Source organism: Ptychodera flava, chromosome 5 (assembly GCF_041260155.1).
Source record: "Ptychodera flava strain L36383 chromosome 5, AS_Pfla_20210202, whole genome shotgun sequence".
NCBI classification, from domain to species: domain Eukaryota; kingdom Metazoa; phylum Hemichordata; class Enteropneusta; family Ptychoderidae; genus Ptychodera; species Ptychodera flava.
The window spans coordinates 30,903,805-30,966,840 of record NC_091932.1 but is presented as its reverse complement, the minus strand read 5'-3'; the positions used below and the strand labels follow the sequence as shown (position 1 = coordinate 30,966,840).

The 63,036-nt window shown below is 39.2% G+C and overlaps 1 protein-coding gene across 1 annotated transcript; it reads left to right on the top strand.

Moving 5' to 3' along the window:
* The first annotated feature begins 33,060 nt into the window (after positions 1-33,060).
* On the top strand, positions 33,061-62,591 carry LOC139133498 (protein phosphatase 1 regulatory subunit 42-like). The gene is made up of 8 exons (XM_070700131.1): positions 33,061-33,193; positions 35,759-35,948; positions 51,900-52,066; positions 53,187-53,325; positions 55,712-55,946; positions 56,612-56,743; positions 60,559-60,802; positions 62,302-62,591. The coding sequence occupies exons 2-8, from the start codon at positions 35,814-35,816 to the stop codon at positions 62,420-62,422; spliced, it is 1,173 nt and encodes a 390-aa protein (XP_070556232.1). The 5' UTR covers positions 33,061-33,193; positions 35,759-35,813; the 3' UTR covers positions 62,423-62,591.
* The last annotated feature ends 445 nt before the right edge of the window (positions 62,592-63,036 follow it).

Here is a 63,036-nt window from a genome sequence, read left to right as displayed (position 1 = left end):
GTATTAATTTATTTCCTCAGGTAAGTTTTAACTTTATTTTTCATTTTTATCAGTCTTTTTTTACGTTCAAAAATTGGGGATGGAGAGCCTGGGCCGATGTTCCAAACCGGCGTGTTCCGTACCAGTGCGGTGCCGACGAAGACAATTTTTAAAGCCGCTAATTCATGTCGGTGAATGATAATAATGATTTAAAATAGCAATGCGAAAGATAAAAAGTATAATGTCTATACCAATTTAATATTATTTATTAAATCAAAAGTGTTAATTTCAAAAAACGGAGAGAAGCAGGGCAGCCTGAGTCCTTCGCAACGGAGCACAGGACAACAATGTTCTCTCTCTCTCTCTCTCTCTCTCTCTCTCTCTCTCTCTCTCTCTCTCTCTCTCTCTCTCTCTCTCTCTCTCTCTCTCTCTCTCTCTCTCGTACAATATTTTTATTTTCCTTCTTATTTCCAAACGCAGTCATGTCTGTCTATAATCGTGGTGGCGTCGGCCGTTTCGTGCGACGCCGTCAAGGCAAGGTTGAGGAGGACAAGGGTCAGAATACTCAGTCCGATACCATAGTTTCTTCTGTTGAACCATCACCACGCTCCATCAGAAGTAAGCATCTTTAAGTAATATCGTTTAACTGCATGCGTACGTTTATTTGTTGCGTGCATACAGTGAAAAAGACTCGCTTGTGATGTTTGGATGAGCTTTTGAATGTGTCCGCAACAGGTGGTGTTACGAAGACAGCTCATCGGAAAGTTCATGATTTCGTTCGCTCATCATTTTTAACGTCATTTTTGCTTTAATCTCTTTCTTTAGAAACTTGTGTTTCACTTTTCTCTCTTCAGTCTTTACTGTTCATTTTCAGGACTTAATTACGCGACCAAGTTTGATGCTAGGGCAACTTTCTCAACTATTGAAAATGCGCGACCCACTGACGTCACACAATTTCACTCATTTATATTCGCATTGTTTTTTTTTCAGGTGATATTTTGCCTTCTATGGCTATCGCCGATGATGAGATTGCCGCTGATCCAGCCCAGATTCACCAACCAAGCCGCCCGACCAACATCCGTCCTCGGCAGTCTCCTGTGATGAAGCGGGCTGATCCGGCTAAACTTCTCGATGTTACATCTCCCGAAGGATTGGAAACCATGAATCTTGATGATCATGTGGACATCTCTAAAACGAGGAAGGCTAAAGGTATTTAGAGCGTGTTGTCTTGCAATGTTCAGATTCTGTAAGTCTGTAAGTCCATGAATAATGCATGCATACATACATACATGCATATATTATATATATATATATATATATATATATATATATATATATATATATATATATATATATATAAATCTGTGTGTGCTATTACATATATAAATACATATATTAATTTATTTTATATGCATATAATAGTATATGCAAATATATATAGATATAATATATCAAATACATGTGATAGTACACACACAATACATGTATATACATACATATAGTGTGTACTATTCTATGTGTATATGATATACTTACATATACCTATACATCCAATACACACACACGCACACACACACACTCATATATATATATATATATATATATATATATATATATATATATATATATATATATATATATATATATATTACAGGGGTTTTTAATTTAAAATAATCATTTATTTATCAATAATCAAATTATTAAACTGAAAATATATATTGATGTGTGGGGGGCAATAATACCATCGTTAACGTCAAGTCAGTTAAACTTACTGTCGAGGTTGTGTCCCCATCCGAACAAAAATTTTATCAATCTATGCTCAGATAGGACCATGGACTGAATTCTCTGCAAGAAAATACTAAATGCCCCTATGCCGTCCTATGTTCATGGGTTTGTATGACTGATACTTCTCCGGAGATGCAATGACAAGAACGAACGCGCAAGTGCGCAAATATGGAACGCGGCGCGGATGAGCCTGCGCCTGCCATGGTAACGCTGCGCGCTTCCGCACTGTCATTCTACACGGGAACTGAAGGCGCGTCGGTGTTGTCGCATCAAGCATGTGACTGGGGTTTTTTTCTGCAGAAATCGCTTTAAAGTGGTTTTCAAGTCAAAGTCATGTCCTTTCTGATTAGAGACGGCGAACTATTCGTTGCCTTCTTCGTGCGACGACAACTGTCATATTCATAATGACTGTAACGGGTGTATTTGTGGCTGCCTTTCCAGATGCAAAAGGTGATTATCCTCTTGGATTGGAACCTGGCGTTCCTCGTACCGAGTTCATGAAGACTCCTGACATCCATATCGTTGGTAAGTAGGCACAGTTGTGAGAAAGTCGAATTTGTGACATTATATAGAGATTTTCCGTAAGTCCCACATCTTGCAGCGCAAAGGGTGTAGAAACTTGCCCAATCAAAACCCGCTCACTTTACCCGGTATAGCCTTTTTTTATGCCAAAGCTTAAAAATAGATACGGCCTGATAATACGAAGTTTAGCACCCCTTCATTTAGACTCGGTTCAAGTCTGTGATATTTGATTGAGTGGGGTGAACGCAATGATTTGTGTTCTGTTTTCATGTGAAACGCGTGAGTGGGGTGAACGCAATAGGTGGGGTGAACGATATACAGAGGAGTTTCTCCCAGAATCCGGCAGAAACTAACTCACTACTGGGCAGACTCAAAGGTAACGCGTTCAATTAATCGCAAGGAAACCTGGCCTAAGGCCTGGGCTGCTAAATTCCAAATAGGTTTGTATGAAATATGAGAGACACAAGAGAAACTATTACAAATGGTTTTTCTTAGAAATTCACCGACTTGAACCAAGTCTACCCTTCATAACTTGTCTTGATTTAAGTCAACTTAAACGTTAGTTTGTACGAGGTTTTTGTATCTAAACATCCGCATTGTCCGTATCCGGCATATCATTATGTATCTCAGCTACAATTCTATGATTTCCGATAAAATCTTTCGTCACTAGAGTCAGGTACATCCTCACCGGTCATTTTCTTGGTAAAACGAGCCCCCCCTAAGGTAGATCAGTAAAGAATTGTAGAAATGTGAAAGTCCGAATACCTGTCTCCAATGCGAAGTTAAAATTTAGCTGATTCACAATACGAGTCATATATTACGGGAAGGGTAGATTTTCAAAGTCGAGGTATCACCATCATGAATATTCCATAACCAAATGAGACACTTGCAGCTGAGGGTGCGTTTTCTCCTTTGCAGGCACCACTCCGACTCCCGATATGCTCTTTGACCAGCCTTCCGAAAGCAGGATGGCAGACGACTTCGTTCGAAGTCTGACCCCCGAGTCCCCAGAAGAACCGGACTGGGAAGCCGCCTATGAAACGCTGGTTGAACGCATCGCTTTACCTGTGCCTGAACCGGAGCCTGCAGTGCCTCAGCTTCCACCGAGGATCGTCAGGGACCTACCGCGGACGCGTGCTCCCTACCGAGGCGAATTCAAACCCCTGAGCTCCGTCCTCGCCCGCCACAGTCAGATCTTGAAGGACATGGGTCTCAAGGGCGAGGCACGAACACCAACTCCGTCAGCCTCTCAGAGATCTGTGAATGTCGATGTCAATAGTAAGTGATTTTCATTGTTGCAAGTTTGCACACATATACAACCCATGTCGCCTAATTAGGCCTAGAGGGTCGAAAGAAACGCTGGTTGAACGCATCGCTTTACCTGTGCCTGAACCGGAGCCTGCAGTGCCTCAGCTTCCACCGAGGAATCGACAAAAGAAATTTGATGCATTAAAATGTTGCGCGCTAAAATGCAAGAGTTCGAGATAACACTCATATGCCGGGGCCCGTCAACTATCCGATAAAGACATATTGTCACCACAGCTTACGCCATCCTAACGTATCTTTTGAAGAAAAAAAAAATTGAAAGGAAATAAGTTGTTCGTAACTGCCTCCCCCCCCCCCCGAGTTCCCATCCCGAACCATGAACTCCCGTATATCCCCGCCATTGCCGACTCATCACAACAAAACCAAACTGCCCTCTCTTTACCATTCCTGTACCTTTTTGCGATTCCTTTCGGCAAACCCCCGAAAACAACCGTATACTCCCTTTTCATAACTGCTCGCCGAGCATCGGGAGAGGATTTTTCACTGCAGCTTACGAGGGAAACGCCAGCCCGCCCGTCCCAATCCACTTATACAGAGAGAAATTGGTTGTGCGTTCGCTAAGAAATCGCCCACAACAAAGCTTTGTTTGTTGTTCCTGATGTATTTATCTCGATGTTCTTTACCAATCTGTGTAAGTCCAAAATGGAGACTCATCTCGTCACTATCAAGTTCAACAACCCAATCGAGTCCAACAACAAAGCTTGATTTCACTAGAGACCTCGAGAAATTGCAGGCATTAGCTGTAACTTTCATGTATTTTGCCGCATTTTGTCCCCTTTTTGTAATTAGATATATAGTCCCTAAGTCTATTTCACGAAATCGTGTCAAAATACCTAGTATGTGTTCAAATTGCCAAATTGTTGAGTCTATTCCCCCGGTAAAACCCAGAATGAAAGTGAACATAGTCGCGAAAATTGGTTGAAGTCGGACAAGAGCTCTTTTGTCGACAGTGGCACTGCATATTATATAAACTTAGTTGAGTAAACTTGGTAAAGTCAGTGTTTTGTATATTAAATTTCAACATACTCCAGGGTCAGGAGTTAGAAAAGAAAGTTTGCTTTTTTACTGGAAAACAATTATTAAAAGGCAGGTGCCGCCAACTAAGCTGTTCGTGCAAAAAGGTGTTCGTGCGAAGATTTTCAGCGGGCGGGCAAATTTCAAAACTAATCAGCGGGCGGGGAGAAAAAATCTATATTTACTGTGGGCGGGGAAGAAATTTCACTATTTTCAGTGGGCGGGGAGAAAATTTTTGACAGTGGGCACCGGAAGATACGTTTAGGGAGGGGAAAGCGGCGTGGTTGATAGAACTTGAGGGGAGATTTAGCGCCTAACTTTGAGGGGAGCAATGTTCAAAGCTATACTGCCAGCTGCTCCTACGGTTTGCGTTGATCTGGGTTGCCTAGTAGGCATCTAGTTGGCAACGGGAAATTTCAGTAGTGGGGAGAGGGCAGAGGGGAGCTTGAAATATTGTGGGGAGTGGGGAGCGGGCAAACGTAACTATAGATACTGGAGGGCAGCGGGCATCAAAATTCAGTGGGAGGGCATATTTTCCGTGTATGCCAGTGGGAGGGCAGTAACGAACAGCTCTACTTTCCCCTCCAAATTTTGGGTCAAGGTCAAAAATACGAAAAATCGGTATATCAGCCTTCAAAACATGTTTTGTGATGATTTTGCGAAATTCATGAAATTTACCAGTTGGCGGCACCTGAAAAGGTGCACTTATTGTCCCCTAAATGATAAGTATCCATCTGCATATATATATATTTGCAGCATACATAAAATGTGATGCTTTGTCTTTTTTTCAAGGTGAGTGGAATGACGTCGAAGCTGCTCGACGACGCGTCACCGCGAAATTCAGTTCCACGACAGCAGTCGGTAATGTCTCCGCTGCACCTCAGGAGGAGAGGCCAAAGGTCAGGAAGACTAAGAGGGAACCACATCCTCCCTCACGCAAGCCATCTTTCCCTCCTCGTCCACAGGCGACTGACAAGGCGACATACCAGCCTCATCCACCAGCAACTGGAAAACCATCATTCCAGCCTCGTCCACCTGCGGGTGAGAAGCCAGTACAGGGCCGCAAGTTCGGTCGTCGCTTTAGCAACACCACTCAGGTGCCACGCCCCAACATCGTCCCAGATGTGAACAACAAACCGATTTTGGAAAGGGCGACCCCTAAAGCTGATCGCTGCTCTCGAAGGAGCGAAATGCCTCACCTGCCATCTATGAGCGAGGAAGCTCAAATGGTTGGGCAAACCTACGCAAGTGGCAATGGATTTTACCAAGCCGATACTACTGCCGCCAAGCCATCAGGCCTTGGAGTTGCTGATCTCTCTTCACGAGGGAACGCTACCCTGAATCTGCCATCTCTCACCGAGAGTTTCTCCCTGGTTGGCCAAGCCTGCTCCAGCGGCAAAGACTATCCCCAAGCCGACGTCAATCTGCGCAAGTCTTCAGGCCTTGGAGTCATCACCGGGCAAGGAGGTCTTCCTTCTCGACGGAATGCCGTGTCAAACCTACCATCTGTGGCGGAGGACTTCTCAATGGTTGGCCAGGCCTACCCCAGCGGCAGAGATTTCGTCCAAGCTGGTACCCGTGGTGCAACTCCTACAAGTGACTTGGTGCATGGTGGAATGGATCAGGTGAACACCAAAAAATCCAGGAGGGCCAAGTCCAGGAGGTCCCAGGGCAAAAGTTACAAGTAAATGCAGAATAGAGGGGATGTGGTGTTTAATAGGGATGGGAATTTGGGGGTTTTTTTCAAGCATCACGGCCGAAGCTCAGTTGGTATTCTTTAGTTCGCGATGTGCACTACGTTTGATAGCTGCTTGTTGTTAACAGGGAAACTCCCATAATTTTGAACAACATGTGCGACGCGCCGAAGGCAGAAAAAGTCTGTTGATCGGCAAAGAGCCCTGATATTTCTATTCTTTGACGAAACGTCGCAGGTGACTGCAGGTGCATACATAGTACACAATTTTGATAAGTGAACGACCACCAGTCCTCGATCGAGAGCAAAAAAATGGCATCGTTTTGTTCCATAAGAAAACCGCAGAACAAATCCTCCCGGGAGGTAAGGACGTGTTTGTTGCACGGCACACTTGATCTTAATAATCACAGGAAAGACATCTCAGTCAGAAAGATGGTTCGAAAGATTAGAAAAATAGGAACTCGGATTTGTTTCGTTTTTGAAATTATGTAAATTTACATGCCGCCATAGCAAGGTCTACTCATGACGAAACCAATAGCAGATTCGTACACTAGACGTTCAATTCTCAATTATCATCAGAATCGTCAAACTTAAACAATCTGAACTCAATTATTCTTACGACCCGGCCTATGACGTTACTGTTGCCAAAAAGAAAATAAATTACCATCCTCGGCTATAGACATGCGCAGTAAAATTAACATTTTCAACAATGAATCTACAATGAACATCTACAATGAATTTGCTCAAAAGAAGTTTCATCTTTTTTCTGTTTTATTTTTTTTTTCTTTTTCCTTTTTTTATTCTTTTTTTTTGATGGGGAGTGTGGCAATATCCAAAACACAAGTCATTTAATATGCGATCAGTCAACGATGTCTTGTGAAGGATGATGGACGTTTTCCCCTTTCGTACAACATTTCTCAAATATTTCATAATATACTTGCATTATTACCTTGAAAATCAGCGTTGGTGTTGACCTAAAACATCCTCACTAAAAGTATTTTAAAAACTAACTTCAAATTTGCCAACTTGGTGTCCTAATCATCGCTTTTTCGTTCGGTGACAGTCTGGGTTTCTCAATTTCCACATCCAGTGGCGATCGTTTTACCGACAACATCGTAATATTACGCCTAATGCTACTAATGTTTCAATGCACAAAAAAAAAACAAGTCACACAGAAATCAACTCTCTTGATCAACTCTCATGATCAACCATAGAAATTTACAGATTGAATACTTTACTTAGGAATGTTTCACGATTAGTTTTGTAGTTTGAAAACTGGCAGAGAATGCTCGAGCTTATTCTCGCGAATTTGTCTGAAATTCGTGTACTGATATTATACTTGTAACAGCAACATGTTTGTGAAATCAAAAAACATCAAATGTGATTATTAGCCATTCCCGATGTTGTTTAGCCGTCCCAATAATCTGAAATTTAAACACCGTCCGCAAAATTTGTGCCAGTCTTGCTGGCTGCTGCGCGACATTCACAAGGAAACAAGAGCCACTGTCACAAGAATTGTCATTCATTTCCAAATCGGATATTTGATGCAGAGAAATTCTTATTATCATAAAAGTTCTTGCGGATATTCGCCTTATGGAAATCGTGAAAAGGTTATTCCCATAATCAGACATATCTCATGATGCGATGACGACGTCAGTCAAGGTACATCGGTCACCGTGAGAAAAGTACTCACGACTGAGCATAATACATGTGATCATGAACTTAAGTTCGAAAATCTTTGAGACGCGCAGAGTATCGCGGACAGCACGAAACTTACACCTAGGGAAATGTACTACCGACGAAATATAATGACATTCTAAAATATTAATAGCGACAATCTGGCAAAAAGATCGCAATTCTGAACGGGGGGAATAGTAAGACGTTTACAGGGTATGCTATATGAGACTGGACTTTTCAAAAGTAAAAACCAAGGTAGGATACACTGACCAAGAAAAAATATGCATCTTCAAAATTAACGGAATGAATTTTGTTCACGATCGCTCACAGTGACAGTATTAGGAGATACTAACTACTGAAACCTACAAGAGCTGTTATCTGGCTAGGATCTATGACCAAAGGATATCGATACACGCGCTGAGGAACGGAAGCTTGCAAAACATATGTCGATATCCTTTGGTCATATATGCTGGCCAGATAGTACCTCTTCAAAATTAACAAGCTTGTAATCTTTTCTTTATTCTAAAACGCAAAAGAAAAAAATGGTGGGGGAATATGAAACAGATATATCAACAATAAAAATTAAAACTAAAAAAAAAAACTAAAAAAACTTGAATAAACATTGACCTTTTAAATTAATAAAATATTTATGGCTTAAGTTTTGGGGGTATGCTATAATGCAATTTGATGTGTATAGAATGATGAAATATAAGACTTAGATTGCTAAGAAAATGTATAACTACAAAAATAGAAAAAAAATAGAAAAATGTATAAAAGCAAAATTCGCGTCAACGGGCGCTCGACTCGTACGTGAAGGCCCCGCTGTTGACAAGAAACAGAGACGGCACGATGCCCGGCAAAATTTGTTTCCGAAAAGTTTCCGATTAAGTGCTTTCACGAAAATGATACATTGTCAATAACAAAGAATGAATATAAGTTCAGAAAAATACAATATTCAGAGCATTGTCAATCTGAAGAGTAGTCAAAAGGCCCTCACGTAGGAGTCGAGCGCCCTTTGCCTAACCTGGCTAGTAGATTTCCTCCCTGCACACACTTACACCAACAAACACTTCTCGTACCCACACTAACACACACCCATCCACATTGGCACACACCCATCAACACCAACACACATGCACCTACACCTACACACACACATACTCACATTAACACACACTCACCCACACACATACAAACACGCATATCTGCATGCATGCACACAACACGCATACTTGCATCCATACAAACATACACACATTCATATATGCACGCATGCACACAGACACAAAGGCGTACTTGCACACATGGAAACAAACACGCATATATGCATGCATGCACACAAGCACACATACATACTTGCACACATGCACACATACAGACACAGACAGACAGACAGACAGACAGACAGACAGACAGACAGACAGACAGACAGACAGACAGACAGACGGACAAAACAGACGGACGGAAGGACGGACAGACAGACAGGCGGATGGACGGACAGACACAGACAGACAGACAGACAGACAGGCGGATGGACAGACAGACAGACAGACAGAGACAGACAGACGGACGGACGGACGGACGGACAGACAGACACGGACAGACAGGCGGATGGACGGACAGACAGACAGACGGACAGATAGACAGACAGACAGGCGGATGGACAGACAGACAGACAAAGACAGACTGACGGACGGACGGACGGACAGACAGGTAGATGGACGGACGGACAGACAGACAGACAGACAGACAGACAGACAGATAAAGACAGACAGACAGACAGACGGACGGACGGACGGACAGACACGGACAGACAGAGAGAGAAAGATGGACAGACAGAGACAGACTGGCGGACGGACGGACAGACAGACAGGCGACAAACAGACAGACGGACAGACAGACGGACAGACAGACAGACAGACACAGACAGACAGACAGACAGACAGACAGACAGACAGACAGACAGACGGACGGACAGACACGGACAGACAGACAGACAGACAGACAGAGATGGACAGACAGAGACAGACTGGCGGACGGACGGACAGACAGACAGGCGACAAACAGACAGACGGACAGACACAGACGGACAGACAGACGGACGGATGGACGGACGGACACCCACACTGACACACATACACTAACACTAACACACATGCACCCACACTATTAACACACATACACCAAAACTAACACACATGCACCTACACTAACACACATGCACCCACACTAACACACGTGCACCAACACCCACACGCACGCAGGAACACGTTCGCGCAGACATTTACAATCGGGGTAAATATATAGGCTCCCAATTCGGGAAATTACGGCAGAAAATATTCGCATATAGCTATTAAAAGTAACAAGTCAACCAGTGGAAAAGTCTATTGGTAAGATTCAAACCAAACTTGTAAGATACGAGAAGGAAAGTGGAAAATTCAAAAATCTGATTCAGAAGAAAAAACGTAGTCCAGCTGTCGTGTACCCTACTGGAGAGAAACACATAAAATGAGACAGGCTGTTGAAAACTGAGGTCGTTATCCTACAAGAAACGAGTAACGGTGACGTAATACAAAAACCCAAAGTCGAAAAACAATTATTTCTTTTAAATGTAGCTGCAAAGCACGTGTTATCGCGCTGTAACAAGCTGTAACGTGGGCATATTACGTCCCATTCTCGTTGAAAAAGTCCAGTCCATGTAGCATACTGCTGATAAGACGAGTCAGAGACGATCGAAATATAAACACTGTCTGGCCGGGGTGAAGGGCCAAGCGTGCTGAAAGACGAATCCTCAAAAAATTAATGAAAAATGAAAAAAAAATAGAAATTGATATATATCAGTTACGTATTTTATAAATGTTTGAGCCGGTACAGAAGGATGCAACACAGGCGCGGTTGCTAAGGCCGAGCAGATTCTCCCCCTTAATACATGTCCCGCAATTTTAATGCCCGTGAAATCGACACACATTGATGATGCGAATTTGGTAGAATTTTACACACCGTGTTTGGAAAAAGTGGGATGGATTGAGTGTTCCAAGTATTCCTTTGGGTTTGAAATTTGCCGCAAAATAGAGTGTGTATACAGGTAAAACTATGGTGAAATAGTGACCTTAAAATTTAAAAGGATAAAATAAGAAATAAGACGGGAAACTCAGCTGCCTAGCCACTAGACCGCTAGGAAATTAGTCAACTGCCTAGCCGCTAGACCGCTAGGGACTTAGGGACCGTTCAGTTTTTACGGCCGGGGGGGCCGGCAAAATCTTGTCGCTGGTGGTGTTCAAAAAAATATAGACCCCCCTGCATTTTTCGTGAAAAAAAGATGACCCCCCCCCCTTTGTCAGATGAAAGAAATTGATGAATCCCCCCCCCCCGCTGAAAAATAACCAAAACCCATATGTCAAATTTACCCGCACGGTTTGGATTTGAACTTCAATACGCGGCGCGCTTTATTCGTGTAGCAGAGATGCCAGTTCACAAACTTCTCAGCCACATCCATGCAAACGTCTGTTAATTAGGACGACTGTAAGGCAATTTTTCACTTCATTTCCATAGACAAATTATGTCCATGGACATTGTATGAAGTAAACTTTATACGAGTGGTTCGCTAACGGCAGCCATCCGGTTAAGAGGGTCATGGGCCATTACGTAAGGTCAACTATATTCTAGTGGGCAACCAAAGGTGGCCCGCCGGTAAAGAGGGTCGATCATAGCCATTACATAAAGTAAACTTTACTGGACAGGGCCGCTGAAGGCGTCCGGCCGTTAAGATTGTCATTGGCTATTACATAAAGTCAATTTATTGAAGTGGGCCGCCAAAGGCGGCCTGCCGGTAAAGAGGGTCGACCATGGCAGTTGCACGAAGTAAACTTAATTGGAGTGGGCTGCCAAAGGCCTCTGCCCGTTAAGAGGGTCATGGGTAATACATAAAGTCAATTTCTTATTGTGGGCCGCCGAAGGCGGCCCGCCGGTAAAGAGGGTCGATCATGGCCATGGCATAAAGTGAACTTTATTGTAGGTATTATGTTTTTGAAAATGTGGTGACCCCCCCTTTCCTACAAGTGAAAAAGCGATGACCCCCCCCCTTCGCGGATTCTAAAATTACGATGACCCCCCTGGATTTTGCCGCCCCCCCCCGCCCGTAAAAACTGAACTGTCCCTTAGTCAACTGCCTAGCCGCTAGACCGCTAGGGACTTAATCAACTGCCTAGCCGCTAGACCGCTAGGGACTTAGTCAACTGCCTTGCCACTAGACCACTAGAGACTTAGTCAACTACCCAGCCACTAGACCGCTAGGGACTTAGTCAACTGCCTAGCCACTAGACCGCTAGGGACTTCAACTACCTAGCCACTAGCCCGCTAGGGACTTGGTCAACTACCTAGCCACTAGGCCACTAGGGACTTAATCAACTGCCTAGCCGCTAGACCGCTAGGGACTTCAACTACCTAGCCACTAGACCACTAGGGACTACGTCAACTGCCTAGCCACTAGACCGCTAGGGACTTCAGCTACCTAGCCACTAGACCACTAGGGACTTAGTCCTGTTAGTCAACTGCCTAGCCACTAGAGCACTAGGGACTTAGTCAACTGCCTAGCCACTAGAAAACAAGGGACTTAATCAACTGCCTAGCCGCTAGACCACTAGGGACTTAATCAACTGCCTAGCCACTATACCACTAGGGACTTGGTCAACTGCCTAGCCACTAGACCGCTAGGGACTTAGTCAACTGCCTAGCCACTAGACCGCTAGGGACTTAGTTAACCGCCTAGCAACTAGACCGCTAGGGACTTCAACTACCTAGCCACTAGCCCGCTAGGGACTAAGTCAACTGCCTAGCCACTAGGCCACTAGAGACTTAATCAACTGCCTAGCCGCTAGACCGCTAGGGACTTCAACTACCTAGCCTCAAGACCACTAAGGACTACGTCAACTGCCTAGCCACTAGACCGCTAGGGACTTCAACTACCTAGCCACTAGCCCGCTAGGGACTAAGTCAACTGCCTAGCCACTAGACCGCTAGGGACTTCAACTGCCTAGCCACTAGAGCACTAGGGACTTAGTAAACTGCCTAGCCACTGGAAAACAAGGGACTTAATCAACTGCCTAGCCGCTAGACCACTAGGGACTTGGTCAACTGCCTAGCCGCTAGACCGCTAGGGACTTAGTTAACCGCCTAGCAACTAGATAGCTAGGGACTTCATCTAGCTAGCCACTAGACCACTAGGGACTTAATCAACTGCCTTGCCACTAGAAAACAAGGGACTTAGTCAACTGCCTAGCTGCTAGACCGCTAGGGACTTCAACTGCCTAGCCACTAGACCGCTAGGGACTTAGTCAACTGCCTAGCCACTAGACTGCTAGGGACTAAATCAACAAGCCAATAATTTGTCAACTGCAGGTAAATCGCCGATAAAACAGTGAGATGACAATAGGTAAACATGCTCACTGACCCAGCCACTAGATCAGCTTATAACAGAGAAGCATACGGAGACAAATAGCCGCAGGGAAGAAAACTCAATAGAGATAAATTTCACCACCATTCACCAACACCCACACACACTCACCCACACCAACACACACACATCCACACAAACACACACTCATCCACACAAACACACACCCATCCACACTTACACACACACACCTACACATACACACATATATACACGCATGCACACAAACACACAAACATACTTGCACGCACGCAAACATACACATAAGCTTATGCATATATGCACGCACGCACACAGCACATATATATGCACACATGCACACAAGCACACAAATAACTTGCACGCATGCAAACATACACACATGCATATATTCACGCATGCACATATACATTCACGCATGCACTCAAGCACAAAGACATACTTGCTCGCTGGCAATATACACACAAGCATATATGCACGCACGCACACAGGCATGCAAACATACTAACATGCGTATATGCACGCATACGTACATACATGCATGCATGCATACATACATACAAACAAACACAGACAGACAGACAATAAACAGACAGACAGACAGACAGACAGACACGCACACATCAAAATACTATCACACATTCACCCACATTAACGCACACACACCCACACAAACATGCACACGCCCACACCGACACACATACACCCACACCAACACACACTCACCCACCCATCCCAATAGCGAGTGTTCATAATATATGTACTGTATATGTATATACATGCGAAGTAAAACTATAATAAAATACTGAGGTAAAAAATTAAAAAGGTAAAAAATTAAAAAGATAAAATAAGAATAAGCGTGGAAACACATGCCTAACCTCTCTACCGCTAATGAAAACACAAGATGATGGCAATACGCAAACTTGTTAAATGACCCAGTCACCAGACCGGGAGGAAGTGAGATATAAAAATTAATTCCCTAGCGGTTTAGTGGCTAGGCCAATTACCACCGGACAACGGCCTTACCACAGGCCACTGGTGATTATGAACTGCACTAAAGATTGGAAAATAGCAAACATGATGACTTGCCTAGGCACTGGACCAGTACGTATCACATAATAAAATAAAAGTTGAAAAGTAAACTTCTCGGGTGGCCAAAAACTACTGGACAGTGAGGGATAGACAGTAGCGATTGACGATATAGTAAACGGTTGACTCGTTTTAGGACCGTGTCCGTAGATTCGTAGTCGCGAAAAGACAAACCGGCACCTCCTTCACCCCGGCTGAAAAAAAATCGGAAATCGTGCATATGTCAAGAAATGTGCACTTTGTGAAAGGAAAGCGAAGTTATTGAGCTGTATGTATTAAAGGCAACGGTTGCTGGGGGGCAGTCATGTAATATACCAGCCGTGGATTCGAGAGATGGTAGCATACGAGCGAATACACGATGGTGTTGCGATAGGGCGTGAAGTTTAAGTCGCGCGGTTATTAGCTGGTGATATGACTGGTGTGTGTCGATGGAAAAGAGATAAGCAAGTTTTTAAAAAGGTTCAGTGAATCAATTTTTATTTTCAAAATTTGCAACCACAAGAATTTGTGGTCAAGTAAATATAAACGTTGATTATTGGTTTGCATTGACGTCTAGGGATTCCTAAAGTACAGAAACTGGCATATACGCGCAAAAAATTATCACGCACAGGAGTGCGCGGTTGAGTGTGATTGGGTACCTCACCAGAAAGTTTACGAAGGGAGAGACTGTGGACCAGTGGTTAGGGTAACGGTCTCACTATCAGGGGATGGTGAGTTCGAGACCCGGGTCAAGACCCAGTAGGTCCAAAGGAATAGGACTCACTGTCGGAGGATGGTGAGTTCAAGACGCTAGCACGGTGTTATGCCCTCGAGGGTCTATGGAGCAAGGCACTTTACTCCTTATTGCTCCATTTGGGGTTACTGGCGCCCGTTGGATGATGGACTGTTAAAAAAGTGAGCTGGGAAAACTTTTAGGATTAATAATGAGACAATCAAGCCCATCGCATCGTACATGACTAATCCAGCGCATCGAAAATAACTGAATATATATGGAGCAAAATTTGCCTGTGTGTAGACGTGCTGACGATCTAATTAATACATGGGAAATCCAGCATTTCATTGGCGCGATTTTGATCATCCTGAGATATGTCTTTTTATGGGAATAATTCAAGAACTCATGAAAATGTAATATGCCCAAGCTCTGACACTACTACTACTAATACTATGACAGCAATGACTACTACTTCTACGACTACTACTACAATACTACTACTGCTTCTACTACTGCTGCTGCTGCCGCTGCTGCTACCACGACTACTACTACTACTACCTCTAAAAAGTGCAAAGTTGCATACCTTCCCTGTAAACACCCAACTCTGACACCGAAACAACTCATTTGGTTGTGCCAAGTTTCCGCGCGCATTGAAACTCATCGGAGATAGATCTAACAAACATCTACAGTCTAAGATATGATTTGGAGTGAAATGTGACATTACCAGTCCACTCGGCAAAATTTTGGTCATTGACATGAGCTATTAAAGGTCCTTTACAAGCGATAATATGTAAATAAGACCATCCAACAATAGTTTGTGAACATTTCAAAAATAGAGTGTTACAGTCGGGAGAAAAGTTTAGGCTGATCGACGAATCGCGTTGGTTATCGACTGCTTGACTGGCAAATACAGTGTATACAGTTTCATATGCGAAGCAACTTTTTCGAGTTTTTCCCCAACGAATGTGAATAAATGCAGATTCCAAGACCTGAATATTTTTCTTTCCTTAGTTGAGCAAATCCATTGACATAATAACGTAAACTTTTTCGCCGCGCAAGGTTTACAAACGAACGCCTCAACTTGCTAACACCTAGCGTGGTGGACGCAGTTCTGAAACAGATCTCGTCAAACCAATGAATAAAGTCGGTCAACAAATGTTTTCATACATCCGTCGAAAGTAAGTTTGATGAAGAATGCCAAGCATCCCTGTAAAAGTTACAGAAACCTTTGAAAGTGGGCGCATTACCAGATACTCCTTTGCAGATCACATGAATGACTTGTTGTACTTCACATGGTCTTCAATGTAACGAGAAAACGTGCCGACATACTACTCAAGGCGCACTTGTTAGACAAATTTGAACATCTACAGATCCACAAGACCAGGACTTCGAAACAGATATCTATAGATTCTTGCAACCTCATAAACACTCCTTACGGCAAAAAACCATCGTGTCAACGAAAGGCCGCATCCAATGCCTCCCCATATTTTTTCTTTTCTTTTTCTTTTCTTTTTTTTTTTTTTTTTTAAATGAACATCTACAGATCCGTTGGACCAGGACTTCAGAACAAATATCTATTCGAGCAACCTCAAATACTAGGAATTTTGTTTCAATGCTACTGTAAAAAGATCACGAGCATTTTTCTTTCAAAAGCATGTCTATGGCTCTATTGAATATCCAGCAATATGCAACATTAATATTTAACAACCATCGAAGTAACGAGGTCGGAATACGGCTGGTCGTTGAATAGTTTTGGTGATGAATATTCAGAACGGTATACTTCTGACGCCTATGTGTCAGGCTTTGAGAAACATATTCAATCAGTGACACTTTGTTATAGCGCCGTCAACAGTTTCATCGTTGTATCCTTAATATGGAGATCCTTTCAAATACAATATCAATACGTCATCGAACCTTCACAATTTTATTTTGACACCTACTATCAACCATAAAAATCTTGTATATACATTCTCAAATCTGAAAATTCTAAACACAGTACGAAAACATGAGTTTTCTTTTCTTCTTCCCCTTGTTTTTCCTTGTCTTTCTTTTTCTTCTTTTCTTCCCTTTTTCTTGTTTCCTGTTCGTGCAAATGCTAACTAAATCAGACTCCAAAATCGGGTTGTTGAGCAAACCTGTGATTGAGGCGAATATCGACCAACGCCATTCGTTCAGCATTTCGGAAATTCATTAAGATCATTACAAAATAAAGTGATAAGTACAGAACGACCATTATTTGACGACAAAAATCACACCAACTTTGAAGAATACCACTGTCTGCTGAACTGTGCCCATTCACCAGCTGCAACAAACGCCGTCCTTGCCTCCACTCTGGAAATCAAGATAACTCAACCGATCTGCGTCACATTTTCTGTAGTAAAATCCACAATTGACAAAACTAACCGAATTGAAATCAGAAGATGCCGCATTATCAAAACATCATATTGTCCAGTTTTATCGAGGACAAAGAAACATGAAAGAAATTTGTCACTGTGCATTCCATCCTCAGCACAGATGTACTAGTGTAACATCTGGCACCTGCAATCTCTGCGCCTGCGCTGTTAAAGTACAGTAAATTCATATATTGATATGACAAGGTTTCAATCGATTGATATTGTCTTCAGTAAAAGCACTTCAAACCCACGCTAAAATTCGACAAAAGAATTATCTCTCCCTTCGCTTTGTATCACTTACATCAGTCAATCTTTGGAGTGCAATTAATTCCCTGTTTTGTGCTCAGAAACATCATGATGTATTCTTGAGCTGCTGAGTGTCATCTTGTAGACCGCTGCAGTGGAGGTATGTTGGTGATGCTTTGGGGAAATCTATTCTGCATACTTGTTGAAATAAAATTAATGAAAGAAGACTCAGATTGAGTATTGCTTTCTGTTGAGTGTTGTGTTGTGTTGTGTTGTGCTGTGTTGTGTTGTGTTGTGTTTTGTTGTGTTGTGTTGTGTTGTGTTATGTTGTGCTGTGCTTGTTTGTGTTGCGCTTTTGTGTTGTGTTGTGTTGTGTTGTGTCGTGTCGTGTCGTGTCGTGCTGTGTTGTGTTATTGTGTTGTGTTGTCTTGTCTTGTGTTGTGTTGTGTTGTATTCAACTTAATATGGTGTGGTAGGCTAAGTGTATAATATCTAACCACTATCAGGGTATCATGAGGGGGTTAACTGGTGATACTTTTCAGTTTTACATATATTTGACCACGAACTTGATTGAGCTCCTGCTGCCAATACATACAGATATTGCCAGTACAATTGTCGAAAGTTAAATTTATTCTCGGAATATAATTTTGATGGCAGGTATGATACTGTCCGTATAGTGTTTAAGTTTTACAGTGTCATTTGTTTTTCAACGACCAACTGAAACCAGGAAATGAAAAACACTGGAGTTCTCATTTGGTCAGTGCATTGACCAGTCGCGGGTGTTCGCCCGAAAAGTGAAGTAACCCCTAGTCGCGACACATTCATTTGACCGCATGCACGCACCGTCAGAGTCGATAGAATTTTTCGCCGCACGGTTCAGGTGAACACTGTCTTCTAATTTTTTGTATTATGCACTGTATGGACAATACAAATACTGATAAAGAATTACACCCTTGGCATAAAGATATAATAAGTGACAATTCCATCTTATGACAATTGGTACCATGTACAAAAAGTCATAAGATGAAATTACAGTGCCTCTTTTTGCCAAATCATGTTAAAACGATTTCCATCTAAATTCAATTTCAACAAAGTACAAAAAAACATGAAGGAGTTGCACGGTTCCCGCAGAAATAATTTACGTTCGTTCATTCACTTGCACGTCTAATAATTCCGTCAGATAGGATCATTACCGGAAAGAGAGCTGAACGATTACCATAAAAACCAAAACAAAACAGAATCGATAGGTCACACTTTTTGTTGAACGATGCTAGTTTCTTTGCGCACAATCAACAAACAGATTCGACATTTTCAGAGCTACAGCACTCAGGGATGTTGTTGAATCGACCTGTGAACCTTGCAAACATAATTACTTCTGTACTTCTGTATTGTGCTGACATGCACGCTCGCACGCACATGTACACATACATACATACATACATACATGTTTTTTTTTCAGATTCTGTAAGTCTGTAAGTCAATGAATGCATGCATGCATGCATGCATACATGCATACATGCATGCATACATACATGCGTGCATGCATGCATGCATGCATGCATGCATGCATGCATACATGCATGCATGCATGCATACATGCATGCATGCATGCATGCATGCATGCATACATACATACATACATACATACATACATACATACATACATACATACATACATACATACATACATACATACATACATACATACATAGAGGAAACACACTGTTAACAAGTTCATATATTCAATTTGCCTTTTGGGTTGCGTGACTCACGTACGCAACATTGTCGCTCTTGTCATCATAAGCACTATTTGCATAACCAACACCATCACTAGACGCTTTTTCATCCATTATTCCACGTTCACAGCAGGGCACCACGATAAGACCAAACAAACACAAGGACACTCCAGCAAGGTAGTATACATGGTCATAATTGTTGGTAGCATCTTAAATCCAGCCTAGGGAGCAGGAATGTTATAACTACTCATCACAGAACACGCATACAGTGACCAGTATTTTCACGAATATACACAGGCGACACATTTATGCAAGAAATTTTACCGTATTTGACATTTAACATAACACGTGACCGAGTGACTATCACTTCTTTCGACCAATCAAAGGTTTGCTTCGGTCACCAGTCTTATGAATTATTGAAATAAAATGTTACCTATATTCGATGCCACACGCGCAAACTTAATTTTGCGCTTGTGGCATCGAATCTAGACAACATTTTATTTCAATAATTCATAAGACTGGTGACCGAAGCAAACCTTTGATTGGTCGAAAGAAGTGCACTCAGTTACGTGTTCTATTAAATATCAATATGACTCGAATGTGTAAAGTAGTGTTTTAATTTCCATTGAGTAATGTTAACAATATCTAACAATTGGCTACTTCCCTTTTGAACTGAGTTATCAGACATTGAATGAAAGCTTTTTCCAGTAAAATTTGACACTTCTTCCTGTTTCTAGATATATTTTTTTTCATTTTCGCAACAGCTAAAATATTTTTTTCGGCGAATTGTTTTTAACATTGAACCCCTAACCCAGCGGTAGCCATTTGAATCCCACCCAGCGGTAGCCAAAAGGTGTTCATTACGTTGGGTGTTGGCAAGCCGTTTCTTGGCGGGTGGGCGTATTCGCTCTCATGTTTGCGGAAGGGGCGAGCAGAAATTCTTCACCGTCAAAGGACGGAATTGTGATCTTTTGTTTAGCGGGCACCTGGTAAAGCCAAATGAGTGAGTATGCAGTGGGATCCAGTCGGTTTCAGAGTTTCGCCGATCGGAGGGCAAAATCTTGTGATGGGGAGGGGAAGGGCCAGTAGCGAACTGTTTTGATGGTGGGGGTAGGAGGAACATTTTGTAACTGGGACGGGGAAAGCAGGAAGTTTCGCCGATGGGGAGGGGGATTCCTTATAGACGTGAGTCGAATTTGGTAAAATTATACACAGAAGACAGTTTTTAGCCCCGTCCGCATTGCATTTGTGTTCGAAAGATCTTAGAGAAGTATGTTAATATATATGTGATACTTATGTTTACAATTTCTCGATTTCAGCTGACCCTGCCAATGCCCAGGGTGATCGATATGTAACATTTTAAATTGTGGTGTCAATCCCGCTGTGAGGAGGGAAATGACGTACAAACGAGACCCCGTGAGTGATTTGAATCCTAAAATAACACCTTGACTTCCTCGTCCTATCATGCTACATATTCCCATGATGGGCACTGAGAAAGTGTAAATTTCCTCGCTGGTTGGAAAATTTCATAGATTTCGCCCTTGGAAGCAAATAGGCCACCGTGATATAATTCAAGTTCTTTTAGTATAGGATAAAGCCCGAGTACGAGGGCTCTTCTGGTATATAAAGTCCAACCCAACGATAAAATGTCGAGGCCGCAGGCCGAGACATTTTATCGTAGGGTTGGACTTTATATACCAGAAGAGCCCGAGTACGAGGGTTTTATCCGACTTAAAAACTATCACCCCTAACTGATATATTTTCGTTTTCAATGTGTTTACGTCAACCGTCCCCTTTGTCAATGTAACATGTTTAGGATATGAATTAAAACTTTTATTTGTGAAATAGCCTTCCAATGTAATGGAACATCCTGTAAATGCCCTAGGGCACATTATATAAATGCCCTAGGGCACAGCAGATTTTGTGTTGCAGCTGGTTTCCGCTGTACGTGTTACCAAATTTGAATATTAAAACGTACCAGATGTCTACAGAATATGACATGTTCACTTTTGATTGGACAGTACTTCACTACGGCGCTGTCATTCGTTTCTGGAATTTGGTGACCAAGGCTTTACGAGTAGATAAAACACCCTGAATTGAGCACTCTGATTGGTCAATCAACAGTAGATAGTTTTTAAGTATAGGATAAAGCCCGAGTACGAGGGCTCTTCTGGTATATAAAGTCCAACCCAACGATAAAATGTCGAGGCCGCAGGCCGAGACATTTTATCGTAGGGTTGGACTTTATATACCAGAAGAGCCCGAGTACGAGGGTTTTATCCGACTTAAAAACTATGATCACCCCTAACTGATATATTTTCGTTTTCAATGTGTTTACGTCAACCGTCCCCTTTGTCAATGTAACATGTTTAGGATATGAATTAAAACTTTTATTTGTGAAATAGCCTTCCAATGTAATGGAACATCCTGTAAATGCCCTAGGGCACATTATATAAATGCCCTAGGGCACAGCAGATTTTGTGTTGCAGCTGGTTTCCGCTGTACGTGTTACCAAATTTGAATATTAAAACGTACCAGATGTCTACAGAATATGACATGTTCACTTTTGATTGGACAGTACTTCACTACGGCGCTGTCATTCGTTTCTGGAATTTGGTGACCAAGGCTTTACGAGTAGATAAAACACCCTGAATTGATCACTCTGATTGGTCAATCAACAGTAGATAGTTTTTAATTGCAGTACAAGGCCTCAGCCCATCGTACAATTCAATGAAATATAAATACAAAGGAAGATGGTCAATGACAAACTGAAGTCTAGATAAATTTAACAAAAATACATATTTTGATAAAATACAAATAGACATGTAAATACAATACAATAATGGAAATAATACAATTAAGTTTACAAATTAAATTAAGCCTGTTATACATTCGTCTCGTCTTTTTAAAGCTTTTCTCGGGAAAATAGCAAACTGTTGGGGGATCTCATTAATATTTTGCGAAGATAAAATACGATCAAGTTTTTCATCAGATGGATATTTATCAATGATGTGGATATGTACCTTGTTCTTATATCATTATAAAGTGGGCAAATGAACACAAAGTGAAATTCATTTTCTACAAGTTCAGCATCATTTACACTCTTACGATGCATACATATTCTTTGTTGACGAGGCAGTTTTAGATGCCGTCCCCTTTCAACATGTAGTCTAAGGTATGACTAGGACAACGGAAATTTGAAAAAATAATCTAATGAATACCGCTAAGATGGCTCAGGTACTTTTCAGGCTCAAGCAGTGATTTGAATTTATAATAAAGGCTTAATTTAGGTGAATCTGTTATCTTGTGGTGCCATTCTTGTTGGTAACAATCTTTTTTCTTCCTGAGAAAAGGCGTAGAAATTGTTTTTATCCCCCGACTTGCTGTTCCAGACCACCCCAAAACCATGTTTGAAAATAAAATTTTTGATGTAGGTGGCCCATGTGGTTCTGCCTGCATCATCTAGATTTCTTAACATACAATAACAAGCCTTTGGTGGTCTGTTGTTTCATCCAGTACAAATATATCTTTTAAAATAAACACAACATAACCGTGATATAATGCCCAAGTCAAAGGGAAAAAGTTGAAACAACCACTAGAACGAAATGCACACCTTCACGGAAGAGGTCATATGATTTCACAACGTTTTCTCAGAAGTGACGTCACCGCGCAATGGCGTGGCCCCCGATTTTTATTCTCGGCTATGAAAGACAATGTTTTCAGAATTCCTTGGAGCAAGCTTTCAGCGTTCAGTTTGAGTCGCTCCTATTTTAATCCCTTGCAATTACATTGTATTACACAACGGTTCCAGTCGACGCGGTATATTTGATATTTCAGAAATTTTGGTGAAGTTGACAAAGAAAAGCGTTGTTTACGTCAGACGGATTTCTTTCAAGGCGTACTCGTCACGGCTACGTCAGTGTCCAAGAACACGTAAGATTTTCTTTGAAATTCACGCTTTCCACCAGTTTGAGGAAATGTGGGATCACAGGGGCGTATCTTTCGTAGGAGTGTGTCGTTTGATCTTATAAAATAAACATTCCTCCCATAACCATCCCTTTATCAAAGATGCAGTTATTTATTAAAGGGAGACAGTGGTCTGAACTATGCTCAAAAATATTGCCAGGGACCCCTACGACCGATATCAACACTGTATCTATAGGGTACGTTAGCGATTGATGAAAGTTAAAACATGTTTGTTAACAATAAATATCGTGAACTTTAAATGTTGCAGCTATGTTGACTTGATGCATCTAGATATCATGCATGAAATACCTTGTTTGTAAACAAGAAAGTCGCACGCGCGCCGTTCCGACGACTGCCTCTGTTTAGACGCGAACCCACGCCTCCTGTTGTAGAAACTTAAAAATTTAGCCATTGAAAAGGTGTCATTTGGTTGCATTGTGGGTTAATTTTAGACATTAACAAACCATTAATATGGAACTTCTGCAACACAGAAAAAAGGATGGATATTTTGTGACAGATAGTGATGCAATGCAACCGTGCAGTGTTCATTGGGTTTAATGACTAAACAGTGGTTAAAGGACTGCAAAATCGAAATCCAAAATGTCCTCTGATTCATTTAAGGTAGAACGCACCTCGGGGACAGATATTCGGACTCTCAAACTTTTACAATTCTCTTCTGATATACCACATGTGGGGGTTCATTTTAAAGCTCTTGGTGAAAGAAAACTTTTCACCGGCTTAGTTTTTTGAAATTCAAATTTTTTTTATTTTTCGCCATAGAGTTAACACAGGGATGGCGGCCATTTTGAATTTCTAATATCGGTAAGTCTTGGGTTATTTGTTTCTCTAGTGCCAAAATTTGCACAGTGACCCCCTATTTTTATTCTTGATTTTGAAAGAGAATGATTGAAAGATTCCTTGAGGAAAGTTACAGCAAAAGTTTAAGTCTTTCACTTCCGAGGTGCATATTACCTTAAATTGAAGCAATTTATGAACTTGCCTAAGGAATATGCCTCTACAAACTACTGACATTTCGATAACCACTACAGAATATATACTAAGTGTGCGTCAAAAAGTGTGGTGTCGAACATCTGCCATCAAAACTCCGCAATACCCGTTTATATTTTCTTCGCGTACATCCCTTATAATATTCAGCTACACAATAGTTTGAGGGGAGGCTTTGAAAAATTTGATCATGGGGGAATTTGAATTTTTACTACTGAGGGGGTTGCAAAAAAATAGATTTCAATCGCGATTGCTCCAGCTCCCCCTTCCGCGCCATTACTTGTGAATGCAGCCTTATTGAGGATGACTTGTTTAGCATTGTGATGTCACAGCTCGAGAGAGAGAATTTGAGGACTTAATGTAATCTAACACATTTTGATTCTATGAAGTTAGCCCTTTGAATCACTCATTGCAGCAAAAAAAAATCATACTCGAAAAGTACACATTACTAATTCTCTCCAAAATCAGATAAAACAGTATGCGAATTCCCAAGTGAGTTTCTCTTATCACTGTGCTAGGGGGTCATAGATTGCATAAGGGGTACACTTATGCTGTTGGAAGAAAATAACCCTTTAGCCAATAAAATCGTCGGATGTTGCAGTAGCCATTATATTCCAAATGATGTGATCCCCCGCATCACGATAGAAAATGTTTTCCAGAAGTTCAAACTGCATGACTGTAAACGTCGTTTCGGCTTTAAGAGACGCAATGCCAGAGTTGTTTTGAAGTCAAACGAGCTTTCTTTTCAACTTCAAGTGCAACACATATTAGGGTGCAGAGAAGATAGATGAAGAGTCCCCTCTAAGTTTGGCCGTCAACGAGTTGTAAGAATAGACAAATCTGCATCATCGCCAGGGAAGCACCTGCACTCCGTCAAAGATGCTAACAAGTGGAGTCGTCTCCGCCATCGTCTTTCTGGTCCTTGTGAGTGTGACGGGAACCTTGGGGAACTGCCTTGTTCTCCTGACGATCGCGTCGAAGAAATCCCTGCACACTAAGTCCGGTATCCTCGTGGCTGCCCTGGCTGTTACCGACCTGTTCACCTCTTCGGTACTCACTTCCTTGACAGTGGTATCTTTCGCCCAAGGCGGCAAAATATTTCTCGATTCTGACATCGTCTGTCGACTTTACGGCTGTCTTTTCATCCAAAGCGGCGCTGCATCCATATTCTGCATGACTGCCATAGCGGTTAACAGGTATCTGTGTATGTGTCACAACCAGAAGTACAAAAAGTGGGCCTCGAAGAAGATTACTCTCGCCTGTGCATTTGGATGCCACATTTCTGCCGTTTTCTTCAGCCTGCCGCCGCTTTTTGGCTTTTCACAATACCATTACATAGACCAGGAGAAAATTTGTCTGATGTACAGACGCGAAGAGGGCTTCTATTATATGGTGTTTCTTGCCATATTCACTTTCATAGTTCCCTTCAGCATTAACGCATTCTGTTACATCAAAGTATGGCTAGTCGTGCGAAAATCACAAATACAGATAGCCAATCATATCCCAGATTGGCAAACTACGAGTTCAAAGCCAACTAGGAAAGATATTGACATAGCTAAGAGCGTTTTCGCTGTATTTGTGGTCTATGTCGTGTGTATGGCACCCTATAAAAGTGCTTGCACTTTCAATCCTGCCCACGACCCACCTTTCGGCCTTGTGATGATGTTTCTGGCGAACAGCGCTCTCAATCCGTTCGTCTATTGTTTGTTGGTGCCTCAGTACAGACACGCCTTTATGGACACACTCTTCAGAAAGCGGGGAACAGCTGCTTCAAACGATGACAGGCCAGAGGGACGATCGGCAATCAGTGCTACGAGTCATCTTCAAAGTAGACCGCCCTCGCCCACTTCGCCAGGTGCTGTAATCGTGCGCTCGACGACAATTTAGAGCATGTTGGTGTATGTATGAGACATGCACATATTGCTTTTACAAAGTGTTAAACATTTCCTGTTTAATGTCAGTATCTATTTACACACTATGTTTTCATGTTGCTACATGAAGGCACCTGACATGTTGACAGCAAGCTTATTATCGAATGCAAAATGACCGCTTTTTAAAAACAGCGCCTTCACATGGGCATTTTGAATACCAAGGAACGCCCCTTTGACCATATATTGGCATATTTAGATTACAGGTGATTGTATACCTTTAAATCGTTAAACATTAGGGCAGGTCTTTTCCAGATATTTGAACAGCACTTTCGATATCAGGTAATTTTCAATGTTTGTCCCATTTTCAATGTAAGAAATTTGCTATAGTCGTCTACTAGTTCGGTGTATAAAATTATGAGCAGGCGTTTTTGTGACTATACATTCATAAGATTTTCGTCGTGACATTTTTGCGACCTTTTCAGGGGTGCGCCTCGAGGAATGATATCAGGGCTCTCAAATTTTACAATATTTTGCTGGTACACATGTTGGCTTATTTTGATAGCTTGAGTTCTGGTTTTGTTATGGTGAAAATCAAAACTTTGATTTTTCCGTCATACAACTTACCGAGAATTGTTGTCATTTTGAATCGCAAACGTCGCTAAAGTTTATGTAACGTTTCTTATGCAACGTGTATGGCACGTTGAGCTCTGTTTTATTTATGTATTGTTATTTTTTAGAAAATTTTTGAGAGTAGCCTTGAGCAAAATTTTAGGAAAAGTTTAGACTTCAACTTTGGAGGCGCGAATTGCATTGAAATTGTCAAGTCTGCCTCTTCACACCCCTTCCCCTGTAACGGATCATATTGCCGCTGTTCTTACAACACCTACTCAGTTCTTGAATTTAGGAAATGTGTATGTATTGGAGAAGGTATACCGCTGTCCGCCCGTGAGTCACATTCGAAGACGGCTTGTGTCCGTCAAACCCTAGGCCTGCACTAATTCACAACAATCGACCTCTTTACACATTTTCAGCTTTGTTTCTCAAATCGGCCAAGCGCTCGTCTAGTTGTCGAGTCAACGGAAAAGTATGTAGAATGTAGAATGTAGATGTAGAATTACATCCTGTAGAAATACACCCTCTTGGAAGAACGCACTAACATATCATAGTGATTTGTGCAGACGCCGTACACATTTCCTTTGAATTAGTTCTCGCCTCGAACTAGACTGAAAGATTCAGTCGCGTGCGGGCGCTCCGGCGCACTGCGACCTACGACCCTTTACCACAGGATTTCAACAGTGTGCCTTCAGTCGTGGTAAAGGGTCGTAGGTCGCAGTGCGCCGGAGCGCCCGCACGCGACTGAATCTTTCAGTCTAGCCTCGAACCTGAAAGTTGTAAAAGTTTCGCTCAAACTTTTCCGTATGCAAGGAAAGTAAATGTCTACGTTTTATGCATTATCGAGAATACAAAAGCAAGGATCCCGTAAAAGTTCGGTATTTAACAAATTACTTCCAGTTGCCCGGTATTAGTAATTGAAAATTGATGCGATTCCCTATGCTAACTCTCCGACAACTACTAGAGTTATGGTTGTTATAAACTATAGTTTACTCTATCGGGGCAAAACTAAGTCTACGATTTTGAGGGAAACAAATGAAATCTTTATTTTTGTTCAGAGGCTACAAAATGATTCAAAACAAGCAATAAACCATTCACGTATTGCAATGAGTTGAGGGTTACGAATACCTGCATGTCCGTCGACCGTGATAATAATTAGGCGAAAGATACCCCTTCCCTTACGCCCCCAGAACGACGCTACACAGACCACTGTGTGTCAGAAGGAAATATAGGTCAATGTTACAAAAGCACACTTGTCATTACTATTTTGTACTCCCTTGGCATAATTCACTGCCCGGACATGTATCTTTACTGATGTTTTTGAGGCGCGTTTGTTCCGTCATTAAACTGTGTTTTCTTGGTATCCATGGCATTTCACAACAATTCGTATATGTTTGAAGTGAAAGTTCTTCCTGGGTATTGTCTTCAAAACAATGATATCTTAATGAGGTGGTTTTGCTGACATGTTTGTTTGTTAATTGCGTTCCTTCCAATTAGGAAACCATCTAACGAGATCCCAAGCCGATCCTACACTATATACTGACTGACTCTCTCTCTCTCTCTCTCTCTCTCTCTCTCTCTCTCTCTCTCTCTCTCTCTCTCTCTCTCGTTATATTTAAGCTTATTGTATTATGTACTGGAGGTTACGAAAGGAAATATTTTCAGTGTGCGCCAAACACCGGTTACCAGACATTTCCTCCTGCTTTGTCGAAATATTTAAGAAAGAACATAAGTTACGACAAGTGCCCTGTATCTCTGAAAAATGTCTTTTGATACTGTCGTTCTTGTCTATGTTCTTTGTGTGTGTCTGTCCAAAAGCCAAGAAGTAATTGATCGCCAAGGGACACTGCTTTAATCCAAGGGACTTGGTTTTGAACTAGGTGATAACATTAAGGGGGCTGACGTCACTTATCTCCCTTTGACACAATACAAACATATAATTTTGACGATCATGTCCTGGATGGGCTTCTCTTCGAAATCTGATTCACGAAAGACGCCCCGGCGTGAAAGACAACGCCATCTCACAGAAACGAGCAGTTTTATGATCGATGAATGTTTGAATTGTTTCGACGAAAAATAACCCTTGGGAAACAAGCTTTGGATTTACTGGTTCAAACTAAAGGTTTCCGAACACACGCTTCCGAAGATTTATTCAGCGAGCTGAAGTTCATCCGGGAAAGGGTGTTGTAAGGATATAGACGGTAATTAGTTTTCCCTTCAGACGAGGAAGACATTATTATCTGTACAGAGTAGTCAGATAAATTATGCTTTTGATGAGAAGAACACACAATTAAAAATCTGTATATAAGCTAAAATCCTTATGGGAGATATGGTATAGGAAAAGCACGCGAGGTTCAGAGCTTGTCAATTTCCCCGCTCCAAATGTGTACCAATCTTAAGTTGTTATATCTGCAGTATACATTAACAGTAGTTTTGTTGAAGATCTAGGTATGTGCACTCAGTAGAACCATTTAAGTGATATAGTTCATCTGTTGATCAATGCGTGATACGCGAGTTCGAGGCATCAGTACATAAGGCATCTATATAGGTCCTGAGCCAAGAAAGCCGCGAGATTTGCGATCACGATCTGTGTTTGTGTTTCCCGCCCAAATTTAAATAGGGTGTTTTGTTCTGACCAATGCGGGAATAAAGGTATATGTACTGGAAAATGAATACATGACTGTGATTGGACCACGGGGAGAGGCCGAATAGTCATACTCTCTCTAATTTTGTAAACGCATACATAGATAATCAACATACGAACATACAGAAACAATACATTAACGAGAATTCGAGAAAAAAGACAAACAAGTAAACAAACAAATAAGTACAAACAAACAAACTATAAAACTAACAGAAAGACTCACCGCAAAAACACATAATGAACGTGTACAGTAAAGCATAACTAATCAACCTGCCACGGGATAATCCTACTTTCTACAATTAGAGAGAGTATTGCATCCAGCATAAATGGAAAGCTACTCCATACATCCAGCATTACGTTTTTTGTTGTTCTGTTTTATTCGTGGATAAAACTACTTAGACACGGCGAGACGTATAGCCGTAGTCTGCTTGTCAATGCACAGTCCCTACATCAGAGTGGAGAGATTGTATGACACTTCGAAACCTTAACCTTGACGCTACATTCCGAAACCTGAGTCACATAAAATTCGTCTTCAGTTGGTAAATTGTGTGGAATAAATGATTAGCGGTATTTGTTTTCACGATTACGGATGCCAGAATGTTTATACTTGGCTACGATACTATAGATGCGTGTGCTCTCATGTATTTATAGAGTGTCGCTTGAATGCAATACCAACTTGAAACCATAGCTAAATAAGTTGTAAATACAAAACAGCCGAACAGAACGTATCAGAGGCAGCCAACGAAACTGTTCGCTCAAAAAACCGTCCTTGGTTTGGGCAATCTGCTGAATATGAGTGTGAGGGCGCCCTAGCGCTCATTTGCGAGGAATAGTCGTGCGGGCAATGCTTCCTCGTAGTCAGGGAGTTTCAGTTTGCTACTCAGTAACTGCAGTCGGTAGTTTGAAAAAAGGTCTGATGGGGCAGGGAATATGATTTTATTGTTTTTTGGGGTTTTTTGGGGTTTTTTTTGTTTGTTTTTTGGGGGCGGGGGGGGGTTGCGAAGGGGCGAGGAAAATACACGAGGCAAAGACAACGCAACGGAAACTTTTACCTGTAGTGCGGGCGAGAGGGCAGTCCAGGCTGCATTGGATGAGGGGAGGGTTCTTTTGTAAGGAAGCTGGGAGGTGGCCGAGGGGTAAATTTTGACATCGAACCGAAAGGGCACTTACGAAAAAGTATTATTTTCCCCTCCAAATGTTAATAATATTCATAATACGACAGAAACGCATATTTACATTTAAAAAAACTACGGTTAAAATTTCTAAAAATCGGCTGTGGTCAGTTGCCCCTGATATACATTTAAAAATACTCACTTTCATATACAAAACACACATATGGACGATGTGTTGAGTCGCCCACCTAGTTTTAAAACCAACAAACGTACATCCCTACATGAGAGATTAGGGGTGAACAATTTGATATTTAGTTGAGGGGGCTTGAAAGATTGACTCTGCCGGGAGTATATTTTTTCTCCCTGCTTCACGCGGAATATTTTTTTTCAACAAACTAGTTACTGCATAATTCTGGCCTCTTTTTTCACTTCCCTTTCGGCGGAATCTTTTTTCCCGAGCATACGCGCACTGAAATGCCAATATTCGCTGTTTTTTCTGTTAAGATGCTTTTCTTCATACGGCATGACAAAAATTGATCAAGGAAAGTAATTTAAAGCAGCACAAAGTTTACATGGAACTAGCAAACAGCATCTCTGTTTCAGAAAGTTGGCAAGGAAAAAGAAGCATCCTTTAATACTGCAGCAAAATTACTGATGAGGACAAATAAGAAGTCATAAAGGTATCAATCTGTTAAAATTCCACTATGTAGTTGTTCTAGGTATTAGGCTAAAAGTATGTGCAACAACCCGAGTGAGGATTTGAAAGACTAGAAAAGCGTATAGACGTAGTGGAACGCTGAAATGATACAATCACATGGGGCGGTTAGGAGCGCCCTTCTGATACAGAAACTTTTGAATTTTTTACATATTAAAATGGGGTTATTTGATGGCCATTTTGGGTGTTTTAAGCAGAGTTTTTATGACTGTAGACTCAAAAACACGATTCGAACTAATTTGGGATAATTGGGTGGTAATGTCGATTTACAAAAGTTAGGCCTATGTCGATCTACAAATATAGGCCTAATCTCATCTGCTTTTCTTTTTACATTACACACTTGTTTTTATGAGTAATTTGCAATATTGCAACATTCAGCTATACGGCACCTAACACTTTTGAGAAATTTGAAAAATATGAAAGTCCAACTATCCCAAATTAGTTCCAATCGTGTTCAAAATATATCAGACACAATTTCCCAGTATTAGCTTGTAAATAGAGACGAATAACATCTTCCTTTCAAAAAAGCATCGCTGAAATGTTTTCTTCTCGCCGAGTAAGTAAGTTTGGACCGTGATCTGATGTTTTCATATGGCTGGGTATCCCCAAATAGAGATTTCGATCCCGAAATCTACATTTGAAAAGAAAAGGTCATGATTTTCATTGATTTTCAAACTGAGCGAGAAATTAGTCGATTGACGTGTAGATCCAGTGGCGTGATTGGCTGGACTACGTTCTGAATACCAATTTATGTAATTTTTTATGCGAAAGACAACTATATGGTTGATCGATTAGACTGTACCATTATTTGTGAGCGCAGCCGAGCATAGACCCTCGAGTTTTTCCCTAGGGTCCATGAGCCAAGCTTGCAAGCTTAGCCTATCGATGACCCACTTTCCACGACCGCTATTGATTTGTAAACTGTGTATTCGTAGAGAAAACGTAACGGGATTTAGGATATATATTGGAAAGACCTCCTTTATGCTTCGATATCAAATCCTAGTACCGCAAACAAACACATCAGATTTAAAGCAAGTATTGTGAACGGAAATGAAAACTGCTTCGGTATTTTTTAGTAACGAATCTTGTGCTAAAAATGTCGCAATGCCTCAAAATAGCTGTTTCGCTGTGATTCGCTCTGACATATCGATAAAACGCAGAAGACATTACTTTCTTCACTTCCTATTTCAAAATTATACAATTTGTAAACCCATTTGAGACTTATCCACGATTGAAATAACCCTTGGAGCTCCTTTTCTGTGTCGCAGCGCCCTTCTTATCCACGTTGCCATGGAAGTCACGTGATTTGTTTGAGCAGGGTCTACTTTGGGATTGAATGAATAATATTAGTCCGCCATCCTAAAATCATATCATTTTGACCTGCAAGTCGAGTATCAGATAATTTTTATGTATTATGATATTCATAAGTTATTTTAATATCAGTCATTCTATTCTATAATACGCTTATGGCACTTTTACTTGGAACTACTTTTTTAGCTGCGGATTTATTTTTTTGTTGTTATATGCTATGGGTTTGCGGCAGGTCCTAAAGTTCAAATTCCGTTTCTTCATTACAGGAAGTGCTATGCACATTCACAGAGAAGCCATATCCAGTCTGTGTACAGTGGTCACTTCATACAACCGATGTAACTTTGTGTGTCGCAGGTAAGTCTGTCATGGTGAAGCATTCTGACCGGGCAACAGCATGCTTAATTCCTTTTATACTGTCGCTGAGACTTGGCCCCGCTGATTTTTCCACCGTCGGAATTTTCACGATCACACCCAACGGAACAAGATGCATATCTCTCTTTCTACCTCCATGCGCTGAGTGTCAAGCGACTAGTCGCGACTTGAAGCACAACTTTGCGAGACCACGTTTGTTCAGCCGCGTTGTTGCCACTCAAACTTTAATATTACCACACGATATTGTCGTCACAAGATTTAGTTCAATGGCACGTAACCCCAAGCCATAGTCATGTAGTCAATCTGTAATAGTGTTGGCATTGCGTGTCAATATCATACGGAGCGAATGGACCACATTTAATTTTGGAGTGCCCTGTGTGTTACATTTTATGTAGCGTATCGTGTACCCACATCTACAATGATAATACTATGATTTAATATGAACCGTAATTTATATCAGATGCCATCTTGGGGACATTGCACTTTGTGCGATTGTAACAGTGATCCATGGCATTGACCGTTTTATCTTTTCTGGTTGACCGAACGCCGAAAATGGTTTCTTAGAAATCATTTATTTATGGTGTTAGTGATATTTATTATTCAAATGCCGTTCACAACAAGTACGCCAAGTATAAAGTGACCCAGTTTACAGCTGTTTCTTTGAGGCAGTGTACATTCATGCAGGTGTTATTATTGTACTGGATGACGTTACCTTAGAGTCGCAAAAATTCCCTCAGTCACTTATTGTTTCACATCCCTTTTCTACCGTCTTCGCTTCAACCAAGTGTCTCCCTGTACAGCAGATAGTATCTTGCCCAAGTTCATCCAACAGTATTCATAGTCAGCTATCTTTTTTTGTAACAAGTTTACACGGATTGCCATTTTTTTATGTTCCTACTGTAAATGGAGTTGTGTTGTGATAGGTTCTATGCCCTGATGCATCATTGCAGGGGTTAAAAAAATCAGCGGGTTTTAAATCTCAGAGATTGCGCTTCCTTCCCAATTTAATTAATTTTAAAGAGAAAGCCAGGGTGGAGGGGAGGGGACATTTATAATTTCAAAGAATAGCTCTTTCACATAATATGGCCTGAATATGTTAAATATATCTTCTCCCCATATAAACTTTTAAAGGAATGTTGGCCAGAGTAAAGTAGATTATATTTTACTGAATAATTGATGTGGGTGTGTTTCACTATTTATGCTGTGTTTTAAGTACTTTCATTTCCTCCTAGTTTCAATGCCTTGATGTTTAGGTATTTTGTCAATTTAGCTTAGTTTCCTTCCTGGTGTTAATAATAGAAACTGCAAAGAAGAAAAAAAATACTTCCATTTTCAAGTGATATTAGTAACATGAAGGTTGCATTTTTCTCTTTTACATATGGACTGGTATACTATGAATTAAATTTGTTATCTACTCTTTATTACTGATATGAAGCAGGTACATTTTTTATGTGGATTCCACAGTTATCTTACTGCAATTAATTTTAGTATATGCCCATTATATTTGGTTTGAGCAGCAAAGTTACCAGGGTTTCCAAACCGTAGACTGTCACTTACTCCCTCAACTCAACAAAACCATGGCTTCATAGGAAGTTATGATCTCTTTTTAACGCAGATTTGAATGAGAAAATTCCATGCTGAGGTTTTGCTTTGTTTTGTTTTGTTTTGGGCAGAGCAGCCAAGTTACCAGGGTTTCAAAACCTTAGACATGTCTCCCGGGTCATGCTAGGAAGAAAGTTTTCACATTTATGTGTCGCAACTCTATATATCAGAGTCTATCTCTGTAGCATGTTTTCAGGTAATGCATGTTCATTACACAACTGCATATACTGTATTACTCATTTCCAGCATGCAATTCAATGGAAAAAAATAATTTCCAGACCAAAGCCCATAACGTTACCAGCAAATTTGTATTTGACATCTGTCAATATATAGAATTTTGCTTACATAGTCATTGTTTTTGTAAGGTTCTTTAACCCTTTGAGTGCCACAGTCAATTTTTGTCGCCTTTGTAAAGTATACCCCTGTCAATTTTTTTTCCAGATTTTTGCCAAAAATTTGGTAAAAAACTACAGCCAATTAAATGTGATGTCCATTTGGTCCAAAATTATACAAAAAATTGCAGAAAAATTTCATAAATTGGTAAAATGTTGCAGTAAAATTTTGGCGGGAAAAATTACAGCACTCAAAGGGTTAATAACTTTATCAAACAATGAACAGAGAGTGCTGATGTGCAGCAGCATGCTCAGAAGAAATGTTAATGCCCCCCTCCCCTTTTACAGATAGCCGCATTTATTCATGACATATTTATGGAGTTTTTATGAGTGAAAATCAACAAAACAGTCTATGAGACACTCGTCATTATGAAGCACAGTGGATCTCTGCACTGACTTTAGAGAGTGAGTGAAACATTTTAAAATGCTATCATCACTCTCAGATAAAGATTGTATTGTCAAACCTGTGATATCAATTATTGCAGGTAGTGAACTTTTGATGCACACTTTGCCCTTGAAAAAGTCAACAACAGGTTTTTATTTCCTTTTACAGGTCATAAATTTTCATGTAGTGGCGATTGTATACACTACGGTGGACTGCAGTACTCATGATGGTCAAATTAAATGTAGATCTCATAGCAAAGACCTCGAGTCATGCTAGGAAGAAGAGGGATGAGAGTTTACAACACTACTTACGACGACTAACACATCTCTACTTTGCCGAGAAAGGAATTGATGAAATCGTAAGTTTTCACACTCCTGTTTTGTAGTATTGTACAGCCAGGTCCATTACTCTGTAAGGTTTACCTTCCGTGTTGGTTTACTGGTAAGTTGTGTTGGCATCACTTGTATCTGAACCCTTTCACCCCTCGTATCACAGTTTAGAGATCCAACTTGGCAATAGGAAACCACTGGGTTATACCAAAACTTATAGGTAATGTCGGTCAAAGTGTTTCAGACTCACTCTTATGAGCAACACTTTGCAGGTCATGGTAAATATTATGGCTACTGCAATGTACTGCGAAACCAATATGCTGACATTGTCAGTGAAACTTTTGGAAGTGTTCTTACATTGCAATGTTAGGAAAATACATCCATAGATATTACCCGGACATCATGCACACTAAAAATCCTTGGCTTTCTGAAATATTATCACAGTTCTGTTGAAAACCAACCACGCTTGTATTACTCTAACATGGTGTCTTGTTCATGTAGCAATGTTTGTTAACCCTTTTCCTGCCAAGTCGGTGAAAATCCGCTTGAAATTCGGTGTAGCCAGAATCTAAGTACTGGTGACCGTTATTCTACCAACCCGGTGGAAATCGGACCCTTTTTGGGTACCCCCTTTCCTGCCAAGTCGACGGCACTACGTTTTGCTATCCCCTATGCGTTTAGGGGTCATCCGAGGACAGGTTTTCTGACAAGAACGCTTTTCCCCTCGAAATGGGTTCACAGGGAGTCGATAGACAGGGAAAGGTGCAGAACCTGTCCGCCAGTCCCCCACACCCGAGGGGGCTGGTTTATTTTTACCGCTTTTTAGCAGACTTGGCAGGATAGCATGGTGACGTTTTCTGGCGGAGTTGGACGTACTTGGCTGCCTGGCACTATAGAGATTGCCGCCGAACTTGACCAACTCGGCAATGCTAATCTAGAAGGCTACCTCTTGCAAACGACTTGGCAGATATGCCGATGGTGCGAGACGAAAGTCACTTATTCAGTTGTGCGTGACTGAAAATTAGAACGTATTTTTGACGGGACGGCTCGACTTGTTCCTCCGATGGAACGGATATGAACGACTCGGAAATACCATTACAAACTGGTGTCCGACGTACTAAGCTGGGCTTCAGCTCTGCAAGTTCAAGCCAGGCAACGTCCTTCACCGCCTTGGCCGTGCCATTCAATGGACGTAGCTTTGGATTTTTAGCTCCCATAGCCATATGTATATATGGCAATGGAAGCTATTCTTATAGGCTAGGGAAATGTCTGTATGTCTGTATGTCTGTATGTCTGTCCGTCAACATCAAAAACTCCAAAACCGCTGCACATTTCATCTTGATATTTGGTGTGTACATGGATGATGGGCTGTAGATGAGATTTTGTTCAAATGAAGTTGTCATTGCCAAAAATATGCAAATAAGTGCCAAAAAAGGCGTTTTTGGTAAAAAATCTCCTTCTTCATAACCGCTGGTCAGACAGCTTTGATATTTGCTATACAGGTCCCTAGGGATAACCCAACTTGGATTTGTTCAAATTGTGATGAAATATGCAAATCTGAATTTTTAAGGAATTTTTTTGTCATTTTTGGTCAAAAATTTATTTCATCAAAACCGCTTGTCTGACAGCTTTGATATTTGGTATACAGGTCCCTAGGGATAGCCCAACTTTGATTTGTTCAAATTGTGATGAAATAAGCAAATCTGTATTTTTAAGCAATTTTTTTGTCATTTTTGGTCAAAAATTTATTTCATCAAAACCGCTCGTCTGACAGCTTTGATATTTGGTATACAGGTCCCTAGGGATAGCCCAATTGGATTTGTTCAAATGTGATGAAATAAGCAAATCTGTATTTTTAAGGAATTTTTTTGTCATTTTGGTCAAAAATTTATTTCATCAAAACCGCTCGTCTGACAGCTTTGATATTTGGTATACAGGTTCCTACAGAGAAACTAAATATGATATACAGAATATATGATGAAATCTGCAATTTTGTATTTTTGGTGCAATTTTTGCCATTTTTGGTCAAAAATGTGTTTCTCAAAAACTACTTGTCTGATGCCTTTGATATTTGGTATACAGGTTCCTGGGGTTTTCTTAGTGTGATATAGTGAAATTTGATGAAATCTTCAATTTTTGTATTTTTGGGTCAGTTTTTGCCGTTTTTGGTCAAAATATTTGTTTCTCAAAAGTTACTCATGTGATAGCTTTGATATTTGGTATACATTTTTATACATAATTATGATGAAATCATCAATTTTGTATTTTTGCATCTAATTTTGCCATTTTAGGTCAGGCCATCCTGAAATGAGCTATCAAAGATCTCAACCTTCTTCATCAATACATATGTCACAAAACGTTGCTCTCTTCATAACACAGCAGAGCTCTGTCGACCATTGGGTCGTTTGTTAGCTCCCATAGCCATATGTATATATGTTTACAAGTTTACATTTTATTGAAAATCTCAATAGCCACTGAGCAGATTAGATGAAAAATTAGCATGTAAGTACTTTGGGCTGACCTGAAATGATTGTGCACATCTTGGGTCAGTATCTTGGACTTGCTATTTTTCATGAATTTTTTTGTAATTTTCTCCCATTTTTGGTCAAAAAATCTTCTTCTCTGAAACCACAAGTCTGATTGATTTGAAACTTGGTATGGAAGTGCATAGGAGTGACCTTTCTCAAATCTGGGCAAATCGTGGTGAAATTTGCATATTTGCATTTTTTGGCTATTTTTTTCATTTTTGATCAAAAATTTTTTTTAACTCTGAAACCACACGTCCGATTGAGTTGAAACTTAGTGTAGAGGTTTTTACGGTGACGTCAGTAAGATTTGATCAAATTCTGGTGAAATTTGTATAATTTTATTTTATTGGGGGAATTGTTTCTATTTGTGATAAAAAAATCTTTTAGCTTGATTTTAGCTTGTTTTGATAACTATATGGGAGCGACCAGTGACATTGTCACTATTTTTTATTTATTCCACCGTCCGAAGTATTGGCTCTGGTTTGCAGGCAAACGCATCCTCTTGCCGACTATTTGGTAACTACGTACGCTGTTTGCGTACAGAGAATTCAAAAGGGGACATAAGGTCAAATGCGTAGTCTGCTACGGGGATACCGCCTGCATTTAGCAGGGACTGCTTTTGTTATGCAAACCAGCTAGCAGTACAATATGGCTGCCAGGCATGTGGACACGTCGATGGCTAGAACAATGGAAGCATATTGCGTTGCACCCGTGCATCGCAAAAGTGAACTGAAGACTTGGGTGTAGTGACTGGTTATCACTGGTTAGCTGCAGCCCAAGCCATGTCGGTACAAACCCGTACCTGACTGAGGACCACTCGATTAAGTCAGTAATAAACGGTAACACTCGTAAACCAACTCCCGAGTGAGCTGGCTAAACTACGTTGAGCTGTGCTTCAATGGCTCAGCCATGTCGTTAATACAACGGCAAAAACGTAGTTTTTGTGCTACACTGCCAAGTCGTTGAAGGTACGTATTCAATTGACCCTACCCTGGGGAAACAGGACAGGTTTGACGGTGCTGCTGCACCCCTAGCACGACCCTCAGGGTCTCTGACTAACAGACGAGTGAGGTGATGTTTGTGCCTAGCGGACGTGCGTAATACTGAAGGAGTTTATTTCCGAAAAAATAAACATGAAACGGCAATAAAATGACGCACTCCCAGGGGCAAACAAAGCCGGTGACCTCAATTTTTTTCTGCAGTAACCCTTGAGCTCCTTCCCCTGTCTACGGGCATGTAGAAATTATCGAAGTCTAACATGTATAAGTACGGCTAAAACTACCCTGAAAATGGGCGATTTCTGCCAAAATGCCTGGCAGGATAACATGCAGGAGAGCCAATCTTTTGCAGGCACATATTATGGGGCGTTTTTCTACTGACTTGGCAGGATAACGGACAAGGGCGCTCGGCAGGAAAAGGGTTAAACTTGACTTTCATGGTGAAGTGCCAGGGTCAATTTAAAGCCCCAGTAGCTGTATCTCTAATATGCACTTTTTATCAAAAAGATAGTGTTTAAAGTCAAAAAGATAGTTTAAAATCAAAAACAATCACTGAAAGAAGTAAAAAAGATACGGCTAATGGGGCTTTAAACACAGGTAGCTCTGTAGTTTGTGACATCGTGTATTTTGTGTAGCCCTTTCACTGTTTGTGACACATACATGCATTCTTTTCCATAGTATGTCCGTACTATTTTGTCATATTATCATACAGCCTTCAAAATGCATTCTACTGTTGTCAACAGTCACAGGTACCGGTATATGTATATGTATAGAAAGGTCAAGAGGTCAATTGGGTATTTACAAGATGATATCGTACTTGGTAGCCAGAAAGTCTATCATACCTGTGTTGTTATAGAAACTCACAACTTGAGTTGTTTTATGACTAGTTTTGTATTGTGTGCAGACTTGATGTATGGATTAGGCAGTAAGTCCCTGTTCTGTCTCACAAATCTTTGCTGATCACAAATGTGGGTTTAATTAAAAATCATAGTAAATGGTCAATAGAGGAGAGACGTTATAAAACAAAAACAAGCCAGAGACTAAAAAAGAAACATTGTTTACAGAGAAACCTTGTTTACCAGACATCAGAATGAGGCTGTAGTTCAATTCTGATCTTTACCCTGACAGTATAGATAAATATTATCCACAAGATCTCGCAATGTGTGAGTAATGTTGGGCAGAGGTGCTCAAACAAAAACAGCTTCTGTACACAGTGTACAAGTACACCTCTGAAACACATCCCCTTCACAGATATTGCCTGGCTACCAAAGTCATGATGTGTGTGCATCATGGCAACAGTGAAGTTCATGTTTTTGTCCAGTCATCTTGACATATATATTTCATTCACATTGACATTGCTACGCCAGTCAGCATTCTCTGACATTGGTCCACATCCTCCTGGTGCTAGAATTCAGTGTTTCTCCGGAGGTTGCCTGTATTAAACTTAATAATTTTAAAGGTAGAGTGCACCTCAGAGACAGATATTCAGACTCTCGAACTTTACAGTATTGCTGTTAGTCTTCCACTCGTTAGGGCTCACTTTGAAGCTTTTGGAATACAGTCTTATTTTTTTGGAAATTTAAAATTTATTTTTCCTCCATAGAGTTAACACAGGGATGGCGGCCATTTTGAATTTCAAGAGTTGGGGAATATTGGGTTATTTGTTCCTCTGGTACATCATTGTGCTCAGTGACCCTAGAGTTTTATTCTTGATTTCAAAAGGGAATGATCAATTTTTTTACAGAAAGTTTGGGTGAAAAGTTTAATCTTTGAATTTTCAGGCGGGTACTACCCAAGGTCCCTTTTGTGGAGGGACCGTGTACTACCGTAGTGGTGTATATCTGATCAGTATACGAGCTTGCCACTGAGACAACTTTGCATGGCTGCAGTATTTTCCAGTTGTTACATTTGTTTGAAACTGGAAATTGTCCCAGAGTACACAATCATGCAGTCACAGTGTGATGTTTTGTAAACAGTTTTCATGACTGTTATACGAACACACTGTAAATGACAAATTAGAGATGACAAAATAGATGCACATTGTAATGTGTGACTTCTGGATTACAGCCATGGATACAGTTGACATTATTTCAGTGTTTTAGCTCCATTTCTTACCTCGCCACATTCCATTGCATGTGAAAGAAAAAACTTGTACAATACATCCTAGGTGGGGTATAGAGAATACAAAGCATGTGAAAGTGATCTTTGTATCTTAAATACTCCATCACACACCTGATATAAGTAACACTTTTGTAAAATGTAATAGACTATTATACCGGTAATAGACTATTACCCAGTGAGTGTTTACACACTGTGTATACAACTGACACAATGGTTGCCATTACATACTAACAACCTGAGGCTGTTTATCTTTTGAGCGTTCATTATTGAAAACATAAGGCAAATGATCCATGCAAATGTACATGCGTCCATTTCACGATGACATTCGTTAATAATTTACCCTAATTAAGAGTATAACTCTCTCTTTCCTCCGCACACAATTACGTAGGTACCAGCTTTGTCATGAGACAAAGCATAGTTTACATGAAGGCTTAGAATAGATGTTTTTCCACCAGAGGTTTGGGGAATTAACCGTGTTTAAATATTGACCATGTTTAAAATGAACACAAGGATGTAACAGCTGCTTGGAGATGTTACAAATACTGTTACATCAACGTCAGGATCGTAGCAACTGGAACTTGACATGCATCCAAGAATTTGAAAAGAGATCTAAAAAACAGCACTGACACAGAGTTTATTGAAAAGGGCAATGTTTGGGGTTATTTTGCCATGGGCCTAGCAATTTCTTTGACATTATTTGGTTGAGTTTATTACATTGCAGGATGAGCCATTTTATATATTGTAGCATGTTTGGACATGCTAAAAAGAGTGCTCAATGATAAATGCCTTCAATGCCACTTGAAAAAAATACCAGAGGAATAAAATGATAACATACATGTACACGTAATTTCCAGTATCCGTAAGAAACAATAGTACTGAGCCCAAGGACTCTTGAAACCAGATCTATCCTAACTTCCTGTAAAAAGTCCATACTCATAATTGATAACAATTGATATGGCACAACCCTGCAAGGTTCAGATTCAAATGTCTGTTAACAGTTTTGCAAGGTTGTTATCAGATTTGATAATCATCGCATTACATGTACACATTGACAAACTGATAATAGACCTAATTTTAACCCTATGAGCGCCTAAGTCAATTTTGTTGTGTTATATATAACACCCTAGTCAATTTTTTTCAGATTTCACCAAAATTTTGATAAAAAACTGTAGCCCATAAAAAGTAATGTCCATTTGGTCCAAAATTATCAAAACAATTTTGGAAAAATTCACAAAAATTGGTAAAATGTTGCACTAAAATTTTGGTGGGAAAAATTGCAGTACTCAAAGGCAAGAAGGAATTTAGTTTTACGAAAAGGATATCATTTAATTATTTTATTTTTTCTGGACGTGAAAGGTCCTACCATAAATAAGTGAGTTGTCTTCCCAACGAGGTATTACACAGTACCATGGCGATAATGTATATATAGTGCAGCTCATGTGTAAAAAGTAATGCTTGAGGCTAGGTGTATAAAAATACCACACCCACTCACTCTGAATAGATTACAACAGTCTTTGAAAACTGAGATCAAACCTGTTCATCTGTAAAGAACTTTAAAAGAGCCATTCTGCGCACATTGTATATATCTATCACAATCACAATGGCTTTCTACACCACTGGAGTATATCAGATAAGGTGCAAAGGTCTATAAAATCAATGGATTATATACATGTTCAGTTTATCTGAAAATAATAGCCTTTGCAAGGACATTAAGTAAGTACAGGCAATCTTTGTGTGTTTGTATCTTTGTTTGAAGTTGCCATAAGTTATAGTTTTGTATGTACAATTGATGAAGTTGTTTGAGTGATCATAGCGCCAACAATACAGTGTTTGGGGATCAAATGGTGACAATGATGTCATAGATTTCATTTTACTGAGTACAAGTGGCTGTTGGGTTACCAGGGAGGGGAAAATCACCTACCTACGGCAGTAAAATCTTATCAACAGAGATTTGCAGGTACAGGTGTCACCTGCTGCTTAGCTCTCTCAGTACAATACAAAGTCCCCATACTTGACAACAAATCCTTTGTAAAACAGAGCATATAAATCAAACTTTAAGAAAGAGGTGCATAACACTGAAGAGTTAGAAATTGGTGAAAGTTTAATTTTGTCCATTACCACAACAAGAATTTCCAAGCCAATATAATTTTATTATACAGACATCATATGTAACAATACATGTTAAATTTTCTATGGATGTTTATACTGTATTTCATTCAGTGTGTGAAAATGGTCAATTTCAGCAATTTATTGTGAAAGTTATCATTTTGTCCATTACCACAAACAGAATTTCCAAGTCAATATTTTATTATACAGATATCATATGTAACAGTCCCTGTTAGTCTGGTACGGATGTTTATATTGTGTTTCTTTCAGTGTGTGAAAATGGTCAATTTTAGCAATTTTACCTGGTCATGCTAAAGCATATTACTTGTGAACATTTACACAGTATCATGTGTGATTGTATCTTAGATTTAGAGCCATTTCATTGTCCGTTCTCCAAAGCACAATCGGGCAAATGAAATCATTGAGCAGGAAAGTAAACTCCTTGACGTAAAAGTACAGGCACAGTGAGACAGTCTTTGAGTGTTTTCTCACTGTCAGTGTACTTGTATTGTCTGTGTGTATTTGCACAAGCCTCAACACTGCAGTGCCAGCTTTTCATAGGTTTCCTTGACATAACTGTGCAGTACTGTTTCGTTGACATAACTGTAGAGTACCTGTGAATGCATGAAATGTCAATAATTCTAAGCTGAGATGGCAACCTTATTCCAGTGAAGTCTAAAAAAGATATCGATTTTGATATCTATGGACTGTTTTAAATTCCAAGGAAATTGAGATGAAAAATTTAGGGTCTACATTGAGTACTAAAGGAAATTAATGAAGTGGATGAAGAAAGAACGACACGATATGTTCTTTCAATTCTCTTTTTTTTTCACCTCTCATCATTGATTGTCGTTTATTAGGACTTCATTGTGTCTATGAAGACAATCAATACATTTACAGAAGCCAAGAAATTCTGACAGGTTCACAAAAGCGATAATATCACATCATATAGAAAGAGAAGTTACATGCCACTTATTTATGATTATAAGTGAGGTTTCAAATTATGCTTGAGGGATCCTGTACGATGAACTTTACAAATTGTAACCGAAATGGTTTACATGTACAATAATAACAATACAATATTATAAAGTGCATCAACACTTGTCTCTGTAATCCTTCTTCCACCTTTGTTTTCTATGGTGATATGATGTCAGTTAATTATGAAGGTTAATGGGATGAAAATTGTCCACAAATTACACTTTGCCACGATGAAAGCTTTACGCTTTCGGTGCTGCAATTTTTCCCGCCCAAAATTTTAATGCAACATTTTACCAGTTTATATGAATTTTTCTGTAAATTTTTTGATAATTTTTGACCAAATTAACATCGCATTTCATAGGCTACAGATTTTTATCAAAATTTTGGCATAAATCTGACAAAATTTGACAGGGATATATTTGATAAAGGCGACAAAATTCGACTTTGGCACTCAAAGGGTTAAAAATGTATATGAAGCTTGCGTATCACCCCATTGAAAACATCACAGGACAATTCAACCCATTTGCTTTACCTCCAATAGTGATACCACTTTCAAATATGTTAATGAATATACATACTACACCATATACACACTGTAATATATCAAGGCATGTGTAAAATGTGAAGAAAACTTCTGTCCACACCTGTACATGTACTGTACAGGTAAGTTTTCCATGAACTCTTTATTTCAGCAGCACCGTCTGTCACCAATATTGAAGCAAATAAACCTCTGTAACTCTCGTAGACAAAAGCATTGAGTTTAAGTAGAACCAAGACGATGCATGTCACTGTATGCTTGGCCTGTCAGTGAACCTTTGAAACGATTATGTGCACAGTGGAGCATGTCGCAAGAAACTATTTCCTTTCATACCAGAATGCCTTTGATCCGTAGGGCTTTTATAATCAGTACAAATTCAGCTACTTTTTAACTTTTGAACTCCTATCTTCAGGGAATACTTTTAGATGGAAACTGCTTATCATCAACTCCTTTGTCTGAGACGACAGTTTGTTGCTATTTTGAATCGTGCAGTTAATAACATCATAACAACCAGACAGACATGATCTCATTTTTGCAAAAAATAATTACAGTCTTAAATTGATTGATGTCTGCAAATGAGCCCTGTATCCTTGATGAGCTTTTGTTTGTCTCCAGTAAAACTAGTGGACTATATTTTTTGTTGATAATGAACGTGGTTGAATTCATTTAGACAGACAGATTTATCACCCCATTTCATAGCAAAACCCAAGCACTCAGACACCAGAACAATACCTGTTTGGCACTGCAGTCTAATCGATATATTATATCATTGATAAAATAAACTCGATATATGATAAAAATCATATCATATCATATAAAAGAAATATATCTTACAAGTCAATTAATTTTCACAATCTGATGGATGTCAAATTTTCAAATTTCACAAGGAACGTTGGTGACCAGAAGTGAACCCAGGCAGTTTATAATGATTTTATAGTGCGTTTACATGTAAAAGACTGCCTCATTAAATTCAACCTAGATTTTTAAGTACTGTGTATCTCCATTGCCCAATTTTGTAAATGTAAAATTTGTCGGTAAATGTACATAAATAATTTGAAGATAAGGCTTGTATGTTTATCAAGTTGCTATGTTGTGTTTGTGCTTATCAGAAAAAAAATACTTAGATATTATCAAACACTGTATTTTCCTGCCAAGATGAAAGGCTTGTCGCTGCTCATGATTTTCAGAAATAAGTCTGATCTCATGTTTTTAGCTCACATTTGGTATATGTATATATACAAAAGAGAGCTTATATAGTAGGTTGGCGGGGTCTGTATGTCTGTACGACTACGTACATGTGAATGTATGTTAGTATGTGTGGATGTATGTTTTTGTAATTTTCAGCAATAATATATATTCTGATCTGATAGATACCGGTATGTAGGAGACATGTCATAAACTGTGCCATATCTTATGACAGAGGTGACTGAATTTGTAGTGAAAGTTTGTCCATAGTTGATATGTATCAACTGTTAATACTCTTTCAAGAAATTGTAGGAAAGCATGAAACTTTATGAAAGAGCTTGAATGCTTAAAAAACAAATTTTGGGGTCACTTAATGAGCTGTGACCATTATCTAATACATAATACTTGTATCATCAGGACATTGCCCTCATCAAAAAAAATTATTGCAATGGTGTCCAGAGGTGCCTGGAAACCTATTAATGTCAACTTTGGATCAATACAATGATTTAATGTCTTTTTTCAGCAAAGGAGTGTTGAAGAGAAAATTAAGTATTGATTTCCTAATCACCAGGTCTGTCACCTTGTAACATCAGACAGTTACGTTGGTGTATGGTACTGGTATACCAGTGGCAGTACATTAATTGTAGAAACAGTTATGATTACTTGTGCACTGGAATTGAAATTTGTTCCATGATGTTGCAATTTTCTGTATGTACGTAATTCCTTAATCTTCAATCACTGGGAAAAAATCACTCAAAAATTATGATGGGAGTATTTTCTAAATACTCTCTCATATTTGAATTCCATAATGTCACTTGAAGTTGATGTATATTCATTGCAAACTGGTCATTCTGTCATTCACAGAACTATTTCATTGATATGTTTCTATTCTGAAGTCAATCCTAACCATGTTCACTACATAAACATAACTTTATTCCAAATTTTGCGTAATCCTTTTAGTGCTATTTTCCCACCAAAATTTTATTGCCACATTTTACCAATTTTTCTGAATTTTTTTTTATAATTTTGGACCAAACAGACATCATATTTCATCGACTACAGTATTGTGTCAAAATTTTGGCAAAAATTTGAGAAAAATTGACTATGGTATATTTTATAAAGGTGACAAAAATTGACATTGGTGCTCAAAGGGTTAAGAATATAGCCTGCACATATGTGTGTGTTTATGCAACATTGAAATTGCATTACCAGTATGTATTTTACCACCTGTGGTTCCTGTCTGTCTGTATAGACCGGTCCACTGGTCGCTTGGCTTCTCAGGCATACACGGTAGTTTTTGGCTGGCCAAGCCTTCATGCTCACCCCGACAAAGTATAGTACAGTATATATAGTCTGCCAAAGTATACTCTTTCAATTTCTTGATCACCTCACCATCAGCCTGACAGTCTGCTGAAGTTTATTCCTTCAATATATTCGGTTTTGATATTTGGGCATATATACTGTCGGTACAATATACATTTATAATCAGACCAGAGTTTGTTGTTGTTTACCTTGATGAAGGTTTTCTTTTTTGATATGTAAAAGGAAGTTTATTGGTAACAGTTGTAAAAGCTGTATGTTAGTTTATTTGTGTTTTTTTTTGTGGCATTTTTTCATCAATCTATATTTCAATTGATTTTTACACAGATGACAAATTTCTTAATCTGCTTATTCAAGATTCAGGTACCAGCTATGTTTGTTTTAAAAGTTGTAGCTAGGAATATGCAAACGATGACTCACCTAGCTAATATTTACTAATACATGTATGTGTAGCATTATTCAACATGTAAACATCACATTTACTCAAGACAGTCTGATAGTTCATGAATAATTAATAATGTCTTCTGTGTCTGACAATGCAGACATTGATTAAATAGTGTCCTGATTGGTTGAACAGTGTCTTTGAAAGACTTGAAAGAATGCAGCTATAATTGAATGAAGTTTTACAAAACACTTGTCATCAATAATGCATTGCTTTCCATCCAACTGGCTTGGTTATAAAAAACAAGTATAAATCATATTGTAGTGTTTATTTTAAGGTCAGCTTACAAAACTTCAGTATTAAAGCCCCAACTCCGTATAAAAGCGCGAGAACCTACGAGAGTGGTCATAATGGTGGGATATTCAAACGTACTCGGTACGCTCTGGACGCCGTCCATAAAAACCGTTAATTAAGAAATCTAACGATTAATTTTTTTCTTGGAAATTGAGGGATATGTGTATAAGTATTTGGGGCACAATATACTTGGTTTCTGACGAAATTAAATTTGAAATGACGTCTGGAACCAGAAAAAGGATAAAATATTTGCCGGTAATATCGCCGGTATAACGTTCGATGTTCAGTTTGAATCTGCATGATTGACATGATATGCAAATTGCAAATGAGTCATTAGCGATACGTTGTTTACTTTTTCCGTACGTAGCGTTGATTGTTCAAGGCGGGGAAAAACACCAAATACTCGGAGCGTACCGAAAGATACAAACGCACACACACTGTGTATAACAAATACATGCAAACACATTTGATTCGGTAGTTCTCTTTTTGGAAAATTTGTTGGTCCTGAAAAGGACCGTTTTCATTTGTGTTGGCCTACCTGAGCCGTACATTTTACAGACAGGAAGGCCTATACTGTCATTCATGCCCGGCATAAAGTACGTCTGGTATGTTCGGGTTGAGACCACGGACAAGTACCAGCACAAATTCTGGCATGATCTTTCACTTTGTCTACACTGTCTGTATATCTTCTATCTTCTTTTCAAATGTCAAGTTTTACCCTCTAGTCAACGTACTGTTGAAAGCGCAATCATCGCAATGCGATATGCGTAACTATCGCTTCTTTATAGCTGTTTCCAAAAGTGATATACATTTTTTTTCCCGATCTAAAGCCGTGCATGCCTATGCAACACAAAGCGAACAAAGTCAAAATTCAAAAAGACAAGTAGCCTCCAATGTGCTGACAAAACCGGGATTTTTTTGACGCCTGCAATCGCCTTCGGCATATTCGGTCGTCACTGTGCTGGGTCACTTATACTGATCTCAGTGATCACACGTCGAGTTGACAAACGTCGCCGGCGGCAGCTGAGGTCACCGTACTAATCAGTCCCATAAGTTGCACTCAAATGTCCGCGCTCGATCCCCATCACAGTTAGCTCCAATTCATTCCTGGCAAAGAAAATTCCCGTGGCTACCTCTAGTGCTCATCAGTGACCGCTATCTTCATAAAGCCAGCTGACATAGTGTGATTAGCAGTCTGACTCTGACTACCACGCGTTTGTAATGAATAGTATCGCGACTGCGTGGAGAGTGTAGAAGTGCAGTGCACTCGATTTTGGCGGGATCGTTCAAAGTAGCGAAATACTAGAACTCACCATTTTATAAGGAGGGATGAACATTGAAACGAATGCTCGGAGAATTTATGAAATCACTTTATTCTGATTTTATTTTTGGTGATTAAATATTAACAGGTTTGATTTCTAAAATAAGTATTTTTCAGAAGCTTTTTGAAATAATCATAAGACAACAAATCGACACCACATTTCATTTCGGTCACCATAAAACTTGTAATCGAAGCCGGGGAATAGTCGTCGGTACCCTCCCATCCGACAGCGCCGAGTTCATGAGACAACGAAAGTTTTGAAAAGGAAACTACAACTACCATCCAAGAACTGTGGAAAACTACGTTTTATAATGGAGACACAGCCCTGCCTCGCTGAACTAAGGTCGAACGAGGAAAGGATTGTTTGTAAGACAAAAGCTCTACAAAATTTGGTAGACGACTTGGCCGTTGAGCATTGTGGTAAATGTCCGTCGTCCATTGAAATAACCACACTCGATAAATTTGGACATCTAGTAGGCGAATTTGCTGTTCTTTCAGAACTGTTTTGATTTTTTCCCGTTCTTTCCTGAAATGCGGCATTTCTAGGACGGCGTTTGGACAAAACGGTGCTTCATTATTATCTTCAATCAAGACTCCCTGCAAGAGTGATGTACACTATATATACTATGACTGAGCCGAGGAAAACCCCGATAATAGATCCCGTGGCAGAAAACTACATTTTCTACGATTTCTGCATCGTTTACCCGTATACAAAGATGCGGATAGCTATTGCCACTGTCATGATATGCATTATGTTGAATCATTCAAAAAGGCGCTGAATACAATGACAAACGCTTCGTTTTCGGACGAGAACACGTATACCATGACGCATGAGAACTAAGGAGTGTCGATCGATCGCCTGGCAACGTCATCACGGTTTGTACAAATCCGAGGCGACGCCGCGCCGAACCTCTGCTCCAGTAAGACTTCGAAAAAGTCTATGTTCAAGAAAAACCTATTGGGAAATGAGTGGATGTAACGTATGGAAAGTAAACCGTAAAATTGGGTGAAAATAGTATACGTAAAGTCACCGTGCAGTCAATGTTTACAGTATGTGGCGTGCACGTTCTATTTTTGGAGGTGTTCAACCAGCTGTTTTAATTTGCTACTTTTTGTTCACAAAGAAACCATATTAGTTATGTTTTGCTCCGCCCATTTTCATCGATTTTTTCTCGGTAGGGCCCTACCGAGAGTTACCGGTTTAAACACAGTCTCTCTGCTACACAAGGGACTGTGAGTATTAAAAATCAGAGAAATAGCATGTACAAAGCCAGTACACTTGGTGTATCTGTATGTGTATGTGAGTACTTGTGTCTGAAGAATTTGTGTAGGGTTGTTTAATAATTACTTGACATGGCTATAACTATAAGCTAGCCATATTGGACATTTATAATGATTTTCATGTACAAGAAGCCAGTCAATAACATTGATAGTGTTGCTATGGGTGTTGTCAGTTGTTAGCTTGCCTGAAGAGCTTTATCAATGATGAAGTGTATATTTAATGGTCAGAAAATGAAGAGTCCAAATTATGAAAAATAATGTTTACTTTTGGTTCATCTTTGTATGGTTTTCACAAAAAGTATTTTTTAGTGGCCAGTGTATTCGATCACCTAATACATACATGTAGTTGAGATCTTCTTGTACAAATGATAAAGTTGTATGTAAACCAGTGCAAATTCATGTGACATTGGTCATAAGTGCAAATTTGATGTTTTTAGTCTTTTCTAGAGTAAAATACTACAATAGAAAGGGCTGTGTTTGCGTGTATGTGGCATGGTTTTCACTTAACATTTGATATTTACTTTGCTGTTATATTGTCAACAAGTAATTGCTACACCTGTCTATAATTTATTCATTTGTGCCGCACAACATTCCGTTGTCTCTGATTACTCAGGTGTTTGGCACAGTGTCGCCAGTCAAAACTGATCAACCTCATAGCATTGTAGAAACTGAGTTTGATTTTCCTTTGTTCAGCATATCACAGGGTAAAAAATATTCAAGAATGCTTAATAGTTAGCATTGTCAGAGAATCGCTCTCTATCTGAAACTGAATACAGTGTATTTTGAGAGAAATTTGCCGATAGCTGAGTTGTAACCATTCCTTGTCAACTGATCCATCCATTTGGTGATTTTTTTTTTCTCTTCACAGGAGGATCTTTCACAATGTAGGAATTTATCAGTCTTATATCTCTATGACAACAAGGTATCCAAGATACAGAATTTAGGATGTGCTTCCAACCTAACGCATCTTTATCTTCAAAATAATGACATCAGTAAAATTGAACAACTTTCCTCGCTTACGAAGCTCTCCAAATTGTGAGTATGCACTTACCTGACCCCATTTTCACATCAAACTCTACAGGAATTAATGTTGATTTTTAGATGTGTGATATTCATGTAAGACAATTTATGAAAGGCTTATTCAAAGAAATTTCCAGAAATTTCTGAAGTGACTCTCAAAGATTGCACAAATTTAATGTGCCAATGGGCACTAGTGACTGTTACACTTGTACCTGTTGTACTTTTTTATCACATTTCATACTTTGTCCCCATGAGGCATGGTATGTTTGTACCATTACAATAGCAACCGATCTTGCCTGTCGTCAAGTTTTATAAAGATGTCAAGTTTATTGACAAATTTTAACTGTGTTTACCGTATAAGGCTGTGTCATTTGGTACCACCAGATATAGAACACAAAAGTGTGTCTAACAGCTCAACCAAGTGTTACAAACCTGTGTTGCAATATATTGGTGCATAAAATCATTTAATGTAGAACGCATCTTATATGTCGAAGGTTAATATTGATGTTTTGCTCGGGAAACTTCAAATTCATCTTTTTTAACAATCAAAAAATCAAATAATAGGTGTCACATTGAACTTTATTGGAAATTGAAATCTTGATTTGCTTGAGCATCCAATTTTCTGTTTAACTGTCACTGAAGTTTCCAAAATTTTGCATGAATGAATACCTTGTAAGATTTGCATGATTTTCAGGAGATGTTTTCTACCCTATTCAGACAAAGAAATGTACATGTAAATGTGTTCACAAACATGTCGTGTTTTTCATCTCATTATTAACCCTTTGAGCGCCAAAGTCAATTTTGTCACCCTTAAAAAATCTACCTAAGTCCATATTTGTTACATTTTTGCCAATATTTTGTAAAAAATTCGTGGCTAATGAAATGTTGGGTTCATGTGGTCCAAAATTATCACAAAAATTACAGAAAAGTTCATAAAAATTGGTAAAATGTTGCACTAAAATTTTGGTGGGAAAAAATGCAGCACTCAAAGAGTTAATTCTTCAACTTAAAAATTTTGTATTGCAATATTCCTCACATCTATAGCCCCGTGTTGTTTTACTTGTCTACCAGTATATTTATTTTTGCCTTACAACAAAACCATCATTCACAATCATGAACCAATCTTTTCTTGCAGATATCTTGGTGCTAACAAAATTACTGTCATAGAAGGCCTAGAAAAATTAGATCAACTCCGAGAGTTGCATGTAGAGAATCAGACGTTACCCCCGGGAGAAAAATTATTATTTGACCCAAGGTCATTGGTGGCACTGTCAGTAAGTAGGATCAGTTTACTTTCATTGAAGGTATTATGTGTTTTGAGGTCATCAGAAGGACACCAAATTTATAAAATTAGGCAACATATTTCAAACAAATCATGTTTCCATAGCAATGTTGTATCCATAGCAACCAGCCAAAATGGTCACTCTTCACAGTCAATGAGATAATAACACTACAGAGAGTCTATCAGGTTATAAATGAATTTATCTTGTGTAGTATTAATACATGATATGAAAGTAATTATAATTCAGTTTTTGCTCTCATGATTGAAGATTTTGGTTCAGTGAATATTGAGACTGCATCCAATTTCACAGTTTCTCTCCAATCAGGGATCAGCACCCTCAAGCTTTCAAAACAATGAAACATCTGTCTGAGAATGCAATACTGTCCATACAAATCGGCATGCCGTCTTAGCCAATTTGAGACACCACAGTGACAGTGCTCTGTGACTCAAGAACACCTTACACATTACACATACTGTATACATACATATATACCAGTATTGGTATGGGCTTACTCAAGAATGAGGCAAGAAATTCAAGAAATTCCCAAGATTACAGAGAGTCAAATATTTTTCAATGCATTTAATATTCGATGAGCGGCAAAGATTTGCAAAGTGTAAATTATACAGGAACACACATACCGGTAGAACAGTAGGTGTACTTCTTCAAGAAATTATGCCCCTTTCACCACCATGGTTTGGAACAGACCTATCGTTATCAATAATGATTGTGGACATGATTAATGGGCATTGGGGTAAACACCTTAAACTGTACTCTTGATACAAACACGGAAACCGTTTTATGTCAGTTTTAGGCACAAGTAGTGAATAAGTAGTGAATGAATTATTTTTCCAAATTGAAGCAACTGCCAGCTTTTAATGATGTTTTCAATTATTGTTATATCATATTTATCCCCAGTTGTCCCCAGTTTTGTGTATTTTGTTTCAAGATCTGTTAAGGATGTACGATCGGAAAAAGTAAAAGTAATGTCAATTTTTTCAAATGGGGATTTTTGAATACCTACATATGTGAATAGTTCAAAACTGGGAAAAAAGATGGGGTTGCCGCGCTTGTTTTTTTACAAAATGACATTAAAAATTCACGGTTTTTCACAAAATCACTAAAAATCAATAAAACAGGTCATCATTTTCATATTATATCATGATTGCATTTTTCACGTTTACACTGTAAAAGAATAAAGAAATTATAAACATAAGCTACTTTGAAGATTTTACTTACATTAAAATTGAGTTAAAAAGTCATCATATTTATTTTTTAACCAAAATTGCAACAAATATGCCCCAAATTTTAGGAATGGGAGAGGGTAATTTATCAATTATTGATAGTTTCTACTAATGTCAATTTTCTCAAATTTTGCCAAATAATAGCTCTTTTTGTGAATTTTTCAAAACCACATTTTGTTTAGTAGGTCACCGAGCTTGATTTTTCACAATTGTGCAAAATCTAACTAGGATTTACAGGTTCTGGCGATAAACCATGCTCTCCCGGGTTCGTCGCGCGAGGGCGCTCTTCAAATGCTGCTGACCTGCAGTGGCTACCTGCAGTGGCCTTGTCCAGGCATGGTCATGATTCAAGCCTACCTGTAAACTTTAATGAGAGGGAAATGACAGAACAAAGCAAAGACTTTTAGGTTCTTCTACTTTTTAGAGTCTATATATTAATACAGCATACAAAAAATCATGTAATATTTATTGCCGTGACGCTTATCAGTGGGGATTAGGTTGACTTCGCTGCAGGCTACGTGGAGCCAAGAGCCGAGGCCGTGAACTTGGCGTTTCTCCAATACACGATGACAATCGTAAAGGCAAGCCCGCAACTGACACAAGTGTCAAGATTCGGCTAGTTCACTCAAATCGACAATGCGACGGCCATTCTTCCATTCTTCAGTAGGTCTATTAGCGACACTATCATTGGGATTATACAGTATAGCGAATCTGACGTCACACTTCAGACTTACGCTGTACAGGCTACGGTCATGTTGCATTTTTTTTATCTCTTTTTTTATCTCGCTGAATTCTCATGCCTTCCAGCGTGTTTTGAGGGCACGCTAAACATTTTCTCGGCGCGATTTTCCTTTACCTGCAGACGACATTTTGTACAACGCAAAAACATTCAGAACGTCACTATGCATGCGTGGTTACTATGGATACATTTCTGCGCGGAAATCGGCGCAGTACGCTTATGTTTTTCAGATAGTACATCCTTAATGTGTATTATATATTAGTTGTCAGCCTGGACAGTAATACTATTTTCTATGGCAATAGTGAATCGTAATTGTAAATTTATTATACTTCTACTTAAACTGGAAATACTAATAGATACTAATCTTTCTCTCTCTCTCTCTCTCTCTCTCTCTCAGCCTTGTTTACAAATATTCAATGTCTCAGGTAATAACCTGGATGACATCACTGATCTGAGATTGCTACTCAACCTGTCGCAGTTCATGGCCAGTGACAACAAACTGAAAGACATGAAGGCTCTGTCACAGGTCATTGGGTGCTGGTCACATCTCTGGAGACTAGAGTTGTCAGGAAATCCCATCTGTCATAAGAGTAAATACAGAGATCGTGTCATCGTCATGTCAGAGTCCCTAGGTGAGTTTTTATCATCAGTGGTGTGCTTATTGCAAATGAGGTTAGATAATACCCCCTCGCTTGTGAGTGGAGTGATTTGGTTTTTTGCAACTGACATTAAGGTAGTATGCGCCTAGAAAGTGCAGGGCTTAAACTGTTGCTCAAACTTTCCTCAGTGAAACTTTCAACAATCCTCTTACAAAATTAAGAATAAAAATCAAGGGGTCACCATGCAAAGTTTGGTACAAGAGAAACAAATCATGTAACATTTACCGTTATTTGAAATTCAAAATGGCCAGCTGCCATTGCTGTGTTAACTCAGTGGGAAAAACAAAATTTTTGATTTTCAAAAAAATAAGACAGTAAACGTTTTTCATACTCCAGGAAAGAGATTTGCTCATGTAGCATATCTTATATAGGAAATGCATCCCTTCACACTTGGTTTTTCAGTTTTTCATATGGATATAAAGTCAAGTGTGCAATAAAGAAAAATAACAATGACAAAATGTTCTTAGAAGAATTTGAAAATGATTGTTTTAAGTGCATAACCACATAACTAGTGACAGCTGATCACCAGAAAACTCAATTTTAGAATTCAAATAATACCCACTACTCAGAACTGTCCAGAAGTTTGTCAATCATATTCCAACATTGAATGTCAAAATTTGAATTATTGCATCCTATAGCAATACTGGATGGGAAGGAAATCAGTGAAACAGAGAAGAGATTCCTCATGAAGTGGAAAGAAGCAAAGGAGGCTAAACGCCGACAAAGATTTGAAAATGAAACATTTTCTGGATTAGGGGACGGATCACTGGGTGAGTCATTGTATCAGACTTGCAGATTTCTATATTGCAGTATACCACAGTTTTGATACTGTTACATTATTGATTTATAGTGCCCATGGCAACGAGACTGCTCTTGTGATGTTAGTAATAGAATATTATCAAAGGGCAAGTAGCTGTAACTTCTGAGGATTTTTCACTACTTTTGTTTTGTCTGTCAACTGCAAGTTCTTGTTCTACTCCTCAAAGCATGTTGAAACACCAACTATCTAGTTTGTCAACACAGCAGCTGTAGATGTAAAATGCATATTTCTTGTTTACATTAGAATTCTAGTGAAGACCCGAATTCACTTGTCAACAATAGCAATGCAGTCTACACATGTACAGGCTGAGTTGACGAGCTGAATACTGCGTATCTCAACATACTTTGGGAGTAGAACCGGAAACTGTAGTTGACATTAAAATGAAAAACCATGAACAAATCAGCAAAAGTTACCACTACTGACTCTTTTACATGTAGTTACTCATACAATTTAATGCATGTTTTCTTTTTTTGTATCATGTGCCAAAATTATTTATGTAGAATTATTACTTTATCGTTTTTGCAACTAAAATTATTAAATAATTTTTCATATTGTTAATTCCCACTAAACCCCTTCACTGATGATCCAAAGCAGAACATATCAAATCTTATCATAGTCAATGATCAATTATTCCGTCGCAAGAAAGGCCTATCTGATCCCCAAACCAGCCTACAAAGTGGTCCAAAACTGTGCAAACTGACTGAAACTAGTTCAAACTGTTCTTAACTGATCCAAACCAATCAAATCTGACCACATTAAAATCAAATCAAAACCAGTCAACACTGCTCTTAACCAGTCAAGATGTGACCAAACTTGTCCAAATTTCTCCATAATTTGTTTTTTTTTGCTACACAAAGTATCAAATAATATGTTTCTTCTCCAACCTTTAATTATTAAAACATAACTCTGAGATTGCAGTTTCTGCCATCAACTTTATTGGCTGACATATTCATTGGTAACTCTCATTCGATGACCTGTACTGGCTCAAAAATGGCGCTAATGCACCACAGTGGCTTCAAGGAAAGATTCCAGCTGAACATTCATATAGATTTTTAGGCGTTGTAACTGCTACATGTATATACCAGCAACCTAGCAGCACAGAACTTTGCTGAAATCTGAAACATGAAACGCAGAGCATGCTGGTGCTGAAACTGTTCATGAATATGCAGCTTTTAGATACGGTATATTTCAAATACGGAATGGAAGGGTGAGAAGATTAACATGTATCTTATGAGGTGATTTATATCTGCGTTCTTTCCATTTTAATTATCCCAGCCTGGTAAAACTAAACCACTGTCCTGGTGTTCAACTGAATGAAAACTGTAGAAATTTGAAAATATGTCTGAAAGAATTTAAAATTACAGTGGATATATTTTTCTCTTGAATTTGCATTTTCCTTCAAAATTTATGCAAAGTATATTCAATTTATACATGATTAAAATTTTTGCAGCAATGAACATATCTACCAGTATCTACATCTTCACTAGGTACCATAATTTGAAGAAGTTTTTCTTGTAGTCTGAACATGCTATGAGATAAATTTCCCCTCTTTTAATAAAAAATCTGTCTACAAGCAAATTGATTAGCATAGTATCATATGAAAACAATCAGTATTTTAAAAGTAATCCAAAAATGTAATTGTGTTAAAAATTGGTTTTAGTCCATGAAATCAAATTATATATTATTTTAGCCCAGGCTGATGTTCTGTCATTACCAAGGGTACTTTTACAGTTTCGTGGGAGAAACCATCTGACTCTTTGTCATGCAGTTCATGTTCCAAATTCTACAAGATTGAAATCGAGAGGAATCCACAAGGTCATTTTTTCAACTTTGTGCATAAGATATACTCTACAAGGAGTGTGCCTGCTTTCATCTCAGTAACAAAATTGTCCACAATCTTTGTGAAATAATACAAATACAGACACTTATTTCAAATCAGCAGGCCTTTGAAGTTTTCAACTTTCACCACGCCATCCCCTCTATGTTTCAACTTTTAACACGTTGTAATAAAGTCATAGTGATAAAAAATTTGAAAATGAAACTATCAAATATTGAGTAAAGTATAGTACATTGCATTATAATTGTAAAGTAAACATTGCATGCTATAACGTTTACAGTAATTAAACTCTTGATATATTTGTAAACAGCAAACAGGGTTGCAATGAAAACATTTTGTAATGAATAACTGTTTTTGGTCTTCTGTTTCAGTTTGCTATGGAAATCCTCATAACACACCTATGCAATAGAAGCAGTGACCCCTTTAAAACAACACCAAAAAAAATAACATCGTATTGTTTTGGTTTTTTTCCTTCACGAGTTAATGCTTGTTTGGGTTCTATGGGTTATTTGATTTTTTTTTATTTCCATGTTTTGCATGTTCCATGGCTGAATTTGCGCAATTTTAGTTGGCATAGCTGATGTCATGTACTGCATTTGCGCTCCATCAGATTCACGAGATATTTTGTCCTACAGATAGCAGCAATGCATGCACTCATGCTCTTTCACTTTCGGGCAGCTTTGCTTTTGTTTTTCATCTAACAGGTTTTGTCATGTTGCCAACCGATTAAAAGGGGGTTTTCTTTTTCTGACCATGGATCACTTGGTGTCCACGTGGAAACCCTCCCCTTTTCCCAATTTTCACTTTTAAAATTTACAGTTTGATCGAGTAAAAGTAATTTTCCATCACTGTGATCATTTCGAGTCTTTGTGATCTGAGAGTGGTCCACCATAGTCTTAACAAACATGTGTTTGCATAAAACACAACTGCAAAACTATTTATGGTTGTCTGGGCTAATGAATGATACAACAGAAATATTTTGTGTCACAGAGATGATTTAGATAGGTATGTTTAAGTCACAAAATTACTGTAAAGCTTGTCGAGACACGATTTTTTGAAGTTAGTATTTTTCAGTGTAAATCTAGTCATGGTAATGTGGAATGTTTTAATGATCGAATAGTCTTACCATGTTTCTGTAAGCCAAAACAAAAAAGCCAAAAGACAAACACAATAAGATTTGTAATTTTTCCAGCCAAAATTTTAGTGCAACATTTTATCAATATTTATGAAATTTTCTATAATTTTTTTGATAATTTTGGACCAAATGGTCATCACAATTCATTGGCTACAGGTTTTTATCAAAATTTGTGCAAATTTTGAAAAAAAAATTGACTGGGATATATTTTATGAAGATGACAAAAATTGACTTTGGTACTCAAAGGGTTAATACCAATGGGTTTTGGACCAAAGGATTAGTGAATTGACAATGAAACCACAGCTCAGATCACAAAAAACTCTTCATGTAAAACACAATTAAGGTAGTGTGTGCCTCAAAACAGCAAGTTTTAAACTTTTGCCCAAACTTTCCTCAATGAAACATTCTCTCTAATAATCAGGAATGAAACTCACTGGCAGTGTGCAAATGTTTTGGATTGGGAGGACAAATTCCTTTAAATTTGCCGATATTGGAAATTCAAAATTGCTGCTGTACCTGTTTCAACTCGAGAGGAAGAGAGAAATTTTCAACTTTCACAAAAACAAAACTGAAAATTTCATATAATCCACAAGTTTCAAAGTGAGTTACACAAGCTGACCAGAAAAATACTGTTAAAATTTGAGTGTCTGAAAAACTAACCCCACCCCCACCCCCTGAGGTGCATTCTATCGTAATTCAAAACAACACACATGTGTTCATTGTGTCCAATTTCACTAGCACGGTGTTCTTTTCTCTCTCTTTTTCTGTTTCTTAAACTTCCATCCCATCACAGCCGGTGACCTCCCACCCTTACAACTACCCAACGCCACACCACCGGCCTTCAGACAAAACATCTACATCATGCCGGGTCTGCTGAGTCACAAGAAGGAGTTTGAAGCCGTCTTGGCCAAGTCAGCCAGCAGCAAAGCCAGCTCTGCCGATCCATTCAGGGGACGGTCAGCTCACGTCATATCAAATCAAGTACCTCATCCTCCGCCGCCTAAGAAGAGTTACAGTGACCTTGAAAAACCACCAAAGTAAGCCAGTTCATATATGTGGCTTTTTTATTAACTTATTCACCCCCACACCCCCACCACCCCAGTCCACCATCCGTCAAATTCTACAGTTCCACAATCACACATTTTGTTTGGTCTTGTCCAGTGAAAGGAAGTCAGTTGATAAAATGTGAAAACTTTTATCAAATATTTTGGGATCAAAAGGAGTCATCCATGACTAAAATCAATACTATAAGGTCAGTACGTTGTCTGCTTCGTAAAGCTGTATATCTGCTGCAACTTGTATTCATAGTATCATATTATGATGTGAAATACGGATTGATTTCCTTGCAGCAAGTTGGTACTGTGAATGGATACGTACATTGATGAAGGCATCCCAAAAACCAGTGAAATGGTAACTTATGCCGGTGTTTTTATGTACCACACTCCCGCTATGCTGACACTCCGCCAATCTTATATAGCCCCTCTTCTTCCCAGCCTTCCAAAATGCTGCAGGTCTCTCTGTGTTGTCTGTTTGAACTCGTTATGTCAGCTAGTGAATTTAGAGAGTTGTGTAATATCAATATTAAGTTGCTGAATGAAATGGCAAACTAGAACTAAGCTTGAGAGACAAAATTATGTTACATTACATCACTGACATGAAAGACCATGTTCACCATGCTTGTTCAAGTCCACATTATTAACTCCACAGTCTACTGCATGTCCACTGAAGACATAAACTGAAGCAAGACAGACAAACACAGATAACTCCCATTAATATAACTGTAACTTAGGGCAATGTTGCAGATTTTTATCAGTAATATTTATTCGCTTTAGCTCTGTTTTTTGATGTCTTTTTTCTCTGCCGTGTTTAATAAATAAATAAATAGAATATTCCCTGTTATCCAGGGCACAGGTGTAGAGTCAGTTATAAAAGCTGATACACTTATATTCGGTCAATGCCGTGGTTTCTCTCGGGCCCAGCACGCTGGATTTCAGCTTGCTTCTAGCTAATTCATGCACCAGGGATCTAAGCAGTGATATTCAATTTGTCTATACATTCTATTGAAACATGTGCTTTGATCTTTTGGATATGGTACGTATTAGCATTTTCACAATCACAAGCCTCAGCACATTATTGTACTTTACCAACACAAAGTAAAGCGCCCTCTGCAGGCAGGCAGAAGTACTCACTTTTAATAGGTGAATTGCTGGTAAAACTTTATCATCAGTCTTTCTGATGTGAAATAGTCATCCTGTATGCAGTGACATAAGTGTGAGGTTAAATGAGAAAGCTTTCATCAAATGCAAGTGAGTTGCAGGTCAGAGGAATGAGATGAGGGTTATACCTTACGTTAACTCCATAGGGAATAATTAAATTTTCAATTTTCACAAAAACAAGACTCAGAAAGAATCATTTGCTCAACAAGCTGACCAGAAAAGTATCGTCAAAATTTGAGAGTCGTAAAAAACTGACCCCAAGGCACATTCAACGTAAATCTTCTCAAATATAGGCTAATCATACTGTGTTCTGCTTTCAGAAAATATAGCAAAGTATATGCAGAACCCAGACATGCTCCACTTAAAGAAAGGGAACCTGTATTGGATATCCCCACAGCTGAGATGGACTTGAACACCTCTGGTCACCTGGTATACACGTAAATCTTGCTGCCTTGGGAAATTTTTTCTACCTGTCATTGTAAGAAGTCAATCATCAAGGAGCCAGTTGTATTTTTAACTAAGGAGCTCTATTTTCCACAGCTTTCATGAAGGTGATTGTTCTTTATTGCCTGCTATGATTGGGTAATATGCAACAAATTGGTAATGCTGATTGGCTGTTGACTTTACCTAATTGGCATAAAGACACCCTAGATTTATTGAAAAAGTTCACATTTTTCACCAGCTATTCACAATATCGTTTGCGTTCTAAAATTACAGTATACAATTGATCATCCTGTGTTCTGAAGTTTTGAAAGCTGTGGAAAGTAAAGGTGGCTTAAAAAAAGGAAAAAGGAAAAAAATTTCCTTGATATTTTTGTCTGAGACCAATTTCTTCTCCCATTGCCGTGCTTGGTTTGTTCCATCATTATTTTAAAAAACACTGGAAAGCACTGCCAATTATTTCACAGAGGAAATACAAATGGAAAATGTGTTCACCATTATTTTTAGTTCAAAAAATTTCAATAATTCAAATATAATTGTAGTAACTTATATTTTGATACCTCTCCATGTACATTTACAATGTATTTTTATTTTTGTCGGTGTAATAGAAGTTT

What these genes read in the sequence shown, in the direction of transcription:
- LOC139133498 (XM_070700131.1), top strand. Translation starts at nt 35,814, where the DNA reads ATGATGGTCAAATTAAATGTAGATCTCATAGCAAAGACCTCGAGTCAT. An exon ending in AGAAAGGAATTGATGAAATC is followed by an intron (nt 35,949 to 51,899) that starts GTAAGTTTTCAC and finishes TTCTCTTCACAG; the next exon opens with GAGGATCTTTCACAATGTAG. An exon ending in CTTACGAAGCTCTCCAAATT is followed by an intron (nt 52,067 to 53,186) that starts GTGAGTATGCAC and finishes CTTTTCTTGCAG; the next exon opens with ATATCTTGGTGCTAACAAAA.